Source organism: Bidens hawaiensis, unplaced genomic scaffold (assembly GCF_021521415.1).
Source record: "Bidens hawaiensis isolate Kalapana, Puna unplaced genomic scaffold, B.hawaiensis_p1.1 tig00007783_1, whole genome shotgun sequence".
NCBI lineage: Eukaryota > Viridiplantae > Streptophyta > Magnoliopsida > Asterales > Asteraceae > Bidens > Bidens hawaiensis.
Genome location: NW_027491540.1, coordinates 471,489 through 543,577, shown reverse-complemented (window position 1 = coordinate 543,577; position 72,089 = coordinate 471,489). Strand labels below are relative to the sequence as shown.

The window sequence follows — 72,089 nt, the reverse complement described above, 5'->3', positions numbered from 1 at the left end:
ACGTAACATTCCATCCAACGTATGCAAACACAAAGTAGGCATACGCAAACATCCTTAGTCGATAACGACTAATTAACATCGCCAATAATTGGCCATAAAATAATGCATGTATAAACATACATGTGTGTGTGTGTGTGTGTGTGTGTGTGTGTGTATAGTAAGGTTAGAATAAGAAGTGAACATTTCCTAAGAAGTGTAGGAAGTGATCTGGACCTTTGGATGGACTAAAGCATATAAGGGTAGGATGTCCATATTGTTTTCTCTTATTTTTGGTAATTTATAATATACCTAATAGTAGAACATGATAACACAAAAGATGGCCCTGCTCCATGTTTTTGTTTATCTATGTATGTCTAATTAATGATCAATTAACGGAGAAAACTGGAGAGGATAAGGTGATTGACATTAACCAAGCTTAATATTTATCTTTTCAGTTGTTCTCTTTCTTGCCCTTGCTCTTGCTTTTTCCCTAGTTTCTTTAGCTAGAGACTGATCAATATGCACACTTTTTCTCACTCCTTCAACCTTTTTCTTCTCTTTGCTACTGCTACAAGAATTAAGCTTTCCTTTATCTTTTACAATCACCTTATCCTCTCCAATTTTCTCCGTTAATTGATCATCAATTCCAGACAGAACTTCACATTCTGAAGCAGAAGATGGACTGTTTGATACACCAATGAGGTTGCAGCTCTGGTTCACTTGTATCGTTCTTTCGCGGTTCTAGAGGATTTCTAGATAACTAGTACAAACTAGTGTTTGAGAAAATAGAAAGTTATTTATATATCAAGACAGCAATTGACCAACAATAACATTTTTTGTTTATACGAAATAAAACACACCATCTTTTGTGTACAAACATGTTATCATGTTCTTCGGTCTTGCACACCAACGGTTTTCTCTGTTTACACTTTTCAGCTGAAAAGATAAATATCAACTAAACCATATAGTCGCCGAAAAAGGTGGGGGTGCCGGAAACCATGGAGTCGCCGGAAAAGGTTGTTGGTGCCAGATCGGGTTGGTGGCCGGGTGACGGTGGCCGGAGTGGTGCTGGTGGCGGCGATAATCGACGGTTTCGCTTGACGGAGGAGCCATTCGATTGTTGTGGCCGTCGGACTTGTGACATAGCTCACGAGTGAGCTAGAAAACCCTAGCGGTGGAGGTTGTACGCCAAATGTTTGACGAAATCCCGAAGAGGAATAAAATGTCGTAGAGTGTTTAAAGTTGATGTCTTAGTATGATGTTTATTATGTTTTTGTTCAACATAGTGTGTTATTGTTCTTGATGTTCTTGGTCTTTGTGTTTAAAAACTATAACACACTGGACGAATATGCCCCCGGAATGTTATAAAACAAGTATTAAAATAAAACACACCGCCTAAAAAACACACTTTTCATCTAGACCATTAGATTATCAAATCTAACGCACCAGATTACTTCCTACACTTTTTAGACACACTCCACTTCTTATTATACTCTACCCTATATATACACACACACACACATCATTCCAAAATATACCATACTAAAAGTAAGCATATGGTCATAAAGTAACACATGCGTATACATACATAAATATCATCTCAAGACATGCTATGATACGAGTAAGTCTATATCCTTGAGCCTAGGCCATAAGTAATATATATAACCTTAAGGAATATATGACCATAAACGAGTCTCAAATATCCTAAGGCATAGAATATAATTCACACACAGTTTCATAAGTCCACAAATACAAATAAGGCTATGTAATACCATCCAAAGAGTTTAAACGAGTAAAATCGGGTAAGATTGTAATACGGTGTGCATGCTAGCCCAAAACTTGAAAAGAGTAAAAAGGGGTATCATGAACTCACCTGACACGAGGCACACAATCACAACGGGCTAGAGGACCCTTAAGTACTCCTACAACTCAAAAGCCTGTCGGATTACGAACAATAATTACTAATGGTACCGAATCGACTCGTTTATCCTACGAGGCGTTCTAATATGGTTTAATGGACCTAAAGCCCCAACCACTCTAATACCGTTTACATCAGCCCCTGAGGCCATGTATTTACCAAAACCACCCTTAGTTAATTCCGGGGACAAAGGATTTCCAAACTACACCCGAAAGTTGTTAATTTTATCGAATACGCGTGTTAACGGGTTGTTTATGCACTAAGCAACCAACTCAGCCCCGTGTGGACCAAATTTAGTAAAATAACAGCCAAAAAGTCCACACGACGCTACACGAGTTGGATGGGTCGGTAATTCGCAAGCACAATGCACAAACTACCAATAAACGCGAATTCGCGTTGTACTGACCCGTTTGGGTAACCGACAACCAATTCAGGCCCATTAACATAAAAATTTAGTTTTTCACAGCCCGTATAACATATCGAGGCTACACAATCTGAATTGGTTGTTAATTCCCTCAAACAACGCGCTAAACATAACAATCAACAAACTAGACAAACGAAATCCTAGTTTTTCAATCTATTGACAATTGATCAATCAAACGAGCTTCGTAGCCCACGATACTAAGGTAAAACACATATGACATACCTAGGAATATGACGGAGCAAAACCTCACTTCAAACAGCCCTGACAAGAACACAATTGAACATCCACCGGTTAAGCCTAAAACGAACTTATCGATCAATAACAAGTAAAACGTGCAGATTTTAGCATGTGAAGATGCATTTAATTACATAGGATAACCCTTGAAATAAATTATTAAATTTTTACCAGACTTTAGTAAATGTCTTAATTTATAAAAATATTTTTATTATATTTTTCTAGTGGACACAAAAATCATAAAAATTCCTCAAACACAGAAAGGTATGTGCAGCTATTTCAGTGCGCAACAAAATAGTTTTATTTTTATAAAAATCATTATCCAACCAAATTAAACGATTCCAATTGCGCTTGGTTCCTAACTTAAAATATTAACTTCCAGAAGTGGAACCAACCAATTTGGACTTGTCGAAAAAGAGTTATGATGTCGGGAAGACAGACCAGAATCCGTCATCTCGCATCAGCTTTGACACTTGATCTTATAAAATCATAAAAAGCATTCAAATCTCGTCCAAAAATTACATATTATACCTTTCTGGAAACTAGAATCAAATCAAAACATCATAAAAATAAGAATCGATTAAAACCAATAAATTTTCATCGAGTTACAGACCTAGCAATAAACGATTACGAATCTGTCAACAGCTGTTTTAATCAAAATTCAAACCCTAACATGCTCAACAAAGTGTTTAATGGTAAAAAAGAGTTATATTATGATAAAACCGACCTTGAATTAGACTCAGGAGGCTGGAATGTGGCTGTAACTTGCACGAAGAACGAGGAGAACCCCCACCTAGCAGCTGCTGATCGCAATAGAGGGGTGGGGTTAGGGTTTTCATGTTATAAAATCAAATTTACACTCTAGCCCCTCGAATTTGGAAATGGTGATAACTTAGATGAAATGTTAAATGGTTAGGTTTAAGAAAATGACAAGGAAATCCCCGAAGGATGTCGGATCAGCTCTCTAATATAATACAAACTTTACAAATGTCTCATGCCGATAGACGAAAATGCCGGGTGCTACATATTAATCTAACACTTTAAGTTATAAGAGGCGATGTTTTGAGTAAAAGGATGGATAAAAGGATTTTTAAAACGTATTACAAGACTCTAAATTAGAAAGATAAAACCCTGACTTTTAAACGAACCCTTATAAACGATCGAGCCGATTAACGAAATTTAAGGGCGTTACAAGTTTCGAGGGCAACATCGAGGAAAGAGAGAAAGCATGCTACGAAGCGTGACACGGAACGTAAATATGAAATTCGTATCAAAAATAAAAAGAAACTTTACATAAAAGATTCCTAAAATCGGAATCAATCTTTATAGATAATAAAGATGAAATCGCATGAAGCAAAAGTTGAAATCAAAATTTGAAATGCTTATGAGTTTTCGCATTTCAATAATAATCTAGTTAATCTTGGAATAAACATATGAAAAAATATATATATCAAATTTTGAAATAAAAACATGGAACTAGTACAAACGTAATATAAGTATGAAATTGAATTGAAAATCGGGTGTTTATGTACCACCATAACTTATTCGAGTTTTCAATTAAAACCATAATAATAAACGAATTATATAAAGAAAATGAACTGAAAATCGACAATTCATGCATCACCATGACTTTTTGAATTCTCAATTTTAAAACACACGAGGAAATGAGTATTGAAAATCGACTATTCATGTATCACCATGGCTTTTCAAATTTTAAATTTTAAACCCGAAACAGTAAATGAATATATAAATAAAGAAAACAACTTGAAATTCGACAATTCTTGTAATAGCACGACTTTTAGAATTTTGAGTGAATATATAACCACAGAAAACGAGTTAAAAACTTGACTTTTCACATAACTCAATGACTTTTCAAAACAGTAATATGAACAATTAAGTCTTTGAAATCACACGTTGTATGAATCATCATTATTTGTATGTTCCAATAAAAATAAAAATGTATAATCAAATCGAACCGAAAGTAGGGTATTCGTGTATCACCACGACTTGACAGACTTTCAGTTAAAACGTATAAATCAAAATGCATAATTAAATCGAACTAAAAGCTGGTTATTCGTGTATCACCACGACTTGTCAAACTTTTAATTAAAACAAGTTGTAAAATATTGAGGGTCGGAGTCACACGTCGCATGAACCACCATGACTTGTGTGACATCCTAGGGAGTGCAACCATATCCTTATCACAAAGGGGACATGGTCTTTAAGAAGATGAAATATCGGAACACCGAATTTGAAAATTGCTTGAAATTGCTTTTGATAAAACTTGTTTTAGGCCTAAGCCTTGGACTTGTGTGTGGGTACTTGTCTTCATGAGTCGTTAATGAAATTCGCAGTACAGTAATCTAGTAATAGTAAGTGCGTTTAAACAATCAAATAAAGGCTCACATAATTCTATCATGCAACCCTAACAAATAAACAAACAAGTTATAGCTATCTAGAACACTACGTCTAATGTCCTATCTTATAGCCACGGATCTGATACCAATCTGTAACACCCTGGCTAAAGCGGAAACGCCCGAGTGTGACGTACAGATTGCTCAAACACACGTGACACTATTAGGTAACCATAATAACGTTATTTCATTTAAATCATCATGTAACACAAGTTTATCAAATAATACAAGTTGTAACAAATAAATAAACAAAATGATTAGTTGGTAATCACATCCACAATTCCGGGCTAAAAATCATCTGTTATAACGCGTTAAATGTAAGACCCCGAATCCCGGGGATCCTACAGTTGGTAATCACATCCACAATTTCACAAAAATTTAAAAACCAAACAATTCTTTGTATTTAAAACCAGTTCAAAGTAAATAACAGCGTAAAAGTGTAAGTATTTAAAAATCCCAAACACGGTACATATGTCCAAAATCAAATGTAAATAAAATATTTGTTTTATTTGAATTACTCGACCAGAAATGCCTTCAACCTTCCGAGTAGTCTCCAGCACGTACAAGCGGTAGCATCCTCTTCTTAACCTAAAAATCAATCTAACATACACACAAAGTCAGCTTGAGCTGAGTGAGTTCAAGTTTTCATAAACAACATTCATTAAACAAATTAAAACTCCATGAGTATGGAATGTAGGGGAAAATCATGAGTCCATAAAATCATAGATAGCTTTCCTTAACCAAATCATAAGTAAATAAAACATTAAACATCTTTTCACGCAGCACGGACCTCCTCACCCCGGGTCTTCCCCGAGTAACATATTTGACCCAGCCGTGGTTTAACAAAACCGTTAAAATCATGCAACACGAGCCTCCTCACCCCGGGTCATCCCTAAGTAATATATTTGACTCGGTCACAGTTTAATAAAACAAAATCACGCAACACGAGCCTCCTCACCCCGGGTCATCCCCAAGTAATATATTTGACTCAGTCGTGGTTTAACAAAACAAAATCACGCAACACGAGCCTCCTCACCCCGGGTCATCCCCAAGTAATATATTTGACTCGGTCGCGGTTTAACATACCAAACACGTGATACAGGCCTCCTCACCCCGGGTCTTCCCCAAGTAATATATTTGACCCGACCACGGTTTATAGAATGGCGGGCCTCCTCACCCCGGGTCTTCCCCAAGTAATATATTTGACCCGCCGGGTCATAAACATGCAACACGGCCCTCCTCACCCCGGGTCCTCCCCGAGTAATATATTTGACCCGGTCACAGTTTACCATCACATACACATTCACATACACACATACAAACATCTAATTCAAACATCCAACCAACAATATCACCACATACAATCCATAAATAATGGATAATCTAGGCATTCAATACTAAGCCTAATAGTATCCTCGAGCCTAGGCCATGAATAATATATGTAACCTTAAGGAATATAAGACTATAAACGAGTTTAAAATATCCTAAGGCATAGAAATAATTCAAACATAGCTTTCAAAATGCTCAATCACGAATAAGACCATGTAATACCATCCAATAGTTTAAGCGATTAAAATCGGGTAAAATTTGTAATAGGGTGTGTATGCTAGCCCAAAACGTAAAAAGATTAAAAAGGGCATCATGAACTCACCTGAATCAATCGAACACCTGCAACGAGCTAGGAAATCCCTAAGTGCACAATCACAAGCAAGGGCCTATAAATTATACACAACGCGTTACTAAACTAGACCGCAAGAACACACTTGCCTAATGGGACGCTCAAGCCCAACACTTTGGCCCAAGGCCCAACACTTGGCCCAAGGCCCAACATCTTTACCTCAGCCCCTAAGAACTTTCAATTAACCAAATCCACCCTACGATTATGGTCGGGGCTAACCATGATGCACAACTCGCCCGTCGGTAATCAAATCGAGTCGAATACGCGCATAATAAACCTTAAAACCAATTGTTAAATGAATCAGCCCAAAATGGGCCAAATTCCGATTTTAATTTTTTCATTCATCATAATTATGTCACCCGAGTTGATAGGGTTGACGGTTCCTTTTTACAACTCTCAATTTAACATTTAAACGAAAATTCGCGCACCGCCGACTCGATTGACCAAGCACCAACCAAAACAACCCCGAGCATCAAAAAAATAATTTTCCCACAGCCCTTAGACTCCCCTAGGGCCATGCAAACTGATTCGGTTGGTCATCCAACCGATTAACGCATCAAACTCAACAATTCTAGACAACCGAACATAACAATCAAACTACAACTAGTTGATCAACTTAACGAACACCTAAGAACTTGATCTTTAAGTATGATATACGGGACATACCTAGGAAGATTGTGGTGCAAAAGCTCACTTCAAACAGCCCCGACAAGAACACAATTGAACATCCACCGGTTAAGCCTAAAACGAACTTATCGATCAATAACGAGTAAAACATGCAGATTTTAGCATGCGAAGATGCATTTAATTACATAGGAAAACCATGGAATTAAATTATTAAATTTTTACCAGTGTTGCATAAACATCTTAAGTTTATAAAAATATTTTTATTATATTTTTCTAGTGGACACAAAAATCATGAAAATTCTTCCAACACAAAAAGGTACGTGCAGCTATTTCAGTGCGCAACACAATGGTTTTATTTTTATAAAATTTATTACCAAATCAAATTAAACTATTCCAATTGGGTTTGGTTCCTAACTCAAAATACTAACTTCCAGAAGTAGAACCAATCAATTTGGACCTGTCGAAAAAAGGTTATGACGTCGGGAAGACAGACCAGAATCCGTCATCCCGCATCAGCTTTGACACTCGATTTTATAAATTCATAAAAACCATTCAAATCTCGTCCAAAAATTACGTATCATACCTTTATGGAAACTAGACTCAAAGTTGAACATCGTGGAATCAAGAATTGATAAAAAACAATGGATTATCATCGCGTTACAGACCCTACAATAAACGTATACGAATCTGTCAGCAAAGTGTTATCATCAAAACTCAACCTTAACGACCAATAAGCGCGTTAATATGATCAATTAAGGTGTAAAAGACATGGGGAATCATAAAACCGACCTTGAATTAGGCTCGGGAGGGCTGGAACTCGGCTGGAGCTGCATGGAAAACGAGGTGGGAGGGCTGTAGCTACTGCGATCGGGATTAGAGAGAGAGAGGGGAAGGAGTTTAGGGTTTATGATATAATATTTTTACATCTAGGTCCCCCAATTTGAAAAATGTATTATCTTGGACTCAAAAGTTAAATAAATAGACTTACAAGAACGGATAGGAGGCCCCTCAAGTTGAAGGATCGACTCTCTAATATAATACAAACTCTACAAATGTCTCATGTCGTTAAACGAAATTGTCGGGTGCTACATACTAATCTAACACTTTAAGTCGTAAGAGGATGTACAAACGGACTTTTAAAACGTATTACAAGGCTCTAAATTAGAAAGATGAAACCCCAGCTTTTTGACCAATATTTATAAACGATCGAGCCGATTAACGAAATTTGCGGGCATTACATTAAATATGGTGATTACGGTTGATTATTATGGTCTAAATCCGTTACGATAAATTAATTAGATTAAGTCGGGCGTTAGAATAAGTTTTCGGGCTTGCCGGGGCCGATTCCGGCTACCGGAACTACGTGACAGAAAAACGGCAGGCTGTAAGTTGTTTAATGTTACAAGAATATAATTTATTTCATATTTACACAAATAACCCCTGCACTTTAAAGTTTTATTTAAATAAGATTATAAACTATATTTGCATTATAGGCCTTGTACTTTGGAATGTTTTATGATCAAAATTTAAATGAATTTTACGAACTGGATCCCGAACTTTGAGATGCATTAATAAACGTAATGAGCAGTTATAATTGGACGTTTAACGTATTATTGTGACTCGTTAAATAAAAACTTTTAATTCCCGTAGATTCGTTATTGGAACAACATGAACAAGAAATGAACGAACTCTAAATGTAAATTCATGTGTATATTATTAACAATGAACGTTAACCACGAGTATAACGAATGGCAAAATAGGTCGGTTTAACGATTACGAATACAAACCCAAATAAGAATAATGAATGACACGTAAAATAAATGAAACGAATTTCAGATATAAAATTTTATATATATATATATAAACAAAAATTCGAAACGGGTCGGTTTTCGGGTTTGAAAAGTAATGAATGTTACAAGACCCACAACCTTTAGAAATTTCGTCCCGAAATTAAAATAAAAATAAAATTTTAAAAGTAAACAACTAATACGAGGAGTTGTTTAAAGGTTTTAACAATTTTACAATACATAAATAAATAAAAACAATAGCATCGATCTTTGAATGGCCCTAAAGACGCCACAAATGGGAATATGGCAAAGACACTTATATATAAGATGTACCAGTGACGTATCTACCATGCCATTATCATATTTCATTTGTCTCGTCTTTCAAAATCATTCCAGGTTTCGAGTTATTGCACACAGCGTACTTATTATGTCCTCCATGCGAGGATTAGGATAATTACGTGTCGACCCATAATCACCTTTATCATCGGATGGTCCACATAATCCGTCCCATTGTGTGGGTTTTAAAACATATATAAATAAAATCAATAAGTTCTTATGTGGAAACTTGGATATCAAGAACGATGAACTATAGAAATCGAAATTAACAAAATATATAAACAAATCCTTGAGGTTAATGATAAGCGAAAATATTATGTCCAAATAAATGAAATTGTTAAAGTTTAAATGAAATAACAATGTGATTGAAGTTCTAATGAAATAAACGAGATTCTAGGGTAACCTAGAATCATAATAACGAATGGAAAAATTAAAGTCATGAATATCAACATAATTAAACAAAACATTGTAGTCGAGAATAACCAAATAAATACATGTGGCATTGGGCCAACAAAATATAAACGTGTAAGTCGTAAAGTATTGGGTTCGTGATTAAAATAGATAATGAAACTTTAATAACAGAACAGAGTAAGTTCTTGGAGTCAATAATGGATCGTTAAACAAATGAAAATTTTCTAATAAAACAACAATGTGAATTAAAGGTCACATTTGAGATTAAGAATCACAGAATAAATAATCAAAACTTTGTGATCAAAATGAAAAATTCGTCTCAAATTGATAAAGCATTGAAATCAAGAATAAGTAATTGAAACTTCAAAATCAAATTAAAACATTGGTCCAATTTGATGAAACATTGAAATCAAGGATACATCAAACAATCAAAACGATTCGTGTAACACTAATAAACTCAACATGTATATAAACATATTCATAGTCCCAACTTCCACCTAAACGATTACGTTTATGGGAAATCGATTATGGACCGCGAAAAATCACAAAGTAAACCGATTCAAAAATGCAACTATGAATAAAAATAGTTCACTAATTAACGAATAACCAAAATCGATATTAACTTCGTAAACAACCTTTGAAAGGAAAACGATGCATAAGAACTTTCTTGAAAATGCCCAAACAAAGTAATATGTATAACCACGGTACGTATGAAAGAAAAGAAAACAAAAGGTAGTTTGCTATGTTCGTTGTGATGTTCGTCACTTTTAAAAACCCGAAAACCCTCACCATTTTAAAATTTTGATACTTTTCGGATTATTAATAAAATCTCCACATTATTGAGTATTGATTGTGTTATTTAATTGTTTATAATTATTGGTATTCTTCAAGACGGGTCAACCGCCTTTTTCTCATCCTCTCTACATTCCCGCCATTTGACTCGTTTTTTTCAAGTATTGGATGAACCTAGACTATTTTATTATTGATAATTAACTTCCTAATTGGGTCAAAGCTCATTAATTTGGTGATTAATATTGCTTAAGACTAGCCTTATTATTAGCTTATGCAATTAATCACTTCAACCTTGCTATTAACGATTTGAAGCCTATATAAAGCCTCTCAAACTTCTACAAATCATTCACCACAACACTTTACACTTTCAATTGTGTTATTGCTTTTCAAATGGTGCAAAAATCCGAGTTTCAAGTTCTTCTTTCTTCTTTGATATTCCATCATCGGGTAATTATTGTCTTATTTATGTACAACATATCATGTGATCATCATCATGTTGTCACTCTAAATTAACAACCGTGGTTGTGTTTTCACTATCACTCGTTGGCACGTTAATGTTCGGTTAAAAATAAGTTTTAAGAGTAACTATTGCAAAACTAATAAACAAGGCTAAGAATTTCCAACATGTAACGCCATCTTATCATTTCAAGCATGTTAGATATAAACCCGAATTAAACCGAGTTCATTTCCAACCAAAAACATGAACCACTCGTTAAACTTATTTTATTAAATAATATTCGGCTCGGAAACGAACCGAAATCATTAAAATTAACTAATAATTATTATAACCTTTATTTTTATTTTTTTTCTAAAACTAAAACAAAATTGATTAAAAATCAAATAACTAACCTATTTCATTTAACTTATAAAAATAGAACAAAAATATATTTTTAACAAACTTTTCGTTTAAGAATTATAAACCGAACATGTCGGCCATCTATTTCTTATCTTTCCTCAACCTTATTTTGATCATAGTTATCTATTTATCTAGGGTCACTTATTGAACTAAACCCTGTCGGTTCACTCGCTTAAAGACATCTTCGCTTATTTACTCATTCTTGCTTATTTAACATGTGAGTTATTCATAACCCCATTTTTAATGCTTTTATAATGTTTTGGGGTGTAGCACGTCACAAGTTTTTATTTCGTTAGTTATGCGTTTGTTTACAAACCGATTCACTTTTATCGTACATGTTAATATTATTCGTGCATATTGTTTATGATTATACGTGAACTTTCTTGCAACGTGTTTATTGTTTTATTGGTGGAAGTTACGCAAACGCAAACGCATACACATAGTGGAAGGGTCCGACGGGACGTACCTGCGTCGTCTAACGTTATGACTTCGGTTGTTTACATAAGGTGGTTCTCATTTCCCCGACTTCTAAACCGGTTGTTTAACAGCTCGGGCAAGTCATCATAGGATTTACACATGAAATCCAAATCGGTTTTTCTTTTTTGGGTCATCAATATTCGTGGGGCTTTGTTTTTTGGGATTTTACTTTCATCAAGCTTGTCAAAACTTTCCATTTGATAACTTATGAAGTTGGTTATCACTTCTATCAAATCTGAATCACCACTTAAGGTTGCTTGTTGTTTCTCTTTGCGAGTTGGTCTTTCCAACCTTGGCAGGAAAATGGGCCTGTGAGAAATGATCTTGTGAGAAAGGGTCTTGCGAAAAAGGGTCGTCATTATGGGTTTGCAAATTGATGCCGATGTTTAGATATTTGGCATCAGAAGAAATTGTGTGCGTATTGTAAGCTGATGCCTTCGTTCGTTAGACAATTGGCTCAATTGAAAATCAGCTCCTATTTCCTTAACGGGACTCCATTTAATATGAGTTTAAAAATCTCCCAACCCTTTAAATGAGGAACACCTTTTTTTGTTATGTTCCTTCTTATACTCGGCAAGTGACACCGTCAAAATATCCTTCTTGTCTTGACCATTCATTCAACCCGACAATCATTTGTTGAAGATGTCGTCGAATTTGTTTACTTTTTAGATAAAACCAAGTTGAGCGTCAAAATGATCAAGGATTGCTTTCCAAAATGAGTCGTGTTTTTGTTGCTTTCCATCCCTCCTATCCTTTGATATTGTGCACCAAGTCCTAACTAACACGACTTACTCAAGCTCGGACCATGGTGTAGCATTTTTTTTTCTTGTAGCTTTTCATGGGGGCGGATCCGGTGACTCGACGGATTTTTCACTTGTTAGCTCATCAGACCCTACGTTTTCGTTTTAGTCGGATTCTTTCGACTCTTATTGTTAGCATTAGTTAGAGTAGTTTGGTTTTGGTATTGTTGTGGGTTGTACCGATCGAACATAGAGTTCGCCAAAAGTTCAACGAATCCCGGAGGTTAGTTCAGCGGAGTTGCTATTGGTTGCACATTTTGGTATTGGGACGGTCGTTGAGTCACAAATGACCGAACCCCATTTGGGATGACATTTGTTGATTTGGTTCATGATTAAGAGAACTATGGCCTCTCGTTTTCTTCGAACCTCTAGCTTTTCGTGAAGGATCCATATCTTTTTTTATGGAATGTTTAGGCGTGTAGAGACTAGAGAGAAGAGAGAATGACTTTGTGTGTAAAAAATGTTAATTGGTTAGGTTTATATAGATTAAATTTAATTGTTTTTTAAATAGTCGTTGAACAGTCATTAGATCGTTGAGGAGGATCAGGATCACCTGGATAGCCAAGCCTAGTAGAATGACTTTTTTTGCGGGCCTGAGCCGACACCGAGCCCACCACATGGGTACTTCATCCCCCATTGTGTACAGCTTTTCTAACTATTTTGATGTATTTATAATTATAAACTTTTTACATATAACATGATATTGGGAAATACAAAGTCTTTAAGACACCAAGGGCTTGAGAAGTATTGGTTTCAGGTCTTATAAAAAAAAGAAAATGTAAAGTGATATATAGGGTATGTTTGGCAAGAAGCTTTTAAGAGCTTTTAGGGGCTTCAAGCTTCAAGCTTTAAACTTTTAAAAAAAAGCTCATACTCAATTAAAAGCCTTGTTTGGTTGAAGGAGCTTGAAGCTTTTAGGTCATGAGAAAAAGCTTAAAGCTTAAAGCTCCTACTAGTAGCGTTTAGAAAAGCTACAAGCTTTTAGTATTTTAATTACTTAAATAACCTTCCAAAATAAGTATATTTAATATTATGTTTTTTAATTATGACCATTTTGGTCATTTTATACATTTTACTAAAGCTCCAGCTACTCTGCCAAACATCTAAATATATCTAAAAAGTTACAGCTACCAGCTTCAAGCCACCAGCTATAGCTACCAGCTAGTTTTGCCAAACATACCCATATTATTAAGGTTGATTGTTGTGGAGGGGTTTTGAACCTCATGTTAAAGTTTTCGTTGACACGTAAGCAGTTGGCTTTAACTAACACACTCCTTTAACATCATATTGTGATTTAAAACCCCGTTAAAGCTTCACCATTTCCTTATTAAAGCATTTAGGCCCACCATTACATCTTTGCCACCTCGTTACCACGTTACAGCCTCACTCTTTACCGCCCCGCTAACACCAGGTCACGTCATTTTAGCACCCACAACAACAAGCGGTCTAACCATTTTATCATCATAAGACGTAAAATTAAACAACCCCAGCCCGGCAATATTTATAGACCCGGCCCAAAAGTGATTAGAAAATTATTGAGACGTGTCATGTGCGGTTGTCCTCCCCCCAACCCAATCCAAATCCAAATCCAAATCCAAATCCAAATACAAAGAAAGCGATTCCTCGCTAAACGTGAAGCACAAATTCTTTTGCGTTCCAAATTGCCTTTAGCTGTTTGAATTCCAATCACCCATTTTTAACTTTTCTTTCTTTTTTTTTTTAATATTTAAATGGTTTCACTTTCCTTTTTTATGCATATTCGTACATTCATAAATCATTCTACTCGTTCCTATGAATTTACCATTACTATACATGATACGATTAAAAATGATAAAAAGGAACTAAAAAGCTTTTCGAGATGTGGGATTATATCAATCAATTAATTATCCGTTTAATTTAAGGGTACAAAAAGAAACCATTTAAGAACTTATAGTTTGATTATTAGTTTTTTATATGCTTACTAAAACTAAATAAGCGAATTAATAAAATGAATATTAAAACCAAAATTATATATTTTATTATTCACAAATCGGAATTACGGATTTCATTAAACTCAAAACGATTACAATAAAGTGACATGCAAGTGGGCAACAAGTTGCGTCGTAACCCCCTTTTGAATAGCAAAGTCAATCTTACTAAAAACGAAGCTTTGGGACATAGGAGCCGAAAAATACCATGTATCACAAGTATACGTTAGACAATTATAAATATAATTATTTTTAAGGGTTTGGATAATAATTTATTATTTGAGTATTTGATTTAGGTGAAATAAATTGCTTTAGAAACGTAATAAACAAAGAGACCATTGATTATCTAACTTTCATGAAAATTTAAAACATGATGCTATATTATAATATTAAAATGCTAATTAACAAATAAAATGTTGGGTGCCACTCCCCTCATTGTTTTGACTATGAAACAGTCTCCTACTAAACATGCTCGTAACTTTCTAATGACATACTAATGAAACTTTTTTTTTTTTAGAAAATTAAGCATGTTAGAATTGACGGTGTTTAAACATTAATTTTGTAAATGCTGTTGAGTATCATTACAATCTTATCTTCATCCATTGAAAGCGTAATTGTTTAATATATCACAATTGAAGGTATACGTTCTCTGTAAATATCTATTAACATTGATTGGTGTGTAGGAAACTAATAAAGTGTTAGATATATATCAGTATTACGAAACTAAAATGATTTGATAACATAATTAGTCCTCAAATGAGAACACACTTGTCACAAACACAAGCTTTATTCTCTCTTTATCACTATTAAACATACTGAGTTGTGTCATTTGTAGCATATCTTATTTATCTATATCATATATGCAACAACTATTTTTCACATTTCTTTCTATTTATGTGTCTACTTATCTATTTACGACAACTTCAAAACCTAAGCCGTGACATTAACGTTCCAATCCTAACTCATATAAAAAGACCGTCAAATAGGAAGTATTATAAAAAAAAAAAAAACTTTTTGAATCAGGTTTCGAAATGTGAAATTCACATATATTATTCAATAATAATAATAATAATAATAGAAGTTGTGTGTGAAATGAAATAGGGAGGATCGGAAAAGAGGGAAAATTATCACAACCAACCAAAGATTTTCATTTGAGAGAGAGAGAGAGAGAGAGAGAAAGTGGTGGTCGGACTGGGACAAGAGGAGAGGAATTAGGGTTTTGAATCAATGTCCAAGGATAACATGTGGAACTGGGAGGTGAGTGGCTTCGAACCAAGGAAATCATCTCCTCCGCCTGAATCTCTCACTCGCAGATACTCACCCTCACTTGCTACCAAACTCACCCATAAGCTCCAGGTACTATTACCATCTTCATTCTCTTCTTCACATTCGCTAACTTATTATGCCACATTCACAGAACGTAAGACAAGATCATGCACAATTGAGGCAACAGGCTGTAGATCTTCAGGAATACTCTTACGCAAAACTTGATCGAGTAACGCGATATCTCGGTGTTCTAGCTGATAAGACTCGCAAGCTAGGTATGTATGCATACGCTTCCTACTTTTATTTATTTATTTATTTATTTATTAATAAAGGACAAGTACTCTGCATTCCAGTTTGATTCGGTTTTATTAATTATGATGTGTAATCCCTTTCTCAAGCCTGAATCTTACAATTTGATGCATCGTTTTAGTTAATATTCAGGAGTTCAAACTAAGTTAGTGTTATGTTACATATTCTCTGAAAATCATATAAGCTAAATTGTTACTTTTATCACTTGTCCTGCTTAGCTTGTATCTCATTTCTAAGTTGACTAATCTTTTATTTTTTTTACTCATTTTATATTGTCAAAGTTTTTGATGATTTTTATTTTATCTGATATGTGGTGCACACCAACAATCTCATTCATTTCAGATCAGGCTGCTCTTGAAGCTGAAGCTAAAGTTGCTCCACTTATAGAGGAGAAGAAAAGGTTATATAACGAGTTATTAACTGCAAAAGGTAATCATGATTTCTTCACTTTAGGAGTATCTCTTATTCTAAATATCTCTTCATTTTTAGAAAATTGATTTGAATTTGTTCAGTAAGGGTAAAAATAGTTATTTTGATAAAAAAAAAAAAGTTTGTAAAGGTGTATTATACCAAGTAACTCTTACACGGGTGGGTCATATTTGTAATTTTTTATAATCTGAATGCTTCTTCTACAATATCAGGAAACATAAAGGTCTTTTGTAGAACAAGACCTCTTTTTGAGGACGAAGGCCCATCAGTTGTTGAATTTCCTGATGATTTTACTATACGAGTCAATACTGGTGATGATACTGTTTCCAACCTGAAGAAAGATTATGAATTTGACAGGGTTTATGGACCACATATTGGGCAAGGTATGGTATGCCACATGTGCTAGACAATTTATGATAATTTGTGGTTTATTTTATCTAAATAACATATTAACATATGGCATCTTTGGCATTTAGCTGAAGTTTTCACAGATGTACAACCATTTGTCCAGTCAGCTTTGGATGGGCATAATGTATCTATATTTGCTTATGGGCAAACATGTTCAGGAAAAACTCATACAATGGTATGCTTCATATTTCTCAACTCCAGCATATGTTTATGCTTTTTACTTTCAAATTTAACATGACTATGCAAATTACGGCTGTAAAGATATTCATATTAAATGATGTGACTTAAATCCTCGCAGGAAGGTTCTAGCCATGATCGTGGTTTGTATGCTAGATGCTTTGAAGAGTTGTTTGATGTGTCCAACTCAGATACAACTTCGGCTTCTCGATTTAACTTTTTTGTAACGATTGTTGAGCTTCATAACGAGCAGGTTAGCTACTCTTTTCTAATAAATGTACTTCTTTGATAGTTTAAACACACTTGTTGACACAAATCTAACCAGGGTTTGATAATTTGCTTGCATTTTATAGACGCATGATTTGCTGTTGGAGTCAGAGAGCGGTCTATCAAAGGTCCGGATGGGTTCACTAGATTCTTTTGTAGATCTTGTGCAGGAAAAGGTGGACAATCCACTAGAGTTTTCTAAACTTGTTAAGCAGGCGCTATTAAGTAGAAGTGGTGACATCACCAAGATCAATAGTTCTCATCTGTATGTTTTCAATTTCTTGACTTACTTTTTAATAGTTTGTTTTGTTTCACGAGAATTTGTTTTGATTTTGACTTTTGTGTCATAATCAGGATACACCTTACTTGTTCAGTTGGTTGTTTTCTTCTTACTAGTGGTGTTGTTATTTTTTATCCTCGTATCCTAAATTCCCACTCAGACACGTGAAAAGATCTAGAAACTCGGATTAAGATTTATAATGGCTATAATTTACTTAGAATGCCATGTGTAAAGATGATGCATGAACTGAATCAAATGTTACTAAAAAAGGATTTTGTTGGCATAATAAGTTAAATATTTTCTTAATTGAAAATTTATAACTTCGAAGTTCGAATTTAATCTGAAGTGTGTTTCTTGGGTAGGAGAGAGTCTTATTTCTTGAGAAGAAAATAACTATGATACTAAGTATAAGAAACAGTTCTGAGTTTTGGATTAGTCAGTTTACATATATTCACTAAACTACTACAAAATATATCATTAGATCAAAAAGTATATACAAGTTTTTGAAGTGAAACTCAATGACTCAAATGTTGCAACATCATGATGAAGCTGTAAAAGCAACCATCAAATAGTACTCTCATTGAAGATGCCATTTAGCATGCTCCAGAGTACAAACAAAAAGATTCTTTTAAATACTTGAACTGCTATCTTGATTATCAGCAAAGTAATATTACTTCCATCATTTTTTTTCTTTAATTAATTCTGAGCTAGAAATGTGAGAATATGGCTGGAATCTTTAACAGGTCAGTTTTTGTGACTGTATGTATATAGTTGGAATCTCACATACATATTATCATAGAAATCTTCTTAAAGGCTTTAGGCTGTTTTCTTATCTTGTAGATTTATCAGAGGACATAATCACTTTGTGTTATGGCAACAAAAGCGATTTCTTGTCAAAACATTTGTGTAACAGTTTATACAAGTAGTTTTACACTCCTAACTTGTAGCTGCTCCCTTTTGTATACTTATAGTTCTTTCTAAATAATATGCATACGTTCATTTTAAATAAAAAGAACCTAAAAGGTTCTGCTTTTATATTCTCCACAGGATAGTCACCATACATATATATTATGACAATTTGATCACTGGCGAAAACATATATAGCAAGCTTTCACTTGTTGACTTGGCTGGAAGTCAAAGCCTAGGTCTGGAAGATGATAACGGGGAGCAGACTACAGATATGCTACATGTCATGAAATCACTTTCCGCGTATGCTACTATTATAACTTTTTTAAGTTAATAAGAACATTGTAAGTTTCATGATCTGAAATCTTGCAACTAATTATGGTTTTAATGTAGGTTGGGAGATGTGTTAGCTTCCTTGACATCTAACAAAGAAGATGTTCCTTATGAGAACTCTATGCTTACAAAAGTCCTTGCTGATTCACTTGGTACTTTTTAAATCACATGATTTTCTCATTTCATAAGTTATTGTTAATTTGGTTATGATGTATAGGCCGGTAAACAAACTGAAGAAACACGAATGGGGGTTTGTGTTCATTCATTTAACTTAAACCGAACAAATGAACAGATACGAACATTTAAACAAACGAATTTTCTTGTTCATGTTCGTTCATTAAGTAAGTGCTCGTGTTTGTGTTTGTGTTTGTGTTTGTTTGCTTTATTCTAAATTAACCAGCATTACCGAATGAAAATGAACAAACATCATTGAAGGAAAATGAACGATTTCCTGTTCGTTTGTTCAGTTCGTTAGCCGATAGGTTTGGTTTTAAATTTGATTGGGTGATGGGTTGATACAAGGTGGACCAACTAGTATTTTTAGCAAATAATGAATTTAAATAATTATGCAAACACACATAAACGAATGAACAGACATAGTGAGTGTAAGTGAATGCAAGTAAAAGAACGTAAAGGAATAAGCATAAACGAAACTTCACGATCTTAAATGAACGAACAGGACCATGTGTTCATGTTCGTTAATGTGAATGTGTGAAAAAAAATTCTGTTTATGTTCGTACGTTTATTAAACAAACGAACTTCTTGCCAAATGATTAACAACTGGTTCACTGAACATGCAGTTTTGTTTACAGGCATACTGATGTATGTTTTTTTTAAATGTTTTTTCATTCTAGGTGGAAGCTCAAAAACCTTGCTGATTGTAAACATAAGTCCAAACATTTCAAATTTATCCGAGACTTTATCGTCTCTAAATTTCTCTGCTAGAGCTAGAAACACGGTACTGAGTCTTGGAAACCGTGACACCATTAAAAAGTGGAAAGATATTGTAAGTTGGCATTTTTGAAGCTCTCTTTCTGAAAAATAAAAATAAAAAAAAGTATAACTTACATTTCATTATGCAGGCAAATGATGCCCGCAAGGAATATTATGAAAGAGAAAAAGAAAATCATGATCTGAAGCAAGAAGTTGCAGGACTAAAACAAGCACTAAAGGTTGCAAATGATCAATGTGTGCTGTTATTTAATGAAGTTCAGAAAGCTTGGAAAGTTTCTTTCACGCTGCAGTCAGATTTAAAGGTTTTTGAGTTATAACTATACTTAAAAAATGCGTTATATTCTTTTTGACATAACATTTTGTTCTCATTGTGGTTGGTACAGGCTGAAAACATTATGCTTGCTGAAAAACATAAGATTGAGAGGGAACAAAACGATGATCTGAGAAGTCAAGTGGCTTTATTACTTAAACAAGTGCAAGACCAGAAATTGCAGTCACAACATGATTCAATAGTCGAGTCTTTACAGGTTGGTTATCTATTTTGAATTTTTCACATTACCATAATTTCATCATTTGTTTTGCACAAAAATTGTGTTTATTGGGGTTTTCTAATGATTTATTTTTAGGATCTAACACTTGTTGAATAAAAATAACTATTGGTGAAAGCAACAGTTGGCCTATATTGATTTGATTAATCTTCTATATGCAAGGAAGCAAACCTTTTTCTTATTATTAAAACATAAATACTAAACCAGGTCTGAACTGGGCTCGATAGCGGACCTGTCGCTACTGGTTCATTGGTTGGACCGGATTTAAGAACCGGATGGCATCCTGTATAATATAAAAATTAAAACAGTATGTGTGTGTGTGTGTATAATATATAAAATACAAAAATACTTTATGTTTTGGACCTTTTGGTGTGAATTTGCGATTTTAGTAAAGTAAGAAGGCTTAAATAAATAAAAATATGGAGTCTTGAGCAAGAAATGACTCATAAAATGAGGTTTTGGAAGGGAAAAAATGAAAAAGAAAAAGGAGCCAGCCTTTAATATGATAATAAAGTAGTCTAATAAGTTATAATACTACGTATGTAAAATTCATATTATTTTGCAATCAACTTATGATATTTGAGCATCGTTTTTTTTGCATTATTATGTTGCAGGCAAAATTAAAAGCAATGGAGGCACAACTAAATGAGAACAAGTCCAAAGTCAGCTCTGAGTCAACAGAAGGCATTGAGTCTGCAGCTGTTACCAAGAAACTTGAAGAAGAGCTCCTGAAACGTGATGCCCTAATCGAGGTATGCTACTTTCATGGTTAAGTTGACATAAAATTAACACAAACAAATAACTTAGTAAGATAATAAACGAATTATTGCTATTGTGGTTAAACACTTTTCCAGAGGTTGCATGAAGAAAACGAGAGACTTTTTGAGCGATTAACTGAGAAGGCGTCTTCAATCGGAAGGCAACAGGTTATTATTTCTTCCGACAACATTTTCCTGCCTATAATTTCTCAATATTTCTAAATTTGTTTATTTCCTTAGGCATTGGGAGCACCACCTAAAATTTCAAATCAGTCTCCTGACCTTGGAAGGTGAAATATTATATTAATTTATAATTAGCTACATATGTATGTATTGTTTTCAGTAATTAATCCAAATACTAATTCGCTTTATATGGTTTACAGACGTGACATCAGTAATAAAGAAGGTGCAATGGAGGTTGTAACTTTCTCAGCCGAAAAGAAGGCTGACGGTACTCTTGCTTTGGTCAAACCCGGTCAAGACAAGATAAAGTCAACACCCGCAGGGGAGTATCTTACTTCGGCTCTAAACGATTTTGACTTGGAACAATATGATGGTCTTGCAGCCATTTCTGATGGAGCAAATAAGTTACTAATGCTGGTATGATCATTATTACTTTTAAAATTTGTAATCACTTGTTATATTTTTGAATTTTTAGGTTTTGAAATTAACTTTTAAGTGAAAATGATATGAATGGTGCAGGTTTTGGCTGCGGTTATTAAAGCAGGTGCTTCACGAGAACATGAAATACTTGCTGAAATAAGAGATGCAGTTTTCGCGTTTATACGAAAAATGGAGCCGCATAGAGTGATGGACACCATGCTTGTTTCCCGTGTTAGAATTTTGTACATAAGATCACTTCTTGCCAGGTCACCAGAGCTGCAATCTATCAAGGTGATAGCTGTCATTACTCTCTTTATTAAACTATTGAAGCACTGTTGTTGATGCCTTCTAAAGGTGTCACATGGGTGGATTGGTCAAGTTGGGTATAGGCCAAAATTGGTTGGGTACTCGGGTTACCCGCATCACTTTTTGTTTTAACTGTATGATCAAACTTTTTGTATAAAGTAAAGTTCGGGGTACTATGCATTGGAAAAATACTCTGGACGACTTTCAACCCTTTTTTTTGCTACAATATATTTTCTTAAGTGTGTGCATGAAACTGAAATAACCGACCCGTAACTGTAATAACCAACGTAACCAAACTGAGAGAAACTGATTTCTTAGTTTCATGTTTTTAAAAAACCTAACCGAACATAAATAACTGATTTTATGTAAGTTATAAAAGATTTAAAAACGGTGTAGCTAAAAGATTATGACCTTGATGGGTAATAATTAACAAAAAAAAAAAAAATTAGCCCAAATTCATTATCTTGTCCCTTTTTTTTTGTTCCAATATTTTCAAGCCCAAATGTTAAGACTGAAAAAATCTGTAGCCGGACTGAATCCATTGTGATACCAAAAAAACCGAAACCGAAATTTTTTGGTTTTTGGTTCGGGGTTTAAGCCTAAAACTGACCCAAACCGACCCATGCATGCTTGTATCTGTTCTTGTTAGCCAAGTTTTTGTTTTTAAAAAATATTTTGCCCCTTAGATTAGAGATGAAACATAGTCTGTATAGTCATTTTACTTAATAAAATAGTCCTTGACAATATTAGGTTCCTGCGGTTGAGAGATTTCTAGAGAAACCGACCATCGGACACAGCAGAGGCTCAAGCAGGGGTAGCAGCCCAGGAAGATCTCCGGGGCGTTACGATCCCACCGTTAAAAACGCGCTAGTAGTTGATGGCCACACACATGGTTTCAGAGTCAATATAAAACCAGAAAAAAAGTCAAAGTTATCATCTGTTGTTCTCAAGATACGTGGAATTGACCAGGTATGTATTCCAAAAAAAGTAATAGAATAAATTACATCAATGGTCCCTATAGTATGTCTAGATTTCACTTTTTGTCCTCAAGTATGGAAAGTACACCAGTAGTCCAAACTTATACACGAACGTTACATAAATTGTCTCTGGTATCGATGGAAGTTAATTTTTTTCTGTTAGGTGTGTGTGAAGTGACTAATTTGTGTTATATATATATGGGGTGTGTGTGTGTATGATATGTATGTATTAAAGGCTATTTTAGTCATTTTATAAAATTAGCAGAAAGTTTAACCGCCGTCCATGTCATGGACAAGTAGTGTACTTTCTCATATTTGTCAACCAAAAGTGAAATCTGGGCATACGGCACATACCACAAGGACCATTCGTGTAATTTTTTTCAATAATAAAATTTAAACTGCTAAATAAATATTTTGTACAGGAATCATGGAGACAGCATGTAACAGGTGCTAAACTTAGGGAAATAACGGATGATGCAAAAGCATTTGCAACAGGGAACAAGGCACTTGCTGCCCTTTTTGTTCACACGCCAGCTGGCGAGCTGCAACGCCAGATCAGATCATGGCTTGCAATGAATTTTGATTTTCTTTCGGTCAGTGGTGTGGATGCTGTTGGTGGGGTCACGGGTCAGTTAGAGCTTCTTTCTACTGCAATTATGGACGGTTGGATGGCAGGCCTTGGTGCAGCAATGCCACCTGTCACTGATGCACTCGGGCAGTTGTTAGTAGAGTATGCAAAACGGGTTTATAATTCTCAGTTGCAGCACCTCAAGGTAAATCCTAAATATTTTCTTTTGGTTAACACAACTTTTTGTTCATAAATATAATCATCTATATCTATACGTGTGTGTGTGATATTAGGATATTGCGGGTACGTTAGCAACTGAGGCAGCGGAAGACGCTGCACAAGTAGCTAAACTTCGTTCAGCTTTGGAGTCGGTTGATCACAAGAGAAGAAAGGCAAGCATATTACTTTTTATTGGTGGTGTGTATGAAATCAAAATAACTGAATGGTAATTGGAATGACCGAGTTAACCGAATCAAAATAACTGAACCCAACAAAAAGCCGATGGCTTGGTTTTATGAATTTAAAAACGATTTTTTGGTTCTTTTGTTTTTGCTATCAACAAAAAACGAGCTGATCCAAAATAAACAAGTCGTAACTGAAAACTGATCTTAGGTGATTTATGAAATTAATAATTGGTGTAGTTCAAAGTTTTAGGTCCAAACGTGTAGCAATCAATTAATTATTTACAAAGAATTTTGGGCCCAACGTTTCAGGCCCAAATTCATTGCTTTGGGCCGTTTTTTCGATCCAATTGGTAAAAACGAAAAAACCAAAACCAATCACATTGTAAAAACCGAGAAAACCGAAACGAACAGGTTTTAAAAATCCAAAACCAAAACCACCGCTACTTTTTGTTGCTATCAACCAAAAACTGAATTGAGCTGAAACAACCAAATTTTAACTCAAAAAACGATTTTAGGGGATTTATAAGAAATTATTCAATGGTATAGGTCAAAGTTTTACGTATGCATGTGTAATTATCAGTTAATTGGTGATTAAAAAAAAAGAATTGGCCCAAATTGTTATTTTGGGCCATTTTTTTTGGCCCAAATGGGAAAACCGAATCGAGCCCATTGTAAAAACCGAAAATCAAATGGTTTTCAAAGGCCCAAAAACTTTTTATTGTTATTACTTTTATTTGTATTAATATTCTAATAAATTGTGTTATGTGATCAGATTCTGCAACAGATGAAAGGCGATAATGCATTATTAACATTAGAAGACGGTGGTTCACCGATCCGAAATCCTTCTTCTGCTGCTGAAGACGCCCGACTTGCATCTTTAATTGCCCTTGATAACATTCTAAAGCAGATCAAGGTTCTTAATATTTTTATATATTTAGCATTAAAAGTATATAAACGGTTTTTGATTAATCAAGTCTTAATCTAACAGGAAATACTTAGGCAATCTTCAGTTAATATAATGAGTAGAAGCAAGAAGAAAGCACTGGTTACATCATTAGATGATCTTTCTGCACAATTGTCTTCCTTGCTTGAAATTGACCATCCATGTGCTGAGAGGAACATTGCAAACGCCCGTCGTGTTGTAGATGTAAGATATATGTTTATAACTAACGGCTGAAAACTCAGGGTGGGCTCGGGGTTTGCTCGTTTATCTTAACGAGCTGAAATGTTGAGCTCATAGTTACCTAAAACGCGGTACGCTGCGGTACGGGAACGAAATACGGGTATGCAATTCGCTCAAGGTGACGTATTCGGTACGGAGGGGGGTAGGCTCATTTCGGTACGAACCAGTACGGTGTACCATAAAATCCGGTTCGGTATACCCAATTTAAAACAAAAATTACCAAAATACATAATTACATATTACCAAAACATTAATTCTATAGCAGATAATCAAATGTCATATCCAAAGCTAAAATTCCATAACATATTATCCAAAAGAGATTATCCATATTCCATAACAGATTACAATATTATGCATAGTTCCATAAGAACCATAACAGATTATCCAAAACCATTTCAGAAATTGAATACAAAAAACTAAAATTGAAGAGGATAAAGGTAAATTGAGGATTTAATTTTGGGGAATTGGTGAATTGATGATATAATGTGGTGTTTTGGATCAATAGATATAGATGATATAATGTGATGATATAATGGTCTGAAGACTCTGAACTCTAAAATCACCTTGGAAATTGGTACGCTGGTGGAATCAAAGAGGCTGTACCCATTTCCCACCAAAAACGTAGTTGATCAGAAGCGTGCCCAATTTTGACGGAACGCTAAAAATCAGGCAACCTTAATCGATAGGAACACTAAAAAAACGATCGGAAACACGATTTCATTATCGTATTGATTGATTAAATTTCCGAATTGGATCGACATACCATCGGAATTGGTACGCGATTTCATTAGCGTTTAGTACGCTATCGTATTGCGTTTCGGCACACTGCGTTCCAATACGCAATTCGCACCTCAAGGAGTGTATTCGGTAACTATGGTTGAGCTTGAGCCAGCTTGTGGCTTGTTATTTTTGAACTTCTTAAAATTTTTAACTTTGTTCTAATTTATATATATTAACACACACACACACATTATATATATTAAAATTTAGGTAATTAGGCGTATATTAAAATTTAGTTTAAAATAAGCTGAACAAAGGTGTAGGGGTCGGTCGACCCATGTGAAATTTTTTTTTGAAGGTATGAGGTATATATATATATGTGTTAAAATCACGTCCGACCCATATGAACTTTTGATACTGACCTCCTTTCGACCCCTGTTATTTCCTGGGTGCGCCACTGGTTAAGGTTTCACAGTATCAACTATTTTGGTTATTTTATTTTGCAGTCGATTGTTGAAGAGGATGACAAATTCCAAGGGACATCAAGGACCCCCACAGATGACCTTTTAACTGCCGAAACTGATGTGGCACAATGGAACGTGTTACAATTCAACACAGGGTCCACAACCCCATTCATCATCAAATGTGGAGCAAATTCACATTCTGAACTTGTAATTAAAGCTGATGATCGGGTTCAAGAACCAAAAGGCGGTGAGATTGTTAGGGTTGTCCCGAGGCCCACGGTTCTAGAAAACATGAGCTTGGAAGAGATAAAAGAAGTGTTTAGTAAACTACCCGAGGCTCTGAGCCTACTTGCGGTGGCTAGAACCGCTGATGGAACCATGGCACGGTATTCTAGATTGTATAGGACCCTAGCCATGAAGGTTCCGGCTCTCAGGGACCTGGTTGGTGAGCTTGAGAAAGGTGGTGGGCTTAAAGATGTCAAGTCTTAAGTTTGTGTGAATAAGTTTCCTATGAAGTATTGTTATTATTATTGTTACTGACTATGTTTATATGATGTGTATGATGCAAACTGAGGCTGTAATGATTCACTGCAACGGCTTAACTTTCTTTTGGGAAAAACTTTTGTGTATTCATTTGTGTGTTTGTTTCGTTAAGTGATGGCATCAAGTGGCTGTAGTTATAGATTTGAATTTGAGTTATTTTAATTGGAATTTGAATTAACAATAAAAATACAAAAATTCTTAGAATATCCTGTTCACTAAGAATCTGTGAATGCTAGAAATTCTTTTGAACATAAGAAAATTAAACTAATTAAAAGATCAAGTAATCAACACTAAAATTGCAGCACCAAGTGTAAGGTAGTCAAATAATCAAAACATTAAAACAAGGTAAGGGTTCTTCACTTGTTCCTGCCTCTCGAACGATTTGAATGAGTTGCACAGCTTTACCTCCTCATTGACTATCATGCTAGTCTTTCTACTTTTAACTTCCAACAAATTCAACAAGAGCAAGTAGAGTGATCACGATCCACAAACTGACGCAATTTAGCTTCAAGATAGGTAAATGTCAATTTTTGTGGCGCATGGTCACCGCCTCACCATCTGTAGCCGTTTGTGAAACACATAAGTGAGTTTGTTAGTGAGAAAGCCAACAATGATTTATTTGAGTTGAGCTATGTTCTGAGTCAAAAACTCAGGAGTCGGGGCCTGAGATGAGTTGGATATCCTTTCAAGTTTCTGTTGTGGTATAAGTGTATAAGTATATAAGTTTGTATAACTAACATAACAGACCAGTCAGTTGAAAGTTAGTTGCTTAATTTTTTATTTCGAGTAGATTCTAACAGTAAGCCTACTTCAACACAACTGTTAGTAACTACTATAAGACTTGCACTAAACTCCTACAACCTAAAATAGAAATTTTATAAAAAAAAATCATAATATGATCATCGGGTTTTCCCTATTAATTATACAATTTCACTGTTTCATTTGCGCAATATCGACTGCACCTCCATTATTGATCTGGGTGCTTCCACATCTTTGTCCTCTAGTGTGTGCCCAACTAATCTTTGCATTTCTGTTGCAAATGTTTCATTTAAAACCTGCCAACCAATTAACAATTCTGGCCGGGGTTATGTTTTATCAATCAAACCCTTAAAAAAATGTTAGTACGGAAAGAAACAAGTCAAACGGGTTTAATATGTGAAATACCTTCACCAAAATGTATTAGTAACCGGACCAAATTTATGGATTTTCACTTTTTGTTTTGAATGCTAAAAGAATTCAATTAAAATTTAAAAGTGTAACCCAACTAATCACTAATTAACAAAAAGATTTAGGCCAAAGTTTTTTCGGCACATAATTTTTAAGCCCAAATGATAAAACCAAAACAAACCAACGGTTTTCAAAAACTCAAATACCGAATTTTGGTTTCTTGGTTTGGTTCAAGCCCAAAACAGACCTATGCACACCATTATCTATGTGATCATCAGACATGTGCATACTTCCGAAAAAACTGGCCCGTAACGAGAAAAAGCGAACCCAAACAAATATCGACGGTTTGGTTTTATGTTTTTGTAAAACCAAATTTTCAGTTCAGTTACGATTTTGCATGTAATACAAACCGAAAAGACCACACCAAACCGAATTTATGGATTTTCATTTTTATTTTAAATAAGTAATATCTAGAATTTAATAAAATAGTGTAACCCAAATATTTTAGCCCAAATGCATGATAATCAATTAATCATTATGTATGATATATTCAAAATATCTGGACCCAATGTTTCATATTAACTTAATCCGAAACCCAAACCCGAACCCATTTTGACACGAAAGTGAGGTGACATACAAAGAGTGCAACGCGCGAGGCTTTACAAGTCCAGTTCTCTTTTATATTCTCCAATACTTTCAGCACATCCTGTTGATAATATGATGAAACAATTAATAAAAGAAAAAAAATTGGATTAATAAGATAATGTAAATTTATGTCACCTTTCCCATTCGATCCCATAAAGTTCGACACAAGATCACAAAGACTTGATTATCAAGAATACCGTGCAGATCAGTAATCGTCTTTGTCAGAATATCTTTTAAAGGTTGCATTCTGTTTCTTATATCGGTTTCACCAACACCATCCTTCGCTTCTTGGATTACTTTCTTCAGGTTTGTAGCATTTTGTAACCTTGTCTGTAGTTAAGAAATAAAAATGCGTAAGCCCGATATAACAAACGGATGATAAAACTTCACCAACTAATATTTGCCATGCTTTTCAGTTTGATTCAGTTTCAGTTTTGCTAAATCCAAAAACCAAAAAAAAACGAATTTAAGTCATTTTTAAGAAACTAGCTTAGAAACCGTGTACTCCAGGGGGTGGAAAATATCAATACATAAAATTCTTAAATCTTTATTATGTCTTGGAAAAATGTATTGCATATACTAACGATTTTAAAAAATCAAAAATACGTAAAACTTACTATATATTTGGGTTTCATAATTACATAAATTACTATTTAATGTAATCTGACTTCCATAACTATTTGATTGAAAACAAAAGTTATATAATCAGATTTCAAAGTTTCTTAAAAGAAGAGATAATTTAAAATACATGTGTTTTAGTATAATTAGTATTTTCTTTAAAAATATATCACTATAAAAAAGATCCAGGTATTTTTAATAATAGAGAAAGACGGGGAAAATGGTGAGAAGGGATATGGAGGCGATATGTGACATTAGGGATCCTACTTTATTAGAGTAGATAAAAAATAGATAATAAATGATAAAGAAATTTAGGTTCAATTGAGCAATAAATAATTTAGTTATTACTTAACAAAAAACAAAGGCACAAAGTTTCAAGCCCAAACTCATTATTTTAGGCCACTTTTTGCTAAAATCCGTAAACACGAATCACATACAATTTGGCCCGAAAAATAATGAACTTGTGCCTAAATCTTTTTGTTAACTAAAATATAAATATTTGTGATACACTATTTATTAAGTTCTTATAAATTACTTAAATTTAAAAATAAAATGAAAATATAAAAAATCAGCTTTTCGGTTTTAATACATGCAAAACCGCAACCGAACCGAAAGTTCAGGTTTTACAAAAACATAAAACTAAACTGGTGGTTCTTGTTTTGGTTCGGTTTCAAGTACACACCCTACTTAAATCTAAGATTTTGAAGCTTTTAGTGTATTTTAATGCAATAATCAGTTTATTTAAACATTTAAATAAACTCACATTTCCAGCAAGTTTCTCTACAGCCGCTTGCATATAATTTCTGAATTTTGTCCTTAGTGTTACAGTTACTTCACTCAAAAGTTCTCCTGGAACTGCATTTTCACTATGTGAAACGCACGAAATTCGTGACTTAAACTGTTCTTCTATTTCAGGTTGTAGCGCATCAAGCATCATCTTCATTGAATTAAAAAGATCTCCCAACTGCAAACAAAAAAAAAATTAAACAAAATTGAAATTCTTTTATATGAGTAAATCACGCTTTTGGTCACTGAGGTTTGGCCTGTTTAACCCGTTCAGTCCAAAAAAAAATCTTTGGACTCATCATGCCCTGAGGTTGCATTTCTGTAACCATTTGGCTAGCGCCGTTAGATGTTCTGTTAACCAGAAGAGCATATTAGTCATTTGGTAAGAGGTACAAATATTAATCAAGATGGTACAACTCTGAAAAGCATAATAAAAGTGCCCTTCAGGCTAACAGAAAGACTTAAGGGCCCACACACCAAAAGACTAAAATGCCCTTCTAATTAACAAATGATTTAACGGCCCTCATACCAAAAGACTAAAATGGCCTTCTGGTTAACAGAAATATGACCCTCATACCAAAAAACTAAATACTTACACCCTTCTGATTAACAGAAAGATTTAGCAAACCTCATACCAAAAGGCTAATATAGCCTTCTGATCATCAGAAATATTTAATATAATGGTGCTAGCACTGGGACTGAAATGGTTACGCAAATGCAACCTCAGGGACCAAAGGCGTCATTTACTCTTATTTAGTTCATAGGGATAATTACATGGGAGATTATATAAATTCTAACCTCGTTGGGCAAACTGTAAGGTAATAAATTTCCTTTCGCAAATCTTTGAACATATTGAACTGCTTTAAGGGGAATTGTGTTTTCCTTTAATGTTGATAAAATGTCACCATACTTTTTCTCTAAATTTTCCGTAATTGCCCTTTCAGTGTCTGCTATAACCTATTAATAGCGATAATATTAAATAGAATATCGATAAACAAGTATTCATATTAATTCCAGAAATCTAAAACTGTTGATAAAATACCTTTTCCAAATCCAAAGCGTATTCAGGCCAGTGAGAAACGATGACTTGATATTCACGCAACGTTTCTTTCAGTTGCTTGTACATATCATCAACGAATACTGATGTGGAAATTTGTGGTCCGGCACCCTGGAGGGCAAAAGAGTAATATGGCATTGTGCAAATAGTGGTTAGAAAAATATAATACTTTTTGAGCTATATTGAAGTATGAAATCCAACTAAATTATGCAAGTTTATTACATGTGTCAACTTTTACCTGTTTACTTAGGAATGCCTAACGGGTAAAATATTAAAAAAAAGTTGGATAAAGAAAACATCCTAAATCATTTTATTAAAAATTAATTACACAAATCATCCCTGTGGTTTGGGCAAAGTAACACCTTTGGGGTCTAAGGCTAACTTTTGTTAATTTCAGGTAAAATGACCAAAACTTAACTAAAAGGGTATTTTGTCATTTTACCTAACTTTAGGTAATATGACCATATACCCTTTTAGTTAAACTTGGGTCATTTGAACTAGAGTTGACGGAAAAGTTGATGAATGGTGTTACTTTGCCCAGACCACAGAGGCCATCTGTGTAACTAACTCCTTTATTGGAAAAAGTATATTAATATTTAAATCATATAACTTTTATAATCATGTTTGCACACTGTTATCAGTTAATAAAATTTAACCTTTGGTGCTCAAGGTCAGCCCACCCGAATTAAAAATTACCCATATGACGAACCTAACCAGGTTAGCACCCCCCAAAAACAATAATAAATAATTCCCACATCTATATATATATATATAAGTGCTATAGGAACATATGTACCTTGTCAAGCTTGCAATTATCAAGCAATTGAGACCGTTTATCGTGAATAAGGTGCGTTATGTAAATGTGGAACAATTCTTTGGCATCAACACCACCTTTGACGGTACTGCAGGTAAATTAAAGAATATTCAAAGGGGCATTATTGAAAAATCAAATATTGTATATAGATAAGAGAGAGCATTTTCTTACCTTATATTCTGGTAAGCAAGATCCTTCTGAAAATCACAAGTTGTGATAATTAGCTGTGTCACAGGAGGTGAGAGGCTAATAGGCGGGCATGAAAGAAGAAAACCACGTATTCTATTGGAAAGCTCGGTACTATAAAGAGCTGAAGAAAGATTATGTAGGTCTATGAACCTACAAGTAAAAAATGGAAGCCAGTTATTAATATAATGAATCCTGGGAAACACCAAGCAATTGTCGTGCAATAAAGGTGGATTGGGCAGTGTTAGGTAGTAAATAATACAGGGACTAAACTGTAAATGTTAGATAGTGCAGGGTTATAGTTGTAATATATTCATATACATAAGAAAGAGTCGTGAATGAGAACGGTAGCTAATTATTTGAGAGTTTAACTCCTCCTTCTGTGATTCTTCTTCTTCTACAATTCTTTAGCTCGATTACGGTTTGTATCGTAACAGGCGGGGCTGGGTAAAAACGGCCCAAGACACTAGTGAGCTACTCAAGATTGGCTCACTAAAAGCTTGAAACAAGCCGAGCTACAACCTAAAAATAAGCTTGTTAATAAGTGAGTCCGAGTTTCACTTATCAGAATTGAGCTGGCTCGTGAACCTAACCGAGCCTATTATTTAAATAGTTTTTATTTAATATATGTAATATAGTTAATATGAATTTATTCGATTATTATATATAAACTTATAATACAACATAACTAAATAATGTATATTACATTATAATTATAATTAAAAATGTATATATATATTAAATAATATATAATTATTTAAAAATAATTAAACAAGCCGAGATCCATCCAAGTCGAGCTTGGGCTCAGCTCCTCACACCCCTAGGTTTCGGTAGAAACAGGGCAGGATTGGAATATTATTACAATAGAAGTGTAAAATCTTCGAATAAAGCAATTTAGGAGGTTATTAGGCTGTGGTCAACTTTCAACCCGTTTGATATGATTTGACATAAACACAGCCCAGATTAACCCATTCACAAGTAATAATATGAATGAATGTAACTAAAGATCACATACCCGGGGAGCACATGCTGATTTTGTAATTTTTTGTCATTAAAAATTTCATCTCTAATAGTTACGCAAAGAGATTTCATCTTCTGATAAGCACTTGAATAAACAGATTGGTCAACTGTTGACTTTTCACTGCTACAAGAAACAAACTCATCGGTCTCTGCTAAGTGTCTTCTTAAAATCTTTCTTACAGCACTCTGAAAGAATTATAATTATTAGAAACTGAAATGGGAGGATAAAGGAAAGAATTATTATTATAAAAGTGAAACAATGTTTAGTTTAATACCTGAAAATATTTGCATAACTGCATTTGTGATTCTGGGCATATTTCATGCAAAAGATTATATAGTTTCAAAGCAGGTTTCAGAGCAGGTGATATGACACCAGATGAAGGTGTAGGATTATCGGTCAATCCTGATGGCTGATTTTCATCAAGTGATTTGTAGTTTTCAAAAACTAAGGCAATGAGCTGTTCAACTTTGTCAGAAAGCGTCACCAGCATGCGTTTCTGGACAAATTTCACAATAAAATCAGTATTAATAACCAATTTAAAATAAAGCATAAAACATTAAGTTCAACTACATCCATTCTTTTTGTATAGCCAAACTGCTGTCGGTTTTGGGCTGAAACCGAAATTTCAGTTTTTGAAAACCGTTCAGCCGAAAAAGAAAAGTTGGCCCAAAATAATGAATTTGTGCCTGAATCGTTTTGTTAATGAAGAATAACTGATTCTTATACATTTGGGCTAAAAATATATGAGTCACACTATAATAAAATTATTATAAATTACTTAAAATTCAAACTTAAAAATGTAAATCCATAAGTTCAGTGTGCTTCTTAAAGTTTTAATTACACGCAAAACCGAAACGAAAGTTAGGTTTTTACGAAAAGATAAAACCAAACCGTCGGTTTTTGTTTGGGTTCGGTTATTGCGGTTATGGATTGGTTTGAAATCGAAACAGGTCAGAATGAACTGGTCCGGGTTGACCCACAAACACTTATTGTCAAATTTTAGAATAATTAACTCGGTGTTTATTATGATTTCATAAAATATAAATCGTTTAGGATGTTGCATGCACTACAATACCCTCATGGTGACTTTCAACCAGTTTAACCCAGACTGACCTGTTCATAACTGAACAGGTCAAAATCAACACCTCTATAGGCAGTCCAGTGAGCCTATAAAAACAGGCGAATGATTCTCACCTCTTGCTCACTCAAAGTGCCCTTCACTGAAATAACTGGAGACAGTAAATCATATACAACATTTAGGCAATCTGCAGTTGGTGTAGCAACATCCATAACATATGAAAGGTATCTGCAAAAACCGACACATAGCATTATAAAAGCAAACCTTAATTACGACTATGTGTATAATTGTATAAATTTGGTTTAAAACGCACCTTAGTTTAGCATATGCATCAGAAACTCCATAATAAGTAGCAAAGTTAGTTACCAACCACTTCCACGAGCCACGAAGAAGCAAATTTCTTTGTTTAAAATTTAGGGCTTTCATTGCTGCTTCTAAAACCGTGTCGTATGCAACGATTTCAGCAACAATACCACACTAGAAAAACATAAACAGATATACAATCAAAAGCCTATTTTGCAGGTCTAAATAGTGACAACATTCACTACAGTTTTTAAATTTAACATCAGAAAAGTAGTTTCTTAATCATGTATAAATGCCCGAACACGTCAAGAAAAAAAAGGTTTGGGGTCGGTTGGCACGACCCGTTTTCTTAAACAGTTCAACCTGAAACGACCTGCTTAAAAAGTGAGTTGACCTGTAAACCCATTTAGCAGTTTGAACCTTCTTATCCACCCTTCACTTCCAACAATTTTTATTTTATTAGTTCTAACTGTCGATTCTCCAATTATTCCTATTCGCATATTCTAAATATCGAGGTAAATATAAAAGCCCGTGTTTGTGAATTGGGAATGAGATAAATACACAAAAACAATTAAAATAACGCAAATTACTAAAAGGTTTCATATTAATCAGAGTAATTAAATGATTAAGTTGTTACTAAGTTACTATGTATTGCTCATATTCGTAAATGAACATAAAACAGGTCGACACGAATAAGTATATGGGTCCAGTTAAGGTTGAAAAATTCAACCCGCCAACCCAAGACGATTTATTACACCACTATAAAATGAAAAATGGAATAATTCTTTTACCTTTACATTGTTACTCTCATCTGTACTAGTTGAATAGTGTATATTTAACTGTATTCTTCCAACAAGCTCGTGTTCTGGTTCGTGATATATTGGCCACCACCGAAGCTTATCCCCCTGTATGTTTATTGTTTAGTTATCTTACTTTCTTAGACATATTAACAAATACCTCCAATGATAAATTAATAATTGTATTCAACCATACCGTATCATCTGCTATGTCTGCCATTTGAGCAGTTATATGACCACACTACTTCCCTTTTGAATCAGTAACTTCGATAATCAAATCATCTCTCATGCTATCTGGCAAACTGCAGTTGATAATGTTTTATCTCTAACGATTCAAACCAAAAAGAACTCAAAAGGAAATGAGTTAAACGCATTGAGAACCCTCCTAAAACAATTTATTTAGAAAACTATACTATTATTGAAACAATAACTTCATAATCATGTTTACCACAAAATATTTATGACTTCTTTTTCTAAAAGCGTTTCAGGACAACTCAATACGACCCGACCAATTTACCAGCTACCCAACCACCCGTATTGCCACGTCTATTGAGAAAAAAAAAAGAGAGAACAAGAAGATGCACACACAATACATGGGTTTCAGAAGATCCTGGCTGCATCCGGGTAACATCAGCATCCGATGAACTTTTTAATCTCAAAAAACATATATATGTTTCTGCATTGTCAAAAAGAATGACTTGATAGCATGATTTGCAAATGTAACAAATTTCAAAACTACAAAATAAAAAGTGCATACCTTGTGGTGGTTCTGGAGGAGTTAAAGCATTATTATTTAAGCTTGTTATACCTACTTTCAGGACGCCTGCCATATCTTTCATATAATTTTTGCCAAAATGTAAATAAGCCAAACTTTGGTGAGATAGTGAGCTATTAGCAGAAAATTTTGGCGCCACCCGGACTCGTTTTAGTGCCTCCCATTCTGAATGAACGGTTAATTTAGCACCAGACAAACGGCGGTTAAACTTTTGCAGCTTCAACGCAGACGGGTTCTTTATTGATGAAAAAGTGCATCCATTTGGTGCATCCACACCCATTTTTACTTTTTTCACTAAATCACAACAATTTTAATAAAATCATAAATCCATAAAGCGATTAAATTGCAATATAAGATGATAACGCTTACCTTGAACCTTTAATTTCCCAAATGTTTTCTGTTGTTTCTTAGGAACTCCATGAACAACTAACTCTGAAGCTTTTTTGCTCAATAACTCCCCTTCTGGTTGTAATAGGTTTTTGTCCAAACTATATCATAAACAAAGTTTCTCGTAAACTTGAGATAGATCAACATTATTCACAAGTTATCACTGTTATTATTATTTCTACCACTTACCAAAAAGCGTTACGAAGGAGAGAGCATTCATATTGTAAGAAGCCACGAGCCTCAGAGCTGCCTTGAAAGAAGTACTTTAGACACAACCGAACACACGCCTCATAGGATATCACAGTACACCATGGCCCTAGCTCACTGAAATCAGTTCACAGCATAGGTAATATAATAACCACAAATAAACCATTTATACAAGCACAAAAGGCTAATAGCTGCTACCTAGCATGATATGCAGGAACACCAGGTGACACAGGATTGGAAGACACAACACCTTGCCTATTAAACAACATTTACATTTACATTATTAGGCAAATTCTTCAAAGGTGCTGTAAATAATATAATAAAGATTACTACATACTTTACGGAGGGATCGTAAGACCTGTTGGGAGAAGCAGCATAGTGAGGTGAATTGGAGACTCTGGGACCCATGTATACCTATATAGAATCAATTAAAAAAAAAAAAAAAGAAAGAAACCAATAATAATTAAAACCTAAATACTGAAAATGAAGCCTATGCAGACAGACAGACAGACAGAAGAGATAAAATTCTCTAAAGCTACTGCAGATCTCAACTCAAAATTTAGAAGTGAATAAGTTTCCTAAAACAACTAGCCCTAACGATTTCAACGAATAATGCAACAAACTTACACAGATAGATAAATTAAATTGAGATTGCGAGCATTATTAGATTAACGAACAGACGGCATAGTTACCTGCAATGAATGTTGATCGAGATCCTAAGCAAAATTCAACAGCAGCTTCGTCTGTGTTTTGTGTGAGAGAGTGAGAAAGTGGTGGTAAAGTCTAGTCGCCTGTCTTTTCTTTTCTTTCTTTATATTATTATTATTATTATTATTACTTTTCTTCTTTTTTTAGTTTGATGATTTGTTTATGTCCCTGATTCATGCCACCCGGGAGAAAGAAAAGGTTGCTTCATGTGATGATGCCATATTTTATGGAAACTACGATAATGTAAAACAAACCAAGATTGGTTGCATAAACTTATTATTATCAACATCGACATACTTTATAAATAAATAAATGGCATTGTTATGTTAAGATCATATAAGTTTTACTTTTACGTTAATTGAATAGCGTCATCAAATTACTTATTATGTTTACTTACTATTAAAAAAAATGCTTCATTTTCATTATTATTTCAATGATACGAAAATTTCTATTGTTATTTTTACTTCTTTTTTTTTTGTTAAATAATACAAATGAAACAGTTATGAATATTTGTTGTTTTGTGAATCACGTTTTATTTTATGTTAAGGAAAATGTGCTTGTATTAAAATAGTTTAAAAAAAAGCATAAAAATATGCACTTAGACAATTGGTCGTAAGTTTTCTATTTCATATACTAACAAAGTAAAAGGTTTAAGGGACATGACCCGACCCCCCCCCCCGGGGGGTTGCAAGGGAGAGCCCGTGTTGGAAGTTTTTCCAACCACTAGGCGTATTTGAAATTAGCGGTAATCATTAGTAGCAACTTACCACTGTTTGTAACAATTTAGTTCATGAGTGGCAAATGGCAATGGTAACTTACCACTTCTTCTAAAATATTTCCATTTATGTAAATGTTTAATTGTCAACAATCATAATCGTCAACAATTAAACTCTAACGAAGAGTTGTAGTGTTTCAGCATATCCATTTGATTGCTTGTTCTCTGTATAGGAGAGGTCTTTGGTCTAAATTTCTTATTGGGTTTCTTTTAGAATTATCTGATTGAAATTTCAAGATGCCATCAAAATAGTTCAATCTACAAGTGCCTAATAGGATAGAGGATGACAAGTAGGTCTAACAGATTATAAACTACAAGGGTCGCCTTCGATTGCAATGAGCCTATGATTCTTCTCCATTGTCGGCTTTATATCCTGAATCATAGCTTGGGTTATTGTAATAAATTGTTCAATTTTATTTGATTAGGCAAAGATAGAAAGTGACAGAGTGCTTAGTCAAGTTTCATTGATTCTACATTCTCATATGAGTTTTCTAATCAACTCAATTCAAACTAAAGAATGTAATAATCTAGTTATTTTCTTCTGTCTCAACCAGGATATGTATCAATAGTCGAAGAAAGGATGGATTAGAGGTTGAAGAAGATACTAATGGAGCCACCAAAAATTTTTAAAAATTTTACATCATTACTTATCTACCTATTCTAATAAAGTAAAATAAATAGGAACACTTGTCATGTTTTGGTTAATTCTCACTATTTTTTCCCTCCAAAACTAATATATCCTAATATAAGTAATAAATCAATAATTATTCACTTTCCTTTTACACTATATTTATATAATATATATATATATATATATATATTTATAAATATAAACATTAACATATTATTTTACTATATATTTCAAAATATTTTGTGAATTCCAAAATTCAACAACAAATCATGTTTCTCAAATAAAAATTGTTTCGGGTTTTTTGTGGAAGTTAAATTTGATTTTATGGGTCAAAAGTTGGTAAAGAGATTATTTGGTATAAGTTAACTACATTTAGGTCAAAATTTGTTACGGATCAAAAATGAAAATTTCGAGTATTTTTAAAAGTTTTGAGAATGCAAAATAGATTTATCGTCAAATTTGATATGGGTTCAAAGTGTTGACTTTAAAATGTCAAAAGTATTAAAGCTAGAATTTTAAAATATGATTCGGGTTTCAAGTTTATTTTTAAGGACGTTTTTGAAATAATCAAAATGTTCGGGATTTGGTAAATTGACTATTTTCCCTCAACTATTAAAATTTAAGAAAAGATTGCGAACACTTTCGACATGCCACCCCATGCCTATCAATGCTTATAACTTTTATCAAATTTGAAATATTTATGTCAACATTAATTTTTACTTCAATGGTGATCAGAACGTTATATGGTAAGCATGTCATGCAAAACTATGCTCAAATGAAACAAAATATTCACAAAATTGAATGGGTTAACATGTTATTTTTTATGTTGTCATTATAATAAAGTCGAGAAGCCCTCTAAAACTTATCAAAATCTTTTTTATGGTGTAGCTCAGAAAAACATAGTTCTTGAAGAGCATCCATTGCTACAATTTAATATCCTACTTTCCTTTTATGGGTGGTAAATTGATAAATATATCAACAAAAGGTCACACCTCTTTTTGTATTTAGGCTGAGTGGTTAGAACTACTATCGTATGAGAAGTCTTATTTTCGAAATTGGTTCATAACCAAAATTCTTTCAATTATACATATATGACACCGAGAATGAATTTTTCAATAGAAAGAAGCATTATCGGGTACGATTTTGCACGAACATTATTTTTTATTAAGTTTATTTAAAAAAATCGTTTTATGATATAAAGAAAATCAATTTATGTACACATTGTATGCAATACATTTTTTTTATATACGCTATGTAATTATTTGTTTTATTTATAATTTTATATTTGAATTATCTCGTGTGTGACATAGGATCTAAAACTAGTATAATATACATAAGCATTTTAAACAACATAAATAACTAAAATTGACACGTTAACATGTGTAACCTACTAACCTAAAAAAAACTATAAATATTTTAAGATTGAAGCACGTAATAAAATACAAAGTTAGATTGATTTTAGTATAACAAAAAATGATTAATGACTTTCGTGGAACAATCAATAATTTTGGTTGATATTTGATACAATATTTTCCTCTTTAAAAAAAGATGAAAATTATATTAGTGAGACATAATTACAATTAGATGAAATATTCGTTTAATAAAACTAAACAATCAAGATTTTTATCAATTAATTAATCCTGTAGCTTACCATCACCAACAGTTTACACCATCAGTAACCGGCTCACCGCCACATTTAGAGGTGCACAAATCGGTTTTTTTTTAAAAAACCGGTTCGGTTATTAACCGGACCGGTTTTTTTTGGCCCGGAAAAAAACCGGTTCGGTTAATAACCGGACCGGTTAATAACCGGTTTTTGTCTTTCAAAACCCTAACCGGTCTAACCGGTTAGGACCGGTTTATAAACCGGTTAGAACCGGTTAATAAACCGGTTTTTTTATTAACCGGTTTTTTAATAACCGGTTTTTAGGTTAACCGGTTTTTTTTTTTTTTTTTTTTTTAATAACCATTATTACAAGGCAAACCGGTAACTACAAGGCAAACCGGTAACTACAAGGCAAAACGGACTGACCGAAGCCATTCTTTGCTTTCGTTGTTAGGGTTCTTTGCTTGGAAGATTAAAAACACATAACTTTCATTTATAGTTTTTACATTAAAAATACAAACATTAAATCGTTATCGCATATTCGTAACTCAAAAATACAAACATTAAAGAATGCTTAGACACGATTACATGAACAACTTGCTGTTTCTTACTCATTATTTGCCTCCATGTTTGCTGTTTCTTTAACTAATTTTCTTCGCTACCCGATCCCGAGCTATTCCTTAGGTAATCGTCGTACGCGGCTTCTTCATCGGTCATTGGTTGAGTGTGTCCTTCATTGACCTCGTCTTCATACAAGCCCGCCTCATACTCCATTTCCCCCTCGAGTGAGCGTTGATGTTGTGCCCTATCTAAAGAGTCAAAGTAATCCTTGTAGCAAATCGACATCTCTATAGCTGGTGGAGTGAGTCGAGTCCTCCTAATCGATATAACCCTGCCAGAAACAGAAAAAGCAGACTCCGAAGCTACCGTGGAAGCTTTGACCGTTAGTAAATCTTTGGCCATGGCGGCGAGGATCGGAAACTCATCCTCCTTACCTCTCCACCAAGCCAGCAAATCAAGACTTCTAAATTCATCCGGAGTCATGTGTTTCACAAAGTTGGTACCACCATACCTTCCAAGTTCACTGCTTGGGGTGTTTACCTTTTGACGTTTACCGGCGTCTTCCCAAATCATGTAGTACATCCCCATTTCAAGGTCGGTTTGGGATTGGGATTGGGCAACAGCTCTTAACGAGTCATGAATCTGGGAAGACGACCCGTATTTTGTAAGGTAAACATCATACATGTTTGACAAGGTGGTGTTGAAAGCATTCTTTAAAGTTTGGCTATAATAAGGGTTTTGATCGTCGTTTAACTCTAGCTCATCACAAATTTTTTCTATTAAAGCTTCAACACCACCAACATTGATGCAAGGGTTTAACGCAGCAGCACGTGTCAAAACAGCGGGTAGTTCTTGAAAATATTTTCTAAATTTTTCTTTCATTTTTACACCCATATCAAAATAAGGTGCACCCCTACAATGAAGTTCACTCAACTTTGTGCACATGACAGCAATTTTTGGTAAAGCAATGGGGCTTGTTGGATAGTAAACCTCGGATAAACTAGTTGTGCAAGATTTAAAAATTTGAAGGACCTCCGTAACGATCTCAATCAATAACCAGTTTCTAGGATCATACGGTGCACATTTACCCCTACTTGACAAAATTTGATGAAACGCAATTAATGATTCTTTTTGTTGGATGGCTTTCTCAAACATATCACAAGTCGAGTTCCATCTTGTTGGACAATCCCAATTTGGCCCCAACCATTGACAATTAGCTTCTACACAAAATTTTTTGTATCTTGAAAATGTTTTATTGTTGCTAAAAACATCTCGTAACATTCTTTTAAAACTGTTTCTTTGCGTTTCGATCACGTTTAACCCATCTTGCACGGCCAAGTTGATAATATGTGCAATGCATCGGCTATGAAAAAACGCTCCATCACAAATAGGTTTATACTTAAATTTTAAATGGCCAACCGCGGCCGTATTGTTGGACGCGTTATCAAACGAAATTGAAAAGATTTTATGTTCAATCTTGTATTGTCGAATGACTTTATCCAAGAGTTTAAAAATATTTCTACCCGTGTGCGGGTAATCAAACAATTGAAACGCAACGGTTCGTTTCATCATTTGCCACGACTCGGGGTCAACCCAATGAGCCGTCACACAAATGTATGAGTCGGGCGAACCATGAGGTACCGACCACACATCCGTTGTTAAGTTTACACCAGTTTGTAAGTTTGAAAAGTATGAAATTAGTTCGGATTTAGCGTTTTTCCATGCTTTAAGACAATCTCTTCTAAGGGTCGAACGACTTACGTGTTGGTAGCGTGGTTGAACATACTTTTGCATCATCTCCATGAATTGAGGGTTGTCGAAGTGGTTGAAAGGAAGTGTTTGTTGAATCACAAAGTTTGAAAACTTTTGACGTACCGCTTCAAGGTCGTACGTAAACACCGCTCCTTGATTCGTCATCTCCGGCTGCGAACTACTTCCCGATTCGTCCTTCAAGGCATTGCAAAAGGGCCTTTGTACATGCGCTTTTAAAGTGGAGTTTGCATCTTTGCCATAAAACTTCAAACAATGTTTGCATCGAGCTTTTTGGTTACCGTTAGACATTTCGCATAGGTCGAAATGTTGCCAAACATCATGGTTTCGTTTCGTGGGGATGACCCGAACGACCGTTTCTCCCGTGTTCGAGGCACCCATGTTGACGGATGAAGCAGCACTTTGGGAGGCCATGATAATCGACTACGAAATAAGAGCGTATGGAGTGGTAATGTGGTATAATTGAGCGTGAGATAACAAAATAATCGTGTATGAAATAAACGTTTAGAGCGTTTGGAGTTGTATAATCGAGTGTGATCTAACAAATACCCAACCTAAACTATATATAGATGTTTGTGGGGGTAAAATGGTAAAAAAAAAAAAAAAACGGTAAAAAAAAAACGGCCATATAGCCGTTATACAACGGCCAAAAACCGGTTTTTAACCGGTTAACCGGTTATGGAGAAACCGGTTAACCGGTTTTTCCACAACGGTCAAAAACCGGTTTTTTAATAAACCGGTTAACCGGTTTTTCCATAACCGGTTATTAAAAAAAACCGGTTTTTTAATTAACCGGTTTGTTAACCGGTTTTTGATCAAAAAATAGTAACCGAAATACGAACCGCCGGTTTGTAAACCGGTCAAACCGGTTTTTAAAAAACCGGTTTTCTTAAAAACCGGTTTCCGGTTTAAACCGGCAAACCGGTTCCCCAACCGGTTTTTTTGACCATCTCTAGCCACATTACACCACCGCCACTAAGTTACATAAATGATTGAGAAAAATGTTATATAATTTATTATTATTTATAAAAATAAAAATAAAAATAAAAATAAAAATAAAAAATCAAGATAGTCCAAATTGTGTGCATTATTGATGCTGATAAATCAACGTGTAACGTTCTGTTTTCAACAAATTTCAATTTAATTTATTAAAATTAGTTTAAAGTCACCTACATGTCTCTACCTTACATAAAGGTTTATCACATTATATCTCTTAAATTATATGTTTAGTCTAACGGTTTTGCAAGCCAGTAACACCAATGTCTCAGCCGTTGGATGAGGTTATTATTTTCTTTTAAATGATTGTGAATGATCAAATTATCCTTATGCTTTACCTTTAGAACACACCCAATGGTAAATAAAAATCACATTACTGGAAGAATTTTTTATACGTTATTAAGGCTGTAAACGAATCGAATCGAACAAAATCTTGTTTATGTTCGTTCATTTAGCATTAAACTTGTTTGCAAACGGGTCATGAACAGTAATCGAACGGAAAATCTTGTCCGTGTTCGTTCGCTAATGAATCGAACTTGTTCACAAACGCAAATGAACATGTAAATTTAAAAAAAAACAAGGAAAAAACCAACATTTTTATCCAAACATTAGACATAATTTCCTTATTTAAATATAAAGGCATAAATCGTATTCCAACAAGACTCTCATTAGCTAAGAAGAGTATCCCCCCCCCTTTTTTTTCCCTAGCATACGCTTAAAAATAATGCAAGCGGTAAGCTCAATTGGTGCAGCTTCTTGCTAGATTTCTCATTTTCTCTTCAATTTTTTATATCATTTCATTTATCATTAAAAATTAAGATTGGTATAAAACATACTTTACAATTAGGTGTGAGATTGAGATTACTGACATCAGTCTAATAGTTGTCCAATTACCATAGTAACAAGTTATGCAACTGCTAACGTGACCACTTTTCTTTTTTGAATTGCAAAATTTATAAATACAAATATCGATTAGAAAAGGCTAACCCATATAAAAAGGTTACATTAAAAAAAGAGGACTTTAAGCCGATCGGTCCAGGTTAAGTTAACTTTTCTATTTCAACTAACTATTCACGTAAAAGAATAATAATGCGGAAAAAAAGGGAGTTTTTAAGCCATATTTTTTTTAACCCGTTGTGGTAACGTTATTATTAAATTTTTATATGAAAATACAATTTGGTTGATTATCATTTAATTTATCAGCTAATCGTACATTTAATTATTCGACATAAACTAAATACCCTTTCTTTAATATATATATAAACACTTTTTTTGTTTGTAAGAAAAGTGAAATGAAGGGTAAAGAAAAAACCTAAAAGAACTTTATTCTCTAGTTTTTTTTTTTCATATAAAGTAAAGAACATGTGTCGGTATATTTATATTTAAAACTTTATTTCAATTTTAGCCATGTGTTATAGGATGCGCAGAGGGCTGTAAATGAACTCTATGTTCGGCGAACTTTACGCAAATCGTAGCATGCGTTTGTACAATAAATGAATGAACATGAACAAAGAATTATGTTTGATTAACTAAATGAGCAAACATAGACAAAAGTCGTGTTCGTTTACAGACCCAACCTACATGATGGAGCCAGGGAGGTCGACGGCCCAAGGCCTAACTTTTTCTAAGACTAAAAATAGTTCTGCATTTTTTTACTATATAATATAAAAGTCCATACAAAGTTATCAAATTGTAGGTAGATAGTAGAATGCTATACCATCAAGTGAGATGTTGTGAGTTTGAAACTTGCATTTCACATTCTTTTTGCTGATATTCTTTTTATTTTTATTTTTCTTGTTTAGGTTGGACAATATTACTTTATTTAATATTCCCGTTTCTTGATAGGCCCGTTTCATGAGTCCTACCTTTTGTTAATACTTTTGGTTATATTATTTTATTTTTATTTAAAAAACAAAAATGCCCTTTGATTTAAAACAAAAGGCGTGAGGAAAGACTCACGATTCATATTTATGTTCAACCCAGATCATTTTGCTAAAATAATTTTATTTTGTTTATTGTTATCATAATTATCGTTGTAATATTGGCTTTTTATATATACAAGTTATTGAGTTTATATTTTTAGGGCCCATTTTTTTACTTGCCCTAAGCTCTCGATTTTTTACGGATTCTTGGGGATGGGGCATGTTCGTTTACGTCGATTTATGTTTGTTGATTAAAGGTTTTACTACTTTTTAATTGACGAAGGCCCAGCTTAATCCGACATGCTATTGAAAACCAATTCATAAACAGAAACCGAACTGCTCAAAAAACCAGTTTGAAAGGCGACTGAAACCGGTTAAAACCGTACGAAACTAGATAAACTAGACGTTGGCCATCTTTTCCCTAAAGCGGACTGGTTTCAAACCAAACCATTTGGGCCCAAAAACTGATTTGTGCAGCACTACTATTAAAGGTAGAGGTGCACAAAATTAGGTTTTTCAAATACCCGGGTTGGGGTATGGAACCGGGTTCCAGTATGACCGGGTGTTGAAAAATCGGGTATTGGTAATACCCGGGTCGGGTCGGGTTTGGGTCCGAGTATTGTCTCTAAAAACCATACCCTATGTGTCAGGTATGGAACCGGGTATTCTAAAACCGGGTATTTGAATACCCTATTTTCGGGTATTGAAAAAACCTTATTTTTGGGTTTTTTGGGGTTTGTTTCCAGGTTTTTTTCGGGTATAGGTTGGATTTTTTAAAGGGTTACAATTTTATGGGTATTTTCGAGTATTTTCAGGTATTTTTTGGTTATTTCGGGTATAGATCGGGTATTTGAAAAACCCAGTTTCGGGTATTGGAAAAACCCGGTTTCGGGTATGTAACCGGTTCCGGGTTTCGGGTATAAATCGGACCCGGTTCCGGGTACGGGTTTTGGTATGCATATCCTATCCGTACCCTACGGGTAAGGTCGGGTACGGGTTCGGGTATTAAAAACCCGAATATAAAAATACCGGTTCCAGGTATTTTCTCGGGTCGGGTTCCGGATTTAGGTTTTTTATGCCCCTCTAATTAAAGGAAGACTAACAAAGGTGCTCTTGGTCTTGGTGAAGACAAGAAAAAAGGATCCAGCAAATCTAACATCTAGACTGTTCTGGGCCACACTGGTGTAACTAAAAGTCAAAGAAAGTTGTAAGGCTGAGGGGTGTGGGGGCGCGAGAGGGGGCGCGAGTGGGGGCTCCAGCCAATAATATTGTGACGTGTGACAGAGAGAGAAACTTAATAAGATGAGTGTTGGAGTCCCCGCTCGCGCCCCTGACCCTGGTGTGGAGGGGCGCGAGAGGGGGCGCGAGCGGTTTTTTTTTTTATTTTTTTATAAATGTATTAAAAAAACGTATTATTAAAAAAACGTATTATAAATGCCGGATAATCAATTTGCAGTGTTACACCAACATAATATTATTTGGTTTGAATACTACCCTTTCATGGCTATGTATTATTATTATTATTCCTGGACTGGTCCGGCCGTCCGGCCAGTTTATTATTTCACTTAATTTTTTTCAACCTTTTCATTGCTTTTAAAAAATATGTGTGTTAAAACCAAGACAAATGGATGACTTTATATGTCATTAAAATTAATAAGATAAATCAAGCAGTTAAAAAAAAAAATAAATCACAATACTTCATTTATGGCCTCAGCTCCTTCTTCTTCGTTCAGATCACAAACCACCACCCTTTATCCTACTTCTTCTTCGTTCAGCTCAAAAAAAAAAAAATAAATCACAATAACTCAGTCATTCACGCATCCCAAGCCTCCTTCACGCCACCCCCAGCCGCTACCCCTCTTGCGCCTGCCTCTTTTTCCGCGCTCGCGCCCCTCTCGCGCCCCTCTCGCGCCTCGGTGGTGTGGTGGGGCGCGAGCGGCTGGCCTCTTGCGCCCTTTCTCGCGCTCCACACCCCTCAGCCTAATATGAAGCTTTGAATGACTCGTCCCTATATAATTATGAAGAATCTTGAATAATAGGTGCTATGCTGACTTGATTTGTAAAGATTTTAATATTTTTTAGATGAACTAAAATTTGATAGATGAATGTTTGTTTGAATTGATCTTGTGAAGACTACTAACACTAAAGAAAGAAGAAACCAAGACATTCATAGTCAGCTATCATATAATAAAATACTATTCTTTAAAAACATACAATAAAAAGTTCTAAAAACACCCAAAAATATTATCATATCATCATTACATTTTGCATAGGGCTGACAATTTATACACGAGACACGAATACACGACACGTACCTGCACGACCTTAACAGGTAATGGTAAGGCCTTAACAGGTTTCGTGTACTAAACAGGAAGACACGAATTTACCTATTAATTTTCGTGTCTACCTGTAAGTACCTTGGTTAAATTTTTATAATTAAATATATATATATAATATTATAATTATAAACTATTATTATCCACAAACCCTAACTCACGTTTCCACTTTCCACATTCAGATTTCAGATATCCACATTCACTCCATCGCCGCCGCCACTTCTCTGGACAAACCCCTCTCCGCCCGCCGCCCCTCTCCGGTGATTCCCTCTCCGCCCGCCGGTGATTCCTCCGCTGCCACCACTTCCTCACCGGACTTTCTCCTCTCCGCTGTCAGAGCCGCCACCGCGCGCCGGTGCTTCCTCTTACTTGGTAAGTTTTACCCACCTATTATTCCCTAAACATGTTGTCAAATATGTGTTACTAAACAGCTTTAATCGTGTATTACAGGTATTAACAGGTTTGTGTTTAGGATACAGGTACACGAAAAGTTTTCGTATCGTGTACATGTATACTAGTGAGTTGGACAAACACCTAAAAACACACCCTTTATTGTGGATGGTCTTATTGGAATGATAACCTAAAGTCAGTTGACTTACGCACAAAGCTTCTTGCCCGAATTATAGTAACTTTTTTTCAAGCCCAAATTTAGAACCAAAAATGCGACCCATATCCAAACCGTATCGTAACAAAGTTTTGGTTACCCAAAAGGCCAAAACCAATCCTTGCACAACCCTTTACGACTTAAACTCGTATATTGCAGTATTGCACTAACAAAAACATTCATGACAGGGCAACTAAAAGTCAAAGAAAGTCAACCATAAAACTTGAATTTGTGAAGAAGATATGCAGAAAAACAAAATTACAGCAAGTAAAGAAAACAGACAAGGAAAGGTGATTAAAGAAGCATAATTCCACCATCAAAAGATGCCAAGGAAGTAACATTTCGCATAATCTCAAGTAAAAATGAAATAATGTTATCAGAAATTCAGAACCCGAATGTCTAAACGCTCAAATAAAAAAATGACAGACATTGCGACTATGAAAAATCATGGGTTAATAGAGGTACCAGAATATATACAAGTTATAAAACCAAACAAGTTTAGATTTTGATCTACCTGATGGTTACAAACTTGTTGGTACCATGCTTTGCCCAATGAGTCCTCAAATCAATTGCATTAGCAAAGTTGTAACCTTCGGATGCAAGTTTCTCTAGAACCTTCTTGCATGCGCCTTGACTCATCTTCCTACCCGCAATGCGGGCCCCACGCCGTTTAGTACTCATTGGCAGCGGATACATTGATATGGTGGTTGTGCAGCAAGCCGACTGCCACCCGCCGCATCCCCACCTGTAACATTGTTGTGGGACCCCTGTGCATGAGCAAACGGGTATCGGAATACCAGAAATATCCATATCTATTCCATGAATCACCACATCCATGTTTCTCTTCATTGACTTTGACCGATAACTCGAGGTGTTCCCAGTTTCTCTCGGTAAAGATCTTGCTTTCTTTGGCTTCTTAGCTTTTGGTGAAGCCATTGCCGCCGCGGTTCTTTTCTTCATCTGGCTGCCGCTGCCATCATCACCGTCAGGTGTGTAATCTTCCACAGCCATTTCCTTTGAAGAGTCGACTGGCGGCAACATGAGCATTGATGAAGAAGGCGAATGATCAGGAATAAACGAGAAATTAGGGTTTGCAGGTAGCATATGAAGGATTCTTTCTCTTTGGACCCAACCGTCTCTCCTATAGTGCATTGGAACAGGCGGTTCGGAAACAGGGTGGTGGTAAGGTAGCCCATTAGGGTTCATCATGATGGGATTTTCGCGTGGAGATAGTATAGGTTTTGACTCTCTGTGGTCAAGCATTGGAGACATGAGTTGCAGACCTAGGGGTTCCTTGAACGAAGAAGGTTCATAATATCCCCAATTTCTCATTAATCCATCATCATCCATCTGAAAATACAAATAACATAACAATAACATTCGTTATCTAAACAAATTCGGATCCCCACATTGTCAACAAGAAAAGTAGATTTCTTTTCGATTCAATTCCAACATATTGATACAATAACAAAACCTAAACAAATGTTCACAAATTACAAAGAAAAATTGTAGCATTCATATCAAATTCATCAAAGATTTATGCAATTGAACACATGCTAAAATGTTGTCCGATTAAAAGAAATTCTACACAATGCCAACATATCGATACAACTAAGTAGCTAATGCGGAAAAATATCATCAGTCGAGGTCGGATATTTGAGATGTCGGTTATCGCGGTGAGATATCGGTAATTTCAATATCATGCAGAATTTACATATATAGCACTTTAACACTAACAATTCAGTATATTCTGCTGCTATTAACAACTTAACCTTTTGCAACACTAACAATTGTAGCAAGTAGGAAGTGATTAAGACTCGAAACACCAACATTAAACACTAAAAGTTGAATATTAAGACTTAAAACACTGATATCGAGCTGAAATATCAGTCAATATCGCTGATTTTATCGGTACCGATATTCTAAATGATATTTCACATGAGAACCGATAACTGAGATACCACAATAACAAAACCTAATCAAACAAGCCCACAAGGGTAAACAACAGAATCAATCAAACAGACAAAAACAAGATAAAGTAGCAAACATATATATTTGTGGGCGGGATAATATATGAAATCAAAGGGCAAAGAAACATTATTATTATTATTCTGTAACAAAGGAAGGAGAGAGAAAGAAAGAAAGAGATATGGAGAGAGAAGAGTTACGTTACTTGTGTTGGTTGGTAAAATTGGCCTGATATGAGAGAGGAGAGAGAAAGAGAGATGTGTTTGAATTAAGTTTCTTTCTTTCTTTCTATTGAAAATGGAAAACTATATTTCCACTTTCTTATTTAATATTTAAAAATTAATTAAACAAACAAATCTATGTTGATTTGACTTGATTCTGCTTCCACCAAACCCTTAGCCCTTTATGTGCCTGCCCCACCTCACCTACTCCTATTCACATTCACACATACATAAAATCAAATCACACTTACGCTATGGCATGCTGGGTATATATATATATCACAAACACAGACATATCATCACACAACCATTAAGGAACATACATGTATGGGTGACTTTGTATAACTTTCTTCAAACTTATACGGTGTCACTAGACATATAATTATTTTACTAAGCTGTGTTTGACTAGAGAATTGTGGTTGGAGTAGACTCCGCATGACACGGGGAGTGTGCTATGGCATTGGGCACTGTTAGGGGATTGATGGGCAATAAGCTTTTGTTGATCATGTCGTTGTGCAACAACTCTTCCACCTCTGAGACAAGATATATAGTTTAGACTAATTTTTTAAATAATTAACTCTATAAATATAAATAATATCCACTAAATAAACTATGTTAATTCTCACATCCATTCCTTTTTAATCTTCTTTCTCCAAACATCAATTTCATACCTCGATCAATCTCAAAATGAATCTATCATCCAATGAGTGTATGCAAAGGGTTCAAGTTATGACAGCAAGTCAAGCTCACAAGATTATCCAAAGTTTGATCCATTCTAAACATCAATTAACCCAATGTTTATATGACAACAATTTCAAAATCAATCTCATTCCATATTTAACCAAATGGCCCGGATTCAACTACAGTCACCATCACAGCTATATGTTCCGGGAACCCCAAGGAAGATATAAAAAGATCCAAGAGAAACAAGACGCATGTCATAGAGGATTGCTTAAAAGCAAACGCAAAGAAAGGGATTGAGAGTTTTTGTCAAGCCTCTTGATCATTTGAGCGAACCGAGGTTGAAAGGGAACTACAAACGAAGAAAAAAAATAGCAAAACGTTGAAGTTGTTTATTTGATCAACGTTTACTTAATGAAATGTAATTTCTAGTTTAGTCTTGTAATTATTTATCAATGAAATTTAATTTTTTGTTATATTTTTATTAGTCTTTGTTTAAAATTTTTTTTTCAACTATTTAAGAACAAATGGAAAAATCTGATATGACATTGATATAAATGGGCAAGAGTTGAGAGTCTTTAGATGGAAAAGCCACACCTTAACACGTTACGAAGTCCATTTGCTTTCCTTAACTTCTCTATTACCAATTTATAACTATGTTGATTGGTCCATTGATTATGAATTTTTAATCGAATTTATTACTTTCCAAGCTACATACATGTCATTATCAATAAGGTTTACATCAGTCTTTAAATTCATAATTTTGATCGCATACTTTTTATTGTAGCGATAAATTTATTTTGAAAATGAACCGTCTTGTTGTATAACTTAAAAAATTGATCAATTAGATTTTAAAATTAATTAACTTGTTTGGGAATGACAACGAGACAAGCTCAAAACGTATATTGATAATCCCAGTCTCATATCCAAATTTAAATTGCCTCATACCTAATCTAATATCCATTGGATATGGGCCGTCTAATCATCCAAACCCTTTAGCTTATTAAAAAATATTTCTAATATCCATTGGATATGGGCCGTCTAATCATCCAAACCCTTTAGCTTACTAAAAAATATTTGTTTGAATTCCTAAATACATTTCTTGTTGTATTTGATTTTCATAAAATTTTATTAACCAAGAAAATTAGAAATATAATAATTAAGAGTTATTGAATTAAAGCAAAAGAATAAAAACAAATCTAAAATGTTTATGTGTATGTTTCAGGCAATCTGATCATATATCATTTAATACGATGCATATCTAGCATTCTCATCCAACCTTTTATTTCTAAACCAAAAATTACACTAAAACTCATTACATTTTCTTTTTTATTTTAATTAAATAATACTTTTTATACCTTTCTCTCACTCATAACTACTTTCAAAGAACAGAAACTTTTCAAATATACAGAAAAATCATTGTTTTTTCTAAAATATAAAAACCTTTCACTCACAATACCCGAAATCACACTCTAAATTATAAAAACACCCCTCACATAAAATGAGAGGTTGGATGAGAATGTTCTCATACTTGTAAAAATTTTTATAACTAATTATCTAACATCATACCTGAATGTTTCAGGTTTCAGGTTTGCATAGCAGGTTCGCATTTGTTTGCCATCTGTAACAATATAGTGTAGGAACCTTGTTGCAAAATTCAAACTATTAACTATTTTGTAGAGGTAATTGGCTAGTCAGGTAGGTTGAGCAAGGGGCTAAAACGGTAAGTATGATGTACGGGTTGGAACACATTGGATTGGATTAACCAGAACATTTTTGTTTAAATTCTTCTTTATTGTGTCAAATATAATATAATACGAAGTTTACATTATGTCACTAAAAACCAAATTTAAGAAAAGAATCGGATGCTCCTTTATACATTAGAAAATACACTTTTAAGTTTTAATTACTTTTAGCCCGTTTAACCCGACTTAAAACATTTCATTTTTTGAAAGGAAATTGACATTCATTTGTAAGTAAACAGATGCTGGGCATAGTGTGCTGAATTGGAGTAGGCGGGTGCCGATTAAATGCAATATTTTCGCTTGGCAAGCGGTTTTGAATAGGCTTCCGACATCAGAGATGCTTATTAAAGGGAACATAAGGGTGGAGTCTTCTTCATGTTTGCTTTGCAGTTGTGGAGAAGATAACATATATCATTTGTTGTCTAGGTGTTTTGTTTCGGCTTTTGTGTGGTGGCATATAAGCCTTTAGTGTAGGATCCCCCGAATATTTGTCTTTTCAACCAAAGATCTTATGGAGCTCTACTCCTCCTTGGCTTTGGGTAAAAGAGAAAAAGATATTCTTCATGGTATAATTATTATCGGGTGTTGGAGGATTTGGAAAGCTAGAAATGATAAGCTTCATAAAGACAAACTGACAAAGAGGTCAAGATACATGAGATAATGAAAGATATTAAAACTCTAGGTTATTTATGATTAAAAAATAGATTGAAAAAAAGGGAAATGGTTTGCGATAATTGGTGTAAGTTTGCGTTATTATAATTTGGTTCTTGTGTAGACTTGCAGTTGCTTCTTTGTTTCTCTGTGGAGGAGCCTACATCCTGGTTTCATCCTTTGTTGTTTGTGTTTATTAAAAGTTTTTTCTAAAAAGAAAAAAATAGATTAAAATGTTGACGCTTGTAACCCATGAGCTATGTCTATATAATGGTGATCCAAAATGAAACTTAGCCCAAAAGGGTATCTCTCACTGGAAACTTATGCATAATTGTAGTTCCAAAAATATCTAGCTTTCTTTTTTTTTTCTGAACAGCTAATGATTTATTTTCCATCTATTTTTATCCCATATTTCAAGTGAGACTAGAACCAACAACTATTTAATTGCAGATCATATACGTTTGTCACTAGACTAAGCTAATGATTGCCAAAATTATTTAGCTAATATGTGTTTTTTTCCCTCTTTTAACATATTATTCTTTTTTTTATTCATCAACATATTATACCTTTTTATTTATTTTTTTATCAACCAATTACAGTTCTATTTCTCAAATGGTCCCGTTTACTTACCTGAATATTGTAAATTGTTTGTAAATTGTTGCGGACTATGGAATATAAAAAGTCATGCTAAACGTACCCCATTTTATTTGCCTAAAGGGTAGAGGGGTCCTGAGGAAATATATAGAGATAATTATGAATATGTATGCCAGCAGTGGTGGATTTAGGATTTTTTTCAATGGGTTCACTGTTTTTAAATGCTCTAATTTTATATGACCGATCATAAAAAATTTCGGGTCGATTCAACAGTTCGGGTAAGATTTATTACATAACATAAATACGATAAATTAACAAAAAACAAGCATAGTCATAGAAAGGATAACATACATAATAAATGTACGATTGTCTTTTTAAAATTAACAAAACACAAGCATCGTCATAGAAAGGATAACATACATAATAAAGATACGATTGTCTTTTTTTTTTTAAAAAAAAAAACTTACTTATAGTTGTTATATACGAGTTTTCATCTTTTGGAAACGTTGCATTACATCTTCAATCGAAACTTGTTGAAGGAACTCTCTTTCAATGTAACAAATGTAAGCATCGTTTAAGAATCCATCACCCATCCTATTACGTAATTCCGTCTTCAAATGCTTCATTGAAGAAAAACTTCTTTAGACACTCGTCGTTGCAACCGGTAAAACTAACGATAAGATGAAATTGGTTTCTTTTCCGAAGGATCCCATGGAAGATCATCCAAATCTATTCTTGAGGGTTGTTTATTAGTTGAAGATGATGATTGAATGTTTGATGGTTCACTTGAGAACTATCTTTTAATATTCATAATGCCTACAAATCAAATTTAAACATCACTAATTATCTAATTCAATTAAAAAAATTTCAACAGAACCAATCTTTGTAATTCTAATTTCAATAAATAAACGAAAATAATTGAAGCAAAAACATGAAAATAATTAGTTATCTTACCCCGAAGATTGAAGTGAAGCTGTGAAGGACTAAACTAGTGAACTCTGAAGACAATGGTGGAGACTAGGAGAGGGTCTAGGCAGCTAGCAGAGGTAGAGGGCGGCGCGCTGAGGTGGAAAACGGTGCCGGAGACAGAGTTCAATGGTGGATGTTGTTAGGGTTTGAAGGCGTCAGGCGTCAGGGAGGCGGGAGCTGTTCTTGTTGTTAGCGATGTGGGGTAGAAAATAAAGGGGTAAAAATAAAAACCCTGACTTGTTAACTGGTAAAAAAAAAGAATAAAACAAATGCCATAAAAGAAATAAAACTAAATCTGCTAATGAGATTCGAACCCGGGTTGTTCAACAAAAAGCAGGGATGCTTACCATCTGAGCTAGGCTGTAGATTGTTAATGGATTCACTCTAAAAATTTATATGGATTCACTATCAAAACTTATATATTTATTCTATATAAATTTCGAAATTCGGTAGGTTCCCGTGACACCGTAACTAACATCTAGATCCGTCCCTGTATGCTAGGAGTGCTACAAGTGTCCGTGCGCCAGTGGGGGACACTGACCTCTTCCCCGTGGAGGTAGGCCTCCACCAGGGGTCAACGTTGAGCCCGTTTCTTTTTGCAGTAATCTTGAACGAGTTGTCAAAATCGATTCAGGAGACACTCCCGTGGTGCACGATGTTCACAGACGATATTGTGTTAGTTGCTGAGAGAAAACAAGATCTTAACATGAGACTAGAGGAGTGGCGAATAACCTTAGAGGATAAAGGTTTAATGATTAGTTGCTCCAAAATGGAGTACCTCCATTGTGATTTTGGTGGAGTAAATGACAACGAGGACATCCAGATCACCATTGAAGGGCAAGTGGTTCCGCATGTAACGAAGTTCAAGTAATTAGAATCGTTTGTCCAGAGCGATGGGAAGTTATACAGCGATGAGGCTCATTGAGTTCAGGTAGGATGGTGTAGATGGAGAGCAGCCACAGGTGTATTATGCGACAGGAGATTCCCAACTAAACTAAAGGGAAAGTTTTATAGGGTCGCAGTTAGACCTGCAATGTTATATGGAACAGATTGTTGGGCCATCAAGAAGACATAAGAGCGGAAGATGGAGGTAGCAGAGATGAGAATGCTACGTTGGATGTGTGGACACACAAAGTTAGACATAATAAGAAATGGTGTGTTTCGAGAGAGGTTAGGGGTAACTAACATATCAGACAAAATAAGAGAATGGAGATTGAGATGGTTTGGGCATGTGAAGAGAAGACAAATAACCAACCCTGTAAGATCCGTAGAAAACATTACTATAGAGGGAAGGAAGGATAGAGGCCAACCCAAATTGACTTGGTATGAGAGGATTAGGCATGATATGCTAGACCTAAACCTCTCTGAGAACATGGTTGAGGATAGGAATTTTTGAAGACGTAGAATTTATGTTAATGATCTTTAGGGAGAAAGTTGTAACTTAGGGGCTTCTCTTTACCTTATTTTTGGTCACACGCCGTTATGTTATTCTCTTTTCTTATATATATATATATATATATATATATATATATATATATATATATACGGTTAGGTTAAAATAAAAACCCACTTGAGTTGTGAAAACTCTAGAAACCCATTCTCAATCACATGTTTTTAATTAAAGTTTGAATCATGTGGTTCATAATTAAAGTTAATAAAAAATGTAAACATAAATATAACATTTTCTCTCTCCTGAAAACATATAAAAAGATTAGTAAAAAAATGTTAAAAAATAGCAAAACAATTTTTTTTATGTTTCAATGTTTTGTATTAAAGGTTACAACATATATTACGTGTGCAAAAAACAAAAAAAAAACGATGTTACATAGGGTTTTCACAACTCAAATGGGTTTTCATTCTATACTTCCCCTACACACACACAGATACATAGATACATTTTTTTGGGAGTCTATCCTTACTATTTCAATATATCTATATATCATCATCATCATTATTACTAAGTGTTATTATTAATTATATTAATGTTAAACTTGGATTGTCTTTTATATTCTCCTATACAAATGATCTTTAGAGCTGAGGGGTTCTCCGGAAGCCACCTCTCTATTCTATTAGATAGAGGTACAGTGTGCCTACATCTCACCCTCTCCAGACCCTACTAATAGCTTCGCTATTAATGGGATTTTCCATTGGGTATAATTGATTGATTGATTGACTCATCTCTAACATTTTTTTCATTTTATAGTACAAAATTTGTGTAGTTTATTACGTAAATACACTATTTAATTTTTTTACTTACTAACAAACATTAAGAAATTTGTTTTAAAAAATGCAAACAATCTCCAAAAACTATTAAAAAACACTCTCTAAACAATGGAAACAATTATAGCATAAATGTATTTTTAAATTACAATTTAATTAAGAAAAAAATGCTTTTTGTTACTTAAAAAAACAAAAAAGCGTTTTAAAAATAAAAAAAATAATAAAAAATATTCTTAATGTTATAATATAACAATGACCAACACATGATTAATGTTATTTCTTAAGAGCATTTAGAAGAGTTATAAGAGAATGAGAGAAAGATTATATATCTTTGAAAGAGTATATATGATGGTGCATTTTTTCCATTACATTAGTGTGGTATTTATACTACAAAAAGGAGTAGACAAAAATTACTATTAAGGAGACAACTAGGTAAGTAAGATTAATCTAGGCTTTGAAAATGCATGCATCCATTTATTGTAAATTTGACCCAATTATTACAACACTCCCCCTTGGATGATGCGTTTTCAAACTTGGAGTCTAATCTTGAAGTACTGCCTCATTAAAAACCTTGCCAAAGAAAACCCAGTGGGAAAAAACCTTTAGCTAAGGGAAAAAGAGTGCAGTATATAGCTCCCCCTCAAGTTGTAGCTCGTTACATTGTCCGTACATGTCGCATGCCAATATCATGAATATGTTTCCCGAAAGTCGCTGTAGGGAGTGCCTTTGTGAACAAATCTGCTGAATTGTTGCTAGATTGGACATATCTTATTTCAACTTGTTTATCTTTGATAAGGTCTTGAGTATATGAGAAAAATCTTGGAGGTATATGTTTTGTTCTGTCAGTTTTGATATACCCTTCTTTCATTTGTGAGACACAGCCTGAATTGTCTTCATAGATTGGTGTTGGACTTGCATATTTCTCTAGTCCACAAGAGGTTACTATGATTTGTGTCATAGATCTTAATCAAACACACTCTCTAGAAGCTTCATGTAGTGCAATGACTTCAGCATGATTTGAGGACGTAGCAACAAGTGTTTGTTTCTGAGAGCGCCATGAAATTGCAGTTCCTCCATTCTTAAACACGTATCCAGTTTGAGATTTTGTCTTATGGGGATCTGATAAATAACCTGCATCTGCATAACCAACTAACCCTTCTTTTGAGTCATTAGAATAAAATAAACCTAAATCGATAGTTCCTTTTAGATACCAAAAATATGTTTAATGCCATTCCAATGTCTTTTAGTAGGGGATGAACTGAATCTTGCCAACAAATTTACTGCAAAAGAAATGTCAGGTCTCGTATAGTTAGTAAGATACATAAGCGCTCCAATTGCACTGAGGTATGGTACTTCTGGACCAAGAACCTCCTCATTTTCTTCACAAGGACGGAATGGATCATTGTTGACATTGAGTGATCTAACAACCATTGGGGTACTTAAAGGATCTGCCTTGTCCATATTGAAACGTTTTAAGAGTTTTTCAGTATAATTCGACTGGTGGACAAGTATTCCATTATTCATATGCTCAATCTGCAAACCAAGACAATATTTGGTTTTTTCAAGGTCTTTCCTTTCAAATTCTTTCTTTAAATGAATGATCGTTTCATGGATTTCGTTATGCATCCCTATTATATTTAGATCATCAACATATACGGCTATGATCACAAATCCTGATGTTGTCTTCTTAATAAAAACACATGGACAACTAAGATTATTTGTATAGCCTTTCCTTATAAGATAATCACTCAGACGATTGTACCACATTCTTTCAGATTGTTTCAACCCATATAAAGATCTTTGCAATTTGATTGAACACATTTCTTTGGGCTTTGAGCTTAATGCTTTAGGCATTTCAAATCCTTTTGGAATTTTCATATAGATGTCACTATCGAGTGATCCGTATAAGTAAGCTGTAACCACATCCATAAGACGCATTTCTAATTTTTTAGAAACTGCCAAGCTGATTAAATATCTAAACGTAATAGCATCCATAACAGGGGAATACGTTTCTTCATAGTCAATTCCTGGCCTTTGAGAAAAACCTTGAGCTACAAGTCTAGCTTTATATCTTGTAACTTCATTTTTCTCATTACGTTTTCTCACAAAAACCCATTTATATCCTACAGGCTTTATTGACTTTGGTGTTATGACAATAAGTCCAAAAACCTTTCGATTGTTTAGTGAATTTAATTCAGCTTGCATGGCATCTTTCCATTTGTTTCAATCGTGTCGACTTTGACAATCATCTACAGATTTTGGTTCAGGATCATCATTTTCTTCCATGATATCACTTGCTTCGGAATAGGAAAATATATCATCAATATTTTCCATTTCATCTCGATCCCACATTACATGTGTTTGACCAAAGTTGATTGACAACTCTTTGTTGGAATTATTTATTTCTTCCTGAGGGAAGGTTATATCATTTACCTCTTCCTGAGGGAAGGTTTTGCCATTTTCTCTTTCTTTATGGTCAGTATCCTTATCCTTTCCAGAATCTTTTCTTTTTCGAGGATTTTTATCCTTTGAACCGATTGGCCTCCCACGTTTTAAACGTTTTTGGGATTCATGAGATGTATTATCATGGTTTTGCTTTCTTGGAATCTCAATTCAAGCTGGAGCATTAGCAGCTGGTGTAACACCCCGGCTAAAGCGGAAACGCTTGAGTGTGACGTGCAGATTGCTCAAACACACGTGACACTATTAGGTGACCATAATAAGATTATTTCATTAAATCTTCATGTAACACAAGTTTATCAAATAATACAAGTTGTAGCAAATAAATAAACAAATGATAAGTTGTTCTTTGAATATCCTATAGGCATGCTATGTGTCTTCTAACTTTCATCATCGTATCTTTACACCTGTAACATATGTATAAAATACGGTCAGCTATAAATATAGCTGGTGAGATTTCCATAGTTTGATATATATTATATAAAAACCATACAATTCCATGAAAACTTGTAAAATGCGCAAGTAGGGGTTCTTTACACTCGATGCAATGGACCTAAGTGTAAAGAACAAACGAAGGTCCTTTCCAGTTGGGGCTACCAACGTACTTGGACATGAGGTCCCTTTTCCACTCGATAAAAATGGACCTGAGTGCAAAGGGGGGCGTATGATCATACTTATTGAGGCAACCACTTGAAATCCATGTATATAACAAATAAGCAAGTAAGCACACAAGTCCATGATATGAATTGTAGTTTGTAAGCAATATCGTAAATACTTGAAGTTTTGTAAGATACATATGCTACCCCAAAATATGAAAACGTTTAAAACGGGGTTGTGAGAAACTCACCTCGAAATCGACGATAAACTTGTAATAAAAACCGTAAGCAAGATAACAAGACCGAAGCAACCGAACTCCTCGAACTATAATTGAAACAAAACAAAATCTAACTAACGGGATTGATAAAGTTAAGGAATAATTTAATTGAAGGGATTTATGTTATTTTAATATGTTTCATTCAAATTTTATGGGCTTATAATATTATTATTATTTTTAAGTTTAATGAAATTTTTAAATAGTAATGTTAACGAACTAAAGTTGAAAGTTTTAAAAGCTACGAATTATAAATCTATATTTAATAGTTTAGCGAAATACAAGCTAACGAATTAGTGTTCAACGAACGAATTAAAATTAACAAATTAAAGTTGTCGAGTTAATGTTAATGAATCGTAACGAAAACTAATTTTAATGATTTAATGGAAATATTATTAGTTTAACACTAAATTTGAATATTGTAACGTATACGAATTTTATTGTATAATATTATTTAAATATTATTTCAACTAATAAATTTATTATTTAAATATGATATTTATGGATTGCGGGTTTTATCGGCAATTGAACTAGTGGCAATTTTTAAATGAAAAATAAATAAATAGTAAATGTAAAGGAAATAATTATTACGGATTTTACGAGCGTTACGAATAGGAAAAGTTGGGTTTTTAGGTTAAAAAAAATGATAAATATAATTTATAAATAATTTTATTTAGTTTAAAAATAAATTTTATTTTGATCAAATCTTGATTTACATGATAAAGGAAATAAAATAACAATTACCAATAATAAATGCCATGACCCGGGTTCGAACCCGGGTCCTGTGACACATGATCAGAAGGCTTAACCATATGGACTAGACCTGATATTTGCTTTTAAAACAGAAAATAATATACCTTCGTGTTCTTCTTCTTCCTCAAAACCCTAGGTTCCTAATCTTGTTTATCCGTTCTATGTTTGATCCATTCATGTTAGGGGTTTTAATCGTCAACAAAAAAATCGTTCAAAACAATATAAGTATTACCTGTTAACGACATGGATTGACGGTGAACACGGTGACCGGAAAAACGAGACTTGTTGGATTAATATCTTGATATATAGAGAGTGTTTTAGAGTAAAAGAATGATTGTAATGAGTTTAGACACTGCTCTAGTACCTATTTATACTATCAATTAGAGCGTATACTGATTTAATTGGGTTAATTGAATTGGCCATTTTTCCGGCGGATATAACGGAACTAAATCGACGGTTAGGGCGTTAAAAGTTAATCAATATGTTGATTATCGGTTTTTATGGTCATCTAAATACGTTATACTAAGCAAGCGGGTCAAAGGACGTAGATTATGGGCTCTTTGTAAGCCATCGGAGCCGTCGCCGGCGCCGGAAACACTTGGCGTCGGAAAAACGATAATGAAGGGGGTAGGGACGGCAAGTTAGAGTTAATGTAATTAAACTATTATTCTTTAAATCACTTTACAACTTCAACCCCTGTACATAATTGATGCTAGACTGTCGCTATCTAGTCAAAAACAATTAAATCTACTATCCTAATCACCTTAAGCTAGTCATGGTAAGTAGGGTGTCGAACCACGAGGAGTATGTGGTCAGTATAAAGTGTAAACGATTCCTATCATTATGAAGTAATTCAATTAAAGTGCTGATCACACTAGCAAACAGTTTGGTTTTATAATAACTAAACAAATAATCAAAGATTCAATCAGTCAACAAAGCAAAGCACACCCGGGTATCCAAGTACGTAACCTAACAGCAAACTCATGCAACTTAACAGATAAACTATCTTGTGTCAACTACAGACCAACTACCCGGTTGAACCTTAGGCACCCACGCTCGCTAACACACGGCACTGGTTATCAAACAATCCCTGCCAGTGTGACTCAACTAAGGGCAAACGTATGCTTTCTTGCAAAGGTTCTTGAACTTGCAAAGTCAAACGGATATGAATGGTTCTTCAACAAAACACCAAAAACCGAAGGGAATACGAGATGGCAGAGGCTAGAGATGGCTGAGGGATGTTATTTAGGGTTAGATTAAAGTTTACAACAGGGAATTATGATGTGTTTATATAGGAATAGCTAAAACGAACTAATTATGGGCTTTTGGCTCGTTTAGGTAAGAATATACGATTTAAGGAAAGAATCAACGATTTATTCATAAAGATCTGATATTGAGCAGTAAATAACAAATTGGAATTTATATTTTAGTTATATGATAATTACTTGGTCCTTAATTTACTCAAACATGCCTAAAATAAACGATTTTATGCCTTAAACGAGTTAACGAACGAAAACGAACAGCATACTGGTGCAGGTGAGCCACCGCGCTGCGCGGCTAGCCTAGGGCTGCCCCACGCGCGGTGCTCCGGCCACCGGAGAAGGGAGGTTTCACACGATGGCAAGATTAGCCCTTAATGTATTGTTATTTGATCATTTTATGAACTATTTAGGTTATAATTATAAATTAATTATACATTAGAGTATAAGAGCCTAAGGTGAACATGTAGAAACTTAGTAACTCATAAATATTTGATTTTTAATAATAATAAAGATGTAAAAATGCTTCAAGTCTTTTTAAACGTACATGAATACGGGTTTGGAAAATCCGAAATGTTACAGTCTCCCATACTTTAGAGAATTTCGTCCCGAAATTAAGGAAAACCAAAACAGTATCATTTTGAAAACAATTTAAACTTTTAAGGAAAATATCATAATATAGAACTTCCAAAAACCGAAGCAACGCTTCAAATGACAATCCAATAAGGGCACTTATATATAGGTTGTGCCAACAACGTATCTACCATGTCCTTATCATCTCATTATTCGTACCGTTACCCAAGCTACTTTAAGTTATAGATCATGACACATAATTGTACGTATTATGATTTCCATGGGAGGACTTTGAATAATTATGTTCCGGACCATAATTAGTCTTATCGTCGGATGGTCCGCATAATTCGTTCCATCATGTGGGTTATAAAACATTTAAAATCATCATTTTGTAAGAAACAAACGTTTTGAAACAAAATTTTTAAGAGAAAACAATTGTCTTGATAATTTTAAATATAATTTCAAATGATAATTAATAAATGTTCTAGTTGAATTAATAAAACCGTAAGATTTTAAAAACCTCTTTTGCTTTTAAAAGTAAAATTTTGAAAATTGAAAAATTAGATTTGGTGAAACAGATGTTATTGTGATAATCGAGATTTAAGGAAATGCGATGGAGATACAAGATTAATTTCGATAAAGGAATTTTAGTTAGGGGATGAATTACGCAAAGGTTTAATTTATAACGAATAGTTAATGGCATGCGGAGTCCTTAAAGATCGCATTCTTTAGGAATGAAGTTCTTAAGATCGAAAATATAAGTTTAAACGAAGATTTTGGTGTGTCGAGTTTGATTAATTTAAGTACTTATAAGTTTAAAGAGAAATTAATATAAGGTTATAGCTTTTCAAGTTGGTAATTTTTGAGATTTAGATTAATTCGCTTAAGATATTTTAAAATATTATAATAGTTAATAATTTTAAATATAAATGATAATGCAAAAATATACTTATTTGAATTAAGTTGTTAATAGATTAAATTGGGAAACGGATATTCCCGAACCACCGAGATAGTCCTATAAAAAATATAAAGTAGGTAATTGAAGATATTAATTTAGATTAAATTGGGAATTAGTGGACAAAATCGTTATAATTATTTGGAAATATGTATATTGAATTATAGATAATGGAAATTTAATTAAATAACAAATTTTAAATTAAAGTGAAGCATAAAATAAAATAAGATAAATGCGAGTCTAGAAATGCATGAACCACCATGACTTATTCTAACAACTACGAATTTATCATTTAAAACGTTCAAAATTTAATAAAAATAAAAGTAGGGAGTTAAAATTTTTACGATGAAGGTTCAATCAAAAGCCACTTTAATAATAAAAGTTAAATTAATTAATAGAAACTTTTTAATTTAAAAATGGAAATTAAATTTAGAGAATACGTAATTTAGTTTAATAATAATAAAATTTACAGTAATTGAATTTTAATAATAAAGATTTATAAAGTGGAAAATAAGTTATAAAAAACCATCATAATATTAAGGAAAACAAAAATATTTATAGTTTAAAGTTGATGATAAGGATTTAAATGTAGTTAGAAATTTATAGTTTGAGGATATGGATATAATTAAGAAAATATAATTTAAATAATATTTTAACGGATGTGAGTTAGTATAAGATTTCTTGTTCGGTGTATTTTAGTTTTTGTCGAGATTGGCGGTCGTTTGGTTAACGGAATATACCAGCAAACTCTTCGTCGATTCTAGTAGTCGAACAGCAATCACGAGAAGCAGGTGAACGGCATTGATTACGATGATTTCTTAGGGAAGACATTCTACAAGGACCAAGGATGAAATTTTTAATGAAATGATGGGTAAGTTGTGGGAATGAGTTAATATGAAATAATAGGGATGCGTATGTGTATGTATATGTATGTATATGAATTAGTACTAGTGAAGACTCGAGGACGAGTTAAGAATTAAAATAATATGTATGAGTTTGAAGCATTTAAGTAAATAATGTTTTATAAGATTTTCCAAAAATAAAATAACCAAGCATATCAAACGAGTTGACCTCCCATGAGCTTTCCATGACAATTTGAATGGCCCAACTAATTAAAAAACATAAAGTTTTTGAATTGGCCTCCCATGAGCGTTCCATGGCAATTTGTTGGCCCAATTCAAATAACGAGTAATAAACAATTGAGTTGGTCAGCTCATGAGCGTGTACATGGCGTTTAACTGACCCAACTAATTAACGAATTATTGAATCAATGGAGTTGTTCGGACCATGAGCGTTACATGGCATTTAACCAACTCAACTAAATATCGAATCAACGAATCAAATATAAGTAGTTGGTGTATCTCGGGAACCACCCCGGACGATACGTTCCAACCCAAAAATCAAATCGAAAATGATTTAAGAAATGAATAGTTGGAGTGCCCATGGATTTCCATGGATTTTTCACCCAACTAAGCACTTAAAATAATTTAAAAACATAATTTAGAAGTATAACCGTTTAGCCAGTTATGTTTACCACGCAATCGTTTAGCCGATTACGAGTACCACTTGAAGTGACGTGGTTGTACGAGATTTGTCATACCCCCACGCTACAAGGTGAAAGAGCAAAACACGAGAATTCTTAAGTAAATCCCACAATAAAAGGTAATCTACTAAAATTAAGAGGATTTAAAAATATTTTGAAAGTTGAGCCATAACCTCGGAATTTGTGTGTGTGTGTGGAACAAATAAACAAGATAAATACAATTTAAATAATTAATCTAAGCAAGCTCTAAACAATTTATTAAATAGCACATAAGGTAGTTCAGATAAGCACATATAGGGTTCCTAATCATATGTCTAGTACCATTTCTAAAGACCTATCTTATAACCTCGGCTCTGATACTAATCTGTCACACCCCGACCTAAGGCGGAAATGCCGTGGCGTGATCCGATTGCTCACAGCTCGAAAATATTATCATATATAAAATGTGACAATATCTAATTAATTATTTACAAATATTACACACATTATCCAAATATACAAAAAAATTCAAATACACAAATATGAGTTCATATAACGATTATCTTGATTATATCCTAAGGTCTTGTCTATGTTTCCAACTTCAATCTTCAGGCAACCTGCATACGCGTAGAAAATGGAGTTTTGGTCAACAACACATGTTGAGTGAGTTTACCACCAGTTTACAATAAAATAAGGATAATATAATAAATAAGCAAAACGTAATAAATGCGACAATGAAATCAAACCATAAGCATGTAAGTTGTCGATTAAACCATTGCCAAGGGAATCGGGCGCTGGTAAATCAACCATAAGCATATAAATAGAATAAGACCGTTTCCAAGCGAATCGGGCGGTGGTCAATAGAATGAGAACCATCTCCAAGGGGATATGTCAAACGAATGAATACAATAACACATAAGCACATAACAAGTAGATTTGATTAATCACACAAAATTACACGTTTGCTATTTTTAATATGTATGTATATATAGATATGTATGTATAGTATTATAAACGCATATGTCCCCAAAACATTTATGAAAATTGAGTAAAATAGGGGAATGTTAAAACTCACCTTAGACGGAAAGCAAGTGATTAATAAATTCGACAAGCGAACTAATGATTTAAGCGAGTCGTCCAATACGCGTCCAACGAGATTAATGATCAGAATCTGAAACTTTGCGATATGAAACTATAAATAAAAACGAACTTACGCTAGAATCAATCCAAACGGATGAGTAGAACTCTAGTTATGTTGATTTTAATGTTTAAACGAGTCGAGTCTGACCATAATCCAAACTTTGATTCGGGAGTCGGGTTTTTGGTCAGTAGCCTTAAAATTTAATTATGAGAAGAAAAGTCTTCTGGACCGAACGTTGAATCCTACTAGAAGCATGAGAAAACGCAAAGTCAAATTTGTTGAATGTTTTACCCTTAATCGGGTTTTAAAGCAATTGACCAGTCAACACCCTTCAACCACCAAAATTGATTGAAGGTTATTGACTAGGGAATATGTATGAACGATTTTACAGTTTACAACTTACCCGGAAAGTGAAAGGATTGATGAGAAACAAAAGTCAAAGGTTCTTGAACTTGCAAAGTCAAACGGATATGAACGATTCTTCAACAAAACACCAAAAACCGAAGGGAATACGAGATGGCAGAGTCTAGATATGGCTGAGGGATGTTATTTAGGGTTAGATTAAAGTTTACAGCAGGGAATTATGATGTGTTTATTTAGGAATAGCTAAACCGAACTAATTATGGGCTTTTGGCCCGTTTAGATAAGAATATACGATTTAAGGAAAGAATCAATGAGTTATTCACAAAGATCTGATCTTGAGCAGTAAATAACGAATTGGAATTTATATTTTAGTTATATGATATTTACTTGGTCCTTAATTTACTCAAACATGCCTAAAATAAACGATTTTATGCCTTAAACGAGTTAACGAACAAAAACGAACAGCAGACTGGTTCAGGTGAGCCACCGCGCTGCGTGGCCAGCCTAGGGCTGCCCCACGCGCGGTGCTCCGGCCACCGGAGAAGGGAGGTTTCACACAATGGCAAGATTAGCCCCTGATGTATTGTTATTTGATCATTTTATGAACTGTTTAGGTTATAATTAGAAATTAATTATACATTAGAGTATAAGGGCCTAAGGTGAACATGTAGAAACTTAGTAACTCATAAATAATTGATTTTTAATAATAATAAAGATGTAAAAATGCTTCGAGTCGGGTTAAACGTACACGAATACGGGTTTGGAAAATCCGAAATGTTACAGTCCACAAGTATTCCATGCGCACCATAGGATTGTGTACCTGATTCGCCAACTCTATACGGTAGTGCCGTGGGACGTTTCTCAATTTACGGTAGCATTGTATCAATTCGGTACTCCCATTACTAGAGTTGTCGGCATTCATTCCTTAGACGTACATTGAGGTTGTCGGGTCATTCCGACTCCTAGTTGGTTAAGAACACTATCTCAAGTCACCACTCGGGTACGAGTCCCACTACATGCCGGCTCAGGAGGTTGGTGTGGTTTCCAAGACTAGTGTGTCACAGCTCATGAAGTGGCGGCGATCTGTAGACTTATGGTTATGGTGTCGAGGAACATGCAATGTGAGTGGGTGATAAGGAAGAAGTTCACGTGACAACAATATCTGTACAATGTAATATAGATTATGCAACTGTGTATGCATGCAATGAAAATAGTTTTGTGAGTCACCAGTTATAGACTAGACCCTCTAGTTCGCTATAACCAATGGCTTTGATACCAATCTTTCTGTCACACCCCGCCAAAACGAAAGCGGGGGTGCGTGACGTCATGTATACCGTAAGCATATGATTATCGCCAACATGCATGTATTAGGATACCAATAGTTTTAAAAGCGTTTATAAACCATAATTTGTTTTTAAACAATAGTAGTTAAACATCAAAATGGTATCCTATCTATGCAATAAGGTCCCGTCTTCATGATTCCTTACATGCATTGTTAATTTCCTGAAAAACATACGATTTAAAAAGTCAACACAATGGTTGGTGAGTTTACAGGTTTTGAGACTTGATATGAATCACATTATTCATAAATCATTGAATCAGTTCGCAAACAAGTATACGATAACATATTGAAACAAATACGATGATCCTTCGTAGACTAGCTAAATCTACGAATTAATATGACGAACCCTGAGCCTATAACCAAACCACGACTTATATCCTTTTGCCCTGTTCAAATCTCACAGATGTAATATACGCACCCTGTTTCGATGCAATATCGGAGGTTAGAGCGACTAACCTAAAATAGGGGAATGTCAACGTCAATAGTACTATCCGTATATTCCTGTGGCTAACTTCGTTAGCTAATGGTTATAGTATGTAAGCAAGGGGCTTATAGCACTACATAGTTCAACTCATGTTCGCATAAGGATTGGTGTTTTGTTGCTAATTATCGTATATAAAAGCAGTTTTGTATGTTTTCCACCCCGATATTTATAAAACAATAAAATAGTAAAAAGGGGTCGTGAAACTCACCTGATAAGTTTAGCTTTGGATATGCTAGTAATTTGATTAAGTCCAGTTCTTGTGACATTCTAGTGTCCTAAACGCGAAAGGTCGAATAATTTAAGTTATTGACTCGCAAGTCAGTTTATGCTAGATGCCTTCACCCAACTAGTCGTTTCGTTAATTAGTTTATGTCGGTCGCTTTAACCCAACCGATCGTTTCGGTTACCGTGTCTATTGATTTCACCAATCGATCGTTTCGCTTACCTTGTCGGTTGCTTTCACCAACCTATCGTTTCGCTTACTGTGGCGGTTGCTTTCACCAACCGATCTTTTCGTTTACCGTGTCGGTTGCTGATCGTTTCGTTTACCGTGTTGGTTGCTTTCACCAACCGATCATTTCGTTTAATTTGGAATACATGTTGGTGATAAGCTTTATATCAATATTTATGTAGTTGTATAAGTATTCGGAATATAACTCTTATTAGTGTTGATTTCATTTATACCCAACTCATTCATTTGGTCAAGAAATATAAATATATTAAACCTATATATTCGTTTTAAAGTAGTGTTTTTTTTAATTATGATTGTATAACATAATATATTTATACGTTTCTTCATAAACTTTGGACCAACTTTATATATCATTTCGATCGTATAACTCGTAAGAGTTATTATTTTTACGTCAACATTTATATACATTTCTTCGAATATATATATATATATATATATTTATATTTATATTTCTTCAGAAATATATAAAAATGTCCTTATGAAAAAAATATTATATCCTTATATCATAAATCATTTAACTTTGTGTTATGTCCACATTCCATCAAAATCATCATTTCAAATTTATTTATCAAGAAACGTGCTAAAACCTTAGGATCTCATTTCTACTCGTTTATCTTTATGTATTCAAGTCTAAATAATTTTATAAGTTTGGTGATTTACTTTTCCATCTTTCAAATAAACTAACACACACACACACACACATATATATATATATATATATATATAAAATCAACTTTTTAACCATATAAGATTACATGATATTTTTAGAGTGTTCTCATCATAATTTAAGTTTATTCATAAATTTTATTTTGTATGAATAAAATATATTTTAACAAGTATGTAACACCATTTTTTTACAATATTCTTGTATATAATCACCTTTTACATGTTTTTAACTCTTATTTTATAGCCCTTTCAAAAGTTTAACCGAAACTCATATTTATTAAGTTTCAACGTATGTATTAGCATTATTAACCATCTTAACTTGTATTTTGATTGTTGGGTGTTAGAGCTAGCATAAATACACTTCATAAAAATATAAACATAGGTCAAGCGTTTTCGCTCACTTATTTATACGATTAAGGTTTAGAGAAGGATTAAAGAGTCTTGAGTTCGTTTCTTCACGTGAAGCATGTTTATCTTCTTGAAAGAGATCTTCTACACCATATTGGTCTAAAGAGAGAGTGTAGAGAGAGGAAAGGTGGTGGTCCATGATGGTGCTTCCAGTAGCACGATGATGGTGGGAGGTAACTACCGGTGGTGACAGAGGTGAGTGATGGTAGCACGGTCTGACGATGTCGTGCTGTGATGGTGTTACGGTGATATTTTGGTGGTGTCACGGTAATGTTACGGTGGCGGAGATGGAGCTGGAGAGATGAAAGGGGTTGGTGGGGTTTTATGTGGTGGTTTGAGGGTGGCTCGATGGTGTTGGAAAGCTACTACCGTGAGGAAGGGTGGTGGTGGGTTGGGTCAAGTTGCAACAAAAGAGATAATAGAGAGAGAGTAGTTGGGACTTGATGCGTGTTTTGTGTAGCTTGATTCACTGGTTCGGTTTATAATTTGAAGCACGAGCATGGCTTCCTCTTTAAAATATTACACAATATCATAGGTGTGGATAAGTGTTAAAATATCTAGATCTAAGAGTTGGTGAATGGTGATTAAGTGTGTAGGTAAATAAGTAACTTGGAAGGAATTGGTGGTGTATAGTAGTGTTGACCAAAAGATCCAGGAAAAGAAGAGAAGACAGTGGAGAGAGATGTTTTGATGATTGATATTTGTGGTATAAATATTTGTTAAATCTTCATATAATTGATGTTGTTCTTTAGTTCAAATAATTATGAGATAGGGTGTGCTTTCTCAGGCCTATCACGCAAAGAAAATGACTAGAGCTGGTGTTGCATGGAGAATTTATAGTTATTCGCATCCGGTTATTTCCAAAAAAATGAAGTGGGTATGATTTGTTGCAAGAATTCGGATGGGTTATACTCATGA

General features: G+C 34.2%; 4 protein-coding genes across 4 annotated transcripts; 1 reads left to right on the top strand and 3 right to left on the bottom strand.

Moving 5' to 3' along the window:
- The first annotated feature begins 15,927 nt into the window (after nt 1-15,927).
- On the top strand, nt 15,928-27,193 carry LOC143636111 (kinesin-like protein KIN-14B). Its single transcript, XM_077103785.1, is given in 23 exon segments — nt 15,928-16,101; nt 16,103-16,241; nt 16,618-16,704; nt 16,917-17,087; nt 17,181-17,287; nt 17,411-17,542; nt 17,643-17,821; nt 18,884-19,045; nt 19,136-19,227; nt 19,930-20,081; nt 20,158-20,331; nt 20,413-20,556; nt 21,192-21,329; nt 21,432-21,503; nt 21,576-21,625; nt 21,719-21,935; nt 22,038-22,229; nt 22,995-23,213; nt 23,644-23,994; nt 24,083-24,181; nt 24,966-25,106; nt 25,182-25,340; nt 26,603-27,193. Coding segments are annotated over 23 exon segments (3,798 nt in total). The 3' UTR covers nt 27,050-27,193.
- Nucleotides 27,194-28,020: 827 nt separating this feature from the next.
- On the bottom strand, nt 28,021-35,955 carry LOC143636110 (uncharacterized). Its single transcript, XM_077103784.1, has 14 exons — nt 35,772-35,955; nt 35,570-35,683; nt 34,789-34,952; nt 34,592-34,703; nt 33,672-33,893; nt 33,392-33,582; nt 32,362-32,529; nt 32,173-32,278; nt 31,362-31,487; nt 31,118-31,276; nt 30,297-30,497; nt 29,051-29,245; nt 28,908-28,976; nt 28,021-28,158 (listed from the first exon to the last, which is right to left on the bottom strand). Exons 1-14 carry the CDS (start codon nt 35,793-35,795, stop codon nt 28,042-28,044), a joined length of 1,968 nt encoding a protein of 655 aa, XP_076959899.1. The 5' UTR covers nt 35,796-35,955; the 3' UTR covers nt 28,021-28,041.
- LOC143636099 (uncharacterized) lies at nt 35,851-37,213 on the bottom strand. The gene is made up of 6 exons (XM_077103776.1): nt 37,143-37,213; nt 36,927-37,061; nt 36,720-36,838; nt 36,333-36,644; nt 36,169-36,251; nt 35,851-35,877 (listed from the first exon to the last, which is right to left on the bottom strand). Exons 1-6 carry the CDS (start codon nt 37,211-37,213, stop codon nt 35,866-35,868), a joined length of 732 nt encoding a protein of 243 aa, XP_076959891.1. The 3' UTR covers nt 35,851-35,865.
- An 11,978-nt stretch (nt 37,214-49,191) lies between these two features.
- LOC143636091 (protein BASIC PENTACYSTEINE2-like) lies at nt 49,192-50,240 on the bottom strand. Its single transcript, XM_077103768.1, has one exon. It carries the CDS (start codon nt 50,231-50,233, stop codon nt 49,364-49,366), a length of 870 nt encoding a protein of 289 aa, XP_076959883.1. The 5' UTR covers nt 50,234-50,240; the 3' UTR covers nt 49,192-49,363.
- Nucleotides 50,241-72,089: the final 21,849 nt, after the last annotated feature.

Coding starts and splice junctions, on each gene's coding strand:
- LOC143636110 (XM_077103784.1), bottom strand. CDS start 35,795: ATGGCAGACATAGCAGATGATACG. Junction 31,277..31,361: donor ACGCTTTGGATTTGGAAAAG/GTATTTTATCAA, acceptor CGCTATTAATAG/GTTATAGCAGACACTGAAAG. Junction 30,498..31,117: donor CTTACAGTTTGCCCAACGAG/GTTAGAATTTAT, acceptor TTTTGTTTGCAG/TTGGGAGATCTTTTTAATTC.
- LOC143636099 (XM_077103776.1), bottom strand. CDS start 37,213: ATGTTGTTTAATAGGCAAGGTGTTGTGTCTTCCAATCCTGTGTCACCT. Junction 36,645..36,719: donor TGGGAAATTAAAGGTTCAAG/GTAAGCGTTATC, acceptor GTTGTGATTTAG/TGAAAAAAGTAAAAATGGGT. Junction 36,252..36,332: donor TCCTCCAGAACCACCACAAG/GTATGCACTTTT, acceptor TTGACAATGCAG/AAACATATATATGTTTTTTG.
- LOC143636091 (XM_077103768.1), bottom strand. CDS start 50,233: ATGTTATTGTTATGTTATTTGTATTTTCAGATGGATGATGATGGATTA.